At 36.7% G+C, this 72,089-nt stretch overlaps 1 non-coding gene across 1 annotated transcript; it reads left to right on the forward strand.

Annotated features, from left to right (window-relative positions):
* Positions 1-35,988: 35,988 nt before the first annotated feature.
* On the forward strand, positions 35,989-36,094 carry LOC128292496 (small nucleolar RNA R71). The gene has a single exon (XR_008282481.1). It is a non-coding gene; the product is annotated as a small nucleolar RNA R71 (small nucleolar RNA).
* The last annotated feature ends 35,995 nt before the right edge of the window (positions 36,095-72,089 follow it).

Here is a 72,089-nt window from a genome sequence, read left to right on the forward strand (position 1 = left end):
AAGGTATCGCTTGGAAAAAGATACTCGTGTTCTACCGTAAGGGCAAGTTGAGCCCGAGGTTCATTGGGCCATATGAGATATCGAGCGAGTCGGTCCAAAGGCATATCGCTTGATTTTGCCCCCGAACTCAAAAGGTTCACGATGTCTTCCACGTGTCGATGCTTCGACGTTATAGATCCGATCCAACGCACGTGATTAGTCCATCAGAAATTGAAATTCAAGCTAATATGAGTTATGAGGAAGAACCAATTCGTATCCTATCACGAGAAGTGAAAGAGTTACGAAACAAGCGGGTTCCGCTAGTGAAAGTGTTATGGCTCAAGCACGGGATAGAAGAAGCTACTTGGGAGACCGAGAACTCTATGAGAGAGCGATATCCGAACCTATTTACCGGTAAGCTTTTCGGGGACGAAAATCTCTTGAGTGGGGGAGAGTTGTGACACCCCGAATGTGACCCTAGTCGGAGAGTGGTTTCGGGACCACGAAACCGAGTCACAAGAATAATTAAGTGTTATATTCCGTGCTTATTGTATGTGGAATTGGTATGCGTAAATATTTCGTGTCTCGATTTTTATTAATTAGGTGCTAATTTATAAGAAAGGACTTAGTAGTGAACTTTGAAAGTACGATAGGGAAATATGTGATGACTAATTAAAGCATGCATGCAAAATAATGGACTTGCATGTCAAATTTCCTTTTTACAAGTGATGGCCGCCATGACAAAGTGATATGGGCTAAACATGTCATGAAACATGTTTTGTTGGGCATTAGGGAGAAATCATAAACAAATAAGCATGGGTAAGAAAAGAATGAAAAAAAATGTGTGAGAGAGTAGCATTCCCCCATTGCCGTGCAACCAAGAAGAGAAAACAAAAAATTTGTTCATCCTTTCTCATCTTTTTGGCCGAAAATCATAAGGAGGAAGAAAGGGATTTTTGCTCCATTTTTTGGTTTAGAAGAGAACTAGAAGGAGATTTGGCCATACTTGTACCAAGATTAAGGTATGTATGAGGTTGTGTTTGGAGTTCCATGCATGACTTGGTTACTAACTTGATGTGCATGTTAGCCATGGCTCAAATCTTTGTTATGCCATGGAAATGGTATTTGGGCAAAGTTGTTATGGTGATAAAGCCATTGCATGCTAAGTGTGAAGCTTGATGATGATGCATGCAATGATGGATTTTCTATTCATGAGTAAGATTTTGAGTTTTCTTTGTTTTATCATGATTAAAGTTGAAAAGGAGCATGATTGTCATATTCGCCATGATGCATTCTTGAGCATGATTCATGCTTCTTGCATGTTAGTTAAAATTTGTGTTTTGGATGGCTATGGACACCTTGAAAATTCGCCATGCTCATATATGCATATATATGATTGCACATTATGTTTGGTTATGAACTAAGTGATGAATATATTGATTTAAAGAAGAAAATGTGGAAGAATGCTTGTGAAATTGCAAGCACAATTCGCCTAGCACACATATAAGTGCTTGATGCTATATTATAAGTTTTGGGCCACAATGTGCAAAGCATTAATTAGTAGATTGCATGCTGTTTTGTGAGGTATTAAGTGCAAAATTGACCTCAACATGTACATGAATATTCGCCTTGGGTAGCCTATTGAAGGCCTTAGCATTTCCTTGATGCTCAAATAAATTGTATTGAATTGCTTGATGTAGTATAAAATGTGCATGACCATTGTGTATTCAAGCTAAAGAGTGGCCATATGACCATTTAAAATCCTTGTCATATTCGCCACAAGCAAGCACAATGAGGTTTTAATAAATTGAATTTGTTTGAATTAGCTCAAGAGCTAAGAGGGCCACAATTGGACAAGGGAAGGAAAAGGTGATCGAATAGCCAAAAAGCCGCTCGACAACATCCGAGGTAAGTCCTCAAGAAGTGACCTTACTTGAATTATGTGAGATGAAATATGGATGTGTATGATTATTGATTATGTGTGTATGAGTATTTCAATTCCACCCGGCTAAGTCCCAAGGCGAATATGCTAATGATTATAATTGTGTTTGAGCCTTAGTAACGAAAATGAAATATGTATGTCCAATGATTATTGATGTATGTGTGCATGAGAAATTGAATGATATCCGGCTAAGCCCAAGACAACTATGTTGAAATTATATCCGGTTAAGACCAAGGCAATTGTGCTAGTGGCTATATCCGGCTAAGGCCCAAGGCATTCGTATGAAGTTATTCTATCCGGCTAAGACCAAGGCATTTGTGCACGTGATTAAATCCGTTATATTCAAGAATCTTGGGCTGGAGGTGAGTGTTGGTTGCGAAATGAATTTAATTAGTACACTCGGAAAGCCCAAAGGATAAGGTACGTTATATGTGCATTGGAAAGTCGACGTGTTTGAGCAACATTCGCTCAATCGACTAATGAATTTCAGTTATTGAATTGATTGATGCTTTGCGAACTTATATAATGATGAAGTATGAAGTAAGAATGTGTATTAATGAAATGATGCATTTGGCTATATGAATGTATTGCTGTAAATTATAGTTCATTATATTCCTTGAGACTTACTAAGCATAAAAATGCTTACCCGCTGTTTTGGCTCTTAGTTTTCTAGATTTCGCCGAGGCAATCGGATTTGGGATCGTTGAAGTCAAGTCATCCACACTATCAAGCCTCCATTTTGGTATAAATTTTGGTTGAACTTGAGATGGCATGTATAGGACTACCCTTCTTTGTTAAATATGTTGTAATGTAAGTATGTACGGCCGTGCGAAAATGGCTCGAAAAGGAAGCATGAACTTAGACTAATTGTGGGTTGTATGTATATATTTTGTGTCATGATGTGGCTATGGCTTGAAATGGGAATGTTGGTCATATGATCAGCCATTGGCATGGTTAAAATGATCATATATGAACCTATGTATGGTAAGGCTAGTTGAATCATGGAGACCACCAAATAGGTAAGTCCTATCTTAAAACAGATGCTGCCAGCTGCAGTGGCATGAATGTGAAAAATCACCAAAATTCATAGGAATGGAATTAGATAGTGAATAAGCTATGTAAATGAACCTTGATGAGTCTATTTTCATATGGAAGAAACGAAACGGTCATAGGAGTTACAGGTTAAGAGATATTTAAGCTATTGTGAGACAGGGCCAGAATGGTTTCTGGGTTCCCTGTCGCAACTTTAAAAATTAACTATAAATTATCTAAAAAGAATTAGGAGATATACCTTATATGTACAGATTCCATTTTGAGTCTAGTTTCATTAGAAACAAACGACACCAGCATTAAAGCCCTGTACAGAGAGATATTCAAGTTATACCGCGCGAAGGTCAGAGCAGTCGGTCCCTGTAACAGGGTAACTTTAACTAATAAACTGTACCAATTGGCCCGACCAAAATCCTAGAAATAAATCCATGGATGGATATATGAGTCTAAATTCAGGAAAATTTATGAAACCAATTTCCGAGTTTTGAAACTCGAGATATGATTTTTAAGGCGACAGTGACGCAGTTTTCCAGCCTGACTGGAAATGTCAAATTGGTGGGCAAAAACATGTGAACTTGGTTTGTTAACCCTCGGGTCCGACACCGGCGATGGTCTCGGGTTTGGGGTGTTACAACTTATACCCTTTTTAAACCTTTTTAGAAAACCTCAGCTGAATAACATTCTTAACAACTTTGTAAAAATCTTGGTAGTTATGAAACTTACTTTAAAAACAATTGCGGTTACGTGATGTTTTGAATAACGATGAGTTGCTTTGGAAAATCGTGTTCTAATACTAGCAATTTTAAGAACAATAAATAAAATTCCAAATTTGAAATCCAGAAAATTACAACGGCTTTACTACAACCCACATAAAATAATTTAAAGGTAATAATCAAAACTGTAACATAAACAATGTGTGTGGCTTCCTCCGAGCCCCTAGCAACCCCGATCCATCTAAGGCTGGAAATTACCGAAAGGTTAATAAACGGGTGAGATTACGAAAACTCAGTGTGAAATCCCTACTATAAAAAGGAACAACAATCATCTAAAAGAATTAAAAGTCTGCCCCACCTTACTTACAATTTCAAGACCAATCGGGTCTTAGCCCATTACAATGCATAGATTACAGATAGACCTTAGCCCATTACGTATAAGAAACATTATCGAATTGGAACCAAAATGAGAATTAGAATCGTAATCGATGTGTAATCGTAATCAATATTAGTAATGTAATCAAAATCGTAATCGTAATTAGGTGACGTAATCGTAATCGTAATCGATGTAATCGTAATCGATATAGTAATGTAATCGTAATCGTAATCGAATTACGTGATGTAATCGTAATTAGAATCGATATGTAATCGTAATCGTAATCGATTAGTAATGTAATCGAATCGAATCGAATTACGTGATGTAATCGTAATCGTAATGTGAATGCAATCCCAACCCAATCTAGCCGTATACACCCCCGTACCAACCTTACACCATGTGGGGAGACAACTCGACCCACCCATCCACTACACACCACGTAATTTGCAGCATGGCTACCGTAATGTATATCGTAAGAGTCACCAGATCACAGATATTGTGGCGAGCCACCGTAATCGATAATGTGGCAAACCCACCTAACGTAATACGTGGCACAAAGCCATAGATAATCGTAATAACTTGACACATAGCCATCGGTGATTGTAATATAATCGGCGCACACCTTCGTAAATATGATCTACACAGAGTCGTCAACAAATATGTTAGGCACATAGCTACAGTAAATACGCTTGGCACGGGTTATAGTCAAGATGGCACAAAGCCATATTTAGGTTGGCACAGAGCCATTAATAACGGGTCTATAATCGCACGAAGCCCACAACAACGACACACGACCTTTCTAGCGTGATCGGCGCTAGCCATCGATCGGTCAATGAGATATTGTGACAGAGTCACCAACATGAGATATTGTGGCGAGCCACTGTATCAGATATTTGTGGCATAGCCACCGTAACGCTTTCTCTCATACAAAATCCCAACCCATGCAACATGTCATGTATGCGTAATGTCATGCCCATATTTGAATGAAATAATCACACCAAGTCATTCATATCACCAACATATATTCATAATCAAATCAAACACACAAATTAAGTCACCACTTGCCCACAAGGGCAAAATAGTCATTTAACACCCTAGGGGCAAATGGTAATTTTACCCCACAAGGGTATCTCTAATTCTACCCTACGTGGTATTTCGTATTTCTACCCTACAAGGGTATTTCGATAATTCTACCCTACAGGGGTATTTGGTAATTCTATCCTATAAGGGTATTTCAGTAATTCTACCCTACAGGGGTATTTCGGAAATTCTACCCTACAGGGGTATTTCAGTAATTTCACAATCAAGGGTAAAACGGTAATTCAGAAATCGAGGGTAAAACGATAATTTTGTAAACCGAGGGTAAACCAAGAATTACAGAATCAAGGGTAAAACGGTAATTTTACAAATCGAGGTAAAACAGTAATTCAGAAATTGAGGGTAAAACAGTAATTCTGTAAACTGAGGGTAAAACGGTAATTCTATAAATCGAGGGTAAAATAGTAATTCTGTAAACTGAGGGTAAAACGGTAATTTTGTAAATCGAGGGTAAAACGGTAATTTTACAAATCGAGGGTAAAACGATAATTCTATAAATCGAGGGTAAAACAGTAATTCTATAAACTGAGGGTAAAATGGTAATTCTGTAAATCGAGGGTAAAACGGTAATTCAGAACCGAGGGTACAACGGTGAATTTCAGAATCGAGGGCAAAATGGTAATTCAGAAATCGAGAGTAAAACGGTAATTCAGAAAATCGGAGTACTGGTAATTTTACAAGTCGAGGGCATTTCAAGAATTGGTAAACTAAAGTATTCTAAACATGGATAACAATACGAATGGGCCTAAAGCTTATTCTCTACCCAAATGGGCCCACACGTGTGGCCCTTTTAGCCCAAACCTAGCCACAGATATGCGATTCACCTAGCCTAGTCTAATATTTACTACACAATCAAACAACTATCCAATTGGGCCCGTAGGCCCATTGGGCCCACATGGCCCCTTTCGACCCATCGCGGCCCGAAGTAGCCATCCAACAACAAGAGTAGTGATAAATACACACCTGATTGGAGACTGGAGTTAATCTACGCTCCGAGCACTCTTAGCCGACGCCCAACCCAAACGAGCACGCCATAAAGCGAAAGGGATCAGCCAAGAAAGGTACCTTTACTCTCCTCATGGTTCTCTCTATTTAAAGCCAACTTCCCATCCACTCTTATGTTAGCTTCCCGATGTGGGATCCCTCCAACATCAGAGTTTAAATTCAACACCAACTATTGTCACCGTTAGCAAAATAAATGCTCTTTGCTTGCTATGGGATTCAACCCATGCCTCCCCTCAAATGCTCCACACGCCACTTGCCACTAAGCCATAAGGTTTTTGTGTCACAATTTCTCCAACAATATTCTTAAGGCCTACCTACTACACCTGTGGTTTGATTCACCTTAAACCAAATTTTTGCTAGAGTCCGTGTTTGAACCCGGACTTCTCCAACACTTCTCAACACACTTAACCACTAAAACAAGCCTTCATTAACGAAATTTGCATGCACAATGTAATATTATAAGCTACCTTCAACCGCTCCCATGTTCAAGGCCCAAAACTTCTAGGCCCAAATTGTGGTGTTACAACTCTACCTTCCTTAAAGAAATTTCGTCCTCGAAATTTCCATCTAACAGTAGTAGTCGTAACATCTACCCCACTACACTATCACAAGCAAGACTCGATCCTACTATCACTATCACACTTCAACTAGAACTTTAAACATCTCATACATACAACACTTATTCACCGAAGTAGACACATATTTATCACACATATATACAATTTCTATATCCAAACATCACATCCACATAAAATAAATACCAAATTTAAATTCAGACCAATATCGAAGGAATCCATAGTATTTCAATTTCTAAATAGACAAAAGTATTCAGAAGACTGACGGATTCGGTGCCGGAGACTCGGTGTGTCATACTTTTTAAGAGAAATACTTCAAACAGACCACGTGGTTGGCAATAATTTTCTAAAATTCAACCGTTGAAAACCCAATCCACAGTCGAGTTGTTGCAACCCAGGCTCTGATACCACTAAATGTAACACCCCAAACTCGGCCTGGAAGTTTGGCTCGAACTTGGCGTGTCACATTGAAGTGTTTTTCAAAACCATGTTTCCATTAAAACCCTTCTTAATAATTAAAACTTATACCCTTTTAAACCTTGTTAGAAAACCTCAATTTGAATAACATTCTTAACAACTTTGTAAAAATCTTGGTAGTTGCGAAACTTACTTTAAAAACAATTGCGGTTACGTGATGTTTTGTGACACCCCGAATGTGACCCTAGTCGGAGAGTGGTTTCGGGACCACGAAACCGAGTCACAAGAATAATTAAGTGTTATATTCCGTACTTATTGTATGTGGAATTGGTATGCGTAAATATTTCGTGTCTCGATTTTTATTAATTAGGTGCTAAATTATAAGAAAGGACTTAGTAGTGAACTTTGAAAGTACGATAGGGAAATAGGTGATGACTAATTAAAGCATGCATGCAAAATAATGGACTTGCATGTCAAATTCCCCTTTCTACAAGTAATGGCCGCCATGACAAAGAATATGGGTCAAACATGTCATGAAACATGTTTTGTTGGGCATTAGGAGAAATAGTAAACAAATAAGCATGGGTAAGAAAAGAATGAAAAAAAAATGTGTGTGAGAGAGTGGCATACCCCATTGCCGTGAGTTGTAGAGAAGGAAAGAAAAAATTTTGTTCATCCTTTCTTTGAGCCAAAACTAAGGAAGAAGGAGGATTTTTGCTTCATGCTTGGTTTGGAAGAGATCTAGAAGGAGATTTGGCTAAGTTTGCATCAAGATTAAGGTATGTATGAGGTTGTGTTGGGAGTTTCATGCATGTTTTGGTTGCTAACTTGATGTGCATGTTAGCCATGGCTCAAATCTTTGGTATGCCATGGAAATGGTATTTGGCCAAAGTTGTTATAGTGATAAAGCCATTGCATGCTAAGTGTGAAGCTTGATGATGATGCATGCAATGATGGATTTTCTACTCATGAGTAAGATTTTGAGTTTTCTCTTTGTTTTATCATGATTAAAGTTGAAAAGGAGCATGATTGTCATACTTGGCCATGATGCATTCTTGAGCATGATTCATGCTTCTTGCATGTTAGTTAAAAGTTTGTGTTTTGGATGGCTATGGACACCTTGAAAATTCGCCATGCTCATATATGCATATATATGATTGCACATTATGTTTGGTTATGAACTAAGTGCTGAATATATTGATTTAAAGAAGAAAATGTGGAAGAATGCTTGTGAAATTGCAAGCACAATTCGCCTAGCACACATATAAGTGCTTGATGCTATATTATAAGTTTTGGGCCACAATGTGCAAAGCATAAATTAGTAGATTGCATGCTGTTTTTGTGAGGTATTAAGTGCAAAATTGACCTCAACATGTACATGAATATTCGGCCTTGGGTAGCCTATTGAAGGCCTTAGCATTTCCTTGATGCTCAAATAAATTGTATTGAATTGCTTGATGTAGTATAAAATGTGCATGACCATTGTGTATTCAAGCTAAAGAGTGGCCATATGACCATTTAAAATCCTTGTCATATTCGCCATAAGCAAGCACAATGAGGTTTTAATAAATTGAATTTGTTTGAATTAGCTCAAGAGCTAAGAGGGCCACAATTGGACAAGGGAAGGAAAAGGTGATCGAATAGCCGAAAAAGCCGTTCGACAACATCCGAGGTAAGTCCTCAAGAAGTGACCTTACTTGAATTATGTGAGATGAAATATGGATGTGTATGATTATTGATTAGGTGTGTATGAGTATTTGAATTCCACCCGCTAAGTCCCGGCGGCTAATATGCTAATGATATTAATTGTGTTTGAGCCTTAGTAACGAAAAATGAAATATGTATGTCCAATGATTATTGATGTATGTGTGCATGAGAAATTGAATGATATCCGGGCTAAGCCCAAGACAATTATGCTGGAAATTATATCCGGTTAAGACCAAGGCAATTGTGCTAGTGGCTACATCCGGCTAAGACCAAGGCATTCGTATGAAGTTATTCTATCCGGCTAAGACCAAGGCATTTGTGCACTTGATTATATCCGGTTATATTCAAGAAACTTGGGCTGGAGGTGAGTGTTGGTTGCTGAAATGAATTTAATTAGTACACTCGGACAGCCCAAAGGATAAGGTACGTTATATGTGCATTGGAAAGTCGACGTGTTTGAGCAACATTCGCTCAATCGACTAATGAATTTCAGTTATTGAATTGATTGATGCTTTGCGAACTTATACAATGATGAAGTATGAAGTAAGAATGTGTATTAATGAAATGATGCATTTGGCTATGTGAATGTATTGCTGTAAATTATAGTTCATTATATTCCTTGAGACTTACTAAGCATAAAAATGCTTACCCGCTGCTTTGGCTCTTAGTTTTCTAGATTTCGCCGAGGCAATCGGATTTGGGATCGTTGAAGTCAAGTCATCCACACTATCAAGCCTCCATTTTGGTATAAATTTTGGTTGAACTTGAGATGGCATGTATAGGACTACCTCTTGTTTGTTAAATACGTTGTAATGTAAGTATGTATGGCCATGCGAAAATGGCTCAAAAGGGAGCATGAACTTAGACTTATTGTGGGTTGTATGTATATATATTTGGGGTCATGATGTGGCTATGGTTTGGAAATGGGAATGTTGGTCATATGATCAGCCATTGGCATGGTTAAAATGATCATATATGAACCTATGTATGGCAAGATTAGTTGAATCATGGAGACTACCAAATAGGTAAGTCCTACCTTAAAACAGATGCTGCCAGCGGCAGTGGCGTGAATGTGAAAATCACCATAATTCATAGGAATGGAATCAAATAGTGAATAAGCTATGTAAATGAACCTTGATGAGTCTATTTTCATATGGAAGAAACGAAACGGTCATAGGAGTTACAGGTTAAGAGATATTAAAGCTATTGTGAGACAGGGCCAGAATGGTTTCTGGGTTCCCTGTCGCAACTTTAAAAATTCACTATAAATTATCCAAAAGAATTAGGAGATATACCTTATATGTACAGATTCCATTTTGAGTCTAGTTTCATTAGAAACAAACGACACCAGCATTAAAGCCCTGTGCAGAGAGATATTCAAGTTATACCGCGCGAAGGTCAGAGCAGTCGATCCCTGTAACTTGGGTAACTTTAACTAATAAACTGTACCAATTGGCCCGACCAAAATCCTAGAAATAAATCCATGGATGTATATATGAGTCTAAATTCAGGAAAATTTACGAAACCAGTTTCCGAGTTTTGAAACTCGAGATATGATTTTAAAGGCGACAGTGACGCAGTTTTCCAGCCTGACTGGAAATGTCAAATTGGTGGGCAAAACATGTGAACTTGGTTTGTTAACCCTCGGGTCCGATCGGCGATGGTCTCGGGTTTGGGGTGTTACAATTTTATTGGTATCGAGCCACGGTTTAGTCGATTCTAGGACTACCGTGATGTGTTTGGGGTCTAGCTATACATGCCATTAAATGATGAATCGATAGTGTGATGAATTCGACAATTTGACTTCATGTTTGTTTATAGCAATGGATCCCGATCCCAACCGAAGCGATAGCTGATGATGTGGAGAGTGTGGCGCTTGCTCCGCGCAAGGGACAGCGCCAAGGACTCTCAACCTATGGCCAGCAATCCTAATGACGAGGCTAAGCAAGCCTTTTATAGTGTGATGAACGAATGGTTTAATCAATACATTCGAACCAACACGGCTGTTCCACCACCTCCATTCCCGATTTAATGCAACCCCAGACCTACAATACCTCCGTGATCGACCCAATAAGGTCGTAAGCCCCAATCGATAGGATTCAAAACATGGGGCCACTGAATTTAAGGCTACGGATGATGATGATGCCGAGCGAGCTGAATTATGGTTAGATAACACTATCCGGTGCTTGATGAGCTATCCTGTACACCCGATGAGTGCTTAAAGTGTACCATCTCCTTGCTACGAGTCCGCCTACTATTGGTGGAGTACTCGACTTCGTGGTGCCTAGAGAGCAAGTGACTTGGGAATTCTTTCTAACCGAAGTTCAAAAAGTATATCGATCGAGATTCATCGACCAAAAGCGGAGGGAGTTCCTTGATCTTAAGCAAGGTTCTATGTCCGCTATCGACTCACGAACGAAAGTTTGTGAGGCTTAGCCAGACGCCGAGAATGCATTTCGTCCAAGCTATTATGTGCAAACGCTTGAGGATGGGCTGAACGATGATATAAGGATGTTTGTTGGCATTCTCGAGATACGAGAGTTCGTAGTACTTGTTGAGCGAGCTTGTAAAGTCAAGAGCTTAGAAAGGAGAAACAAAAAGCTGATGTGGGGATTGGAGAATTCGAAGAGGTCCTCGGAAAGTCTCTTCAACAAGCATCGAAGAGATTTCGAGATGATGCGAGCCGGTCTAGAGGCGTTTGGGATTTTCTAGACGAGGACGCGATCGACCCCTGTGACCACACGAGTCACCTCGATTGCCGTGGCGGAAATGATCGCGAGAGAGGACGGAGTGTCCACATTGTGGCAAATGGCATTCGGGAGCTGTTGGTTTCGTGATCGCTCTCGCTATAAGTGTGGATCGGCCGACCATTTTATGAAGGATTGCCCGAGGATGCATGAATGTAATGCAAGTCGAGTGCAAACCCGGTGCTACCATCGCCGAGGTAGGCCACCTAGAAATATGGGCAATGTCGTGGCGGTCGAGAGGATCTAGAGATGCTACCATCGATCTCGAGGCTCGTGCTCTGCTAGGACTTATGCCATACGCGCACGCGAGGATGCTTGCCTCTCGGATGTTATTACCTGTACTTTCACTCTTTTCAATACAAATGTAATTGCTTTGATTGACCCCGGTTCTACTCATTCTTATATATGTGAAACCTTAGCATCCAAAAAGACTTTGCCCATTGAGTCTCTCGAGTTTGTAATTCGGTGTCAAACCCTTGGGTCATTACGTGCTTGTTAACAAAGTGTGCAAGAAAAGTCCCCTAGTGTTCCGAGGTTCTTGTTTTCCGGCGGACTTAATGCTTTTGCCATTCGATGAGTTCGATGTTATTCTTGGTTTGGATTGGTTGACCATGCACGATGCGGTTGTAAATTGCAAGAGCAAGACTATCGATTTGAGGTGCGCGAATAATGAAATAATTCGGGTTGAGTCCACGGACTTAAAGGGTTGCCAGCTGTAATATCAGCGATGTTGGCCCAGAAATATGTAAGAAAAGGGTGCGAAGCGTACCTTGCGTACGTACTCGATGACAAGGAATCAGAGAAGAAACCCGAATCTGTGCCCGTGGTTTGTGAATACCCGGATGTTTTCCCCGAAGAATTGCCGGGTTTACCACCTGTTCGAGAAATAGAATTTGGCATCGAATTGGTACCTGGTACCACCCCAATTTCGATAGCTCCGTATCGTATGGCACCAACGGAATTGAAGGAGTTGAAAACTCAGTTGCAAGAATTGGTGGATAGAGGTTTTGCTTCGCCCGAGTTTTTCGCCTTGGGGTGCGCCTTTGTTGTTCGTGAAGAAGAAGGATGGAACCATGCGACTATGCATCGACTATCGCCGCCTTAACAAAGCGACGATAAAGAACAAATATCCGCTGCCACGTATTGATGACTTGTTCGATCAACTCAAGGGAGCCTCGGTGTTCTCGAAAATAGATTTGAGATCGGGCTACTATCAATTGCGAATCCGAGATTCGGGACGCGCCCAAGACCGCCTTCGAACGAGATATGGTCACTATGAGTTCTGGTGATGCCGCTTTGGGCTCACTAATGCCCTCGCGGTATTTATGGATTTAATGAATCGAATCTTTAGACCATATTTGGATCGATTCGTAGTCGTGTTCATTGATGACATCTTGGTCTATTCAAGAAATGAGACCGAACATGCTGAACACCGCGGTTAGTGCTGCAAATTTTACGGACAAGCAATTATATGCTAAGTTCAGCAAGTGTGAGTTCGGTTAAGAGAGGTAAGCTTCTTGGGTCATGTGGTATTCTGATCGGGTATTCGAGTCGATTCAATAAAATTTCAGCCATACTAAATTGGAAGCCTCCTAGAAACATTACCGAGGTTCAAGCTTTTGGGGCTTGCTTACACTACCGACGATTTGTAAAGGCTTCTCAACGATAGCCACGCCGATGACGGCTTACTCCAAAAGGATGTTAAGTTCGAATGGACGGAGAAATGCCAAAAAGCTTCGATCAACTGAAAACTTATTTGACTGAAGCCCCAATTCTAGTGCAACCCGAGTCCGCAAGGAGTTTGTCATCTATAGCGACGCCTCTCTACTTGGGTTAGGTTGCGATTAATGCAAGAAGGTCGAGTTGTGGCCTGTGCGTCGAGGCAATTAAAGCCACATGAGAAAAATTATCCGACTCATGATCTCGAATTGGCCGCCATCGTATTCGCCTTAAAGATTTGGCGACATTACTTATTTGGTGAAAGGTGCCATGTATACTCGGATCACAAAAGTCTCAAGTATTTGATGACCCAACGAGACTTAAATCTGCGACAAAGACGTTGGCTCGAAATGTTAAAGGATTATGAGTGATCATTGACTATCACCCGGAAAGGCGAATGTAGTTGCGGATGCCTTGAGTCGTAAATCGTTATTCACTTTACGAAGCGATGAATGTGCACTTGTCTATCCGATCCGACAAAGTGTTAGTGGCTGAAATGAAAGCCAAACCATTATTGACACACCAAATTCGAGAAGCTCGGAAAGTCGATGACGAGTTGGTTGCAAAACGGGCTGCGTGTGTTCCAACAAGGACTCGGAGTTTCAAATCGACGATGACGATTGTTTGAGGTTCAAAAGTCGTCTGTGTCCCAAAGAATTGAACTCATTTCGATAATTCTGAATGAAGCCCATTGTAGCCGAATGGCAATCCACCCGGGGAGTACGAAGATGTACAATGATTTGAAACGTCGATTTTGGTGGCATGGTATGAAGCGAGACATCTCCGACTTTGTTTCAAGATGTTTAATATGTCAACAAGTGAAAGCGGAACATCGGTGCCTTCAGATTACTTCACCAATCACGATACCCGAGTGGAAATGGGATCGAGTCACAATGGACTTTGTATCCGGACTGCCATTGTCAGCAAGTAAGAAGGATGCGGTTTGGGTCGTGGTAGATCGATTGACTAAGTCGGCCCACTTTGTCCCCGTGACGCACGGATTTTCAATGGACAAATTAGCGGAATTGTACGCTTCTCAGTTGTGAAATTACACGGGTGCCTATTTCTATCGTGTCGGATAGAGATCCGAGATTTACCTCGCGGTTTTGGAAAAAGTTGCAAGAAGCATTGGGTACCAAGTTGCATTTCAAAGACCGCCTTCCACCCCCAAACCGATGGTCAATCCGGCGGGTAATTCGGATACTTGAGGATATGTTAAGATGTTGCGTCCTCGAGTTTAGTGGTTCATGGGAACGGTATTTGCCGTTGATTGAATTCGCTTACAACAACAGCTTTCAATCGAGTATTAAGATGGCACCTACGAGGCTTTGTACGGGCGTAAATGCCGTACACCATTGTTTTGGACCGAGCTTGGTGAAAGCAAGATTTTCGGGTGGATTTGATTAGGGATGCCGAATGAAGTGAAAGTAATCCGTGAAAGTTTGAAGATAGCCTTCGATCGTCGAAAGTCGATGCGCGGATATGAAGCGTAAGGATATCGAGTATCGTGGGTGATAAAGTGTTCCTCAAGGTATCGCCTTGGAAAAAATACTCGTGTTCGGCCGTAAGGGCAAGTTGAGCCCGAGGTTCATTGGGCCATATGAGATATCGAGCGAGTCGGTCCCAAAGTGGCATATCGTTTGATTTTGCCCCCGAACTCAAAAGGTTCACGATGTCTTCCACGCTTCGATGCTTCGACGTTATAGATCCGATCCATCGCACGTGATTAGTCCATCGAAATTGAAATTCAAGCTAATATGAGTTATGAGGAAGAACCAATTCGTATCCTATCACGAGAAGTGAAAGAGTTGCGAAACAAGCGGGTTCCGCTAGTGAAAGTGTTATGGCTCAAGCACGGGATAGAAGAAGCTACTTGGGAGACCGAGAACTCAATGAGAGAGCGATATCCGAACCTATTTACGGTAAGCTTTTCGGGACGAAAATCTCTTGAGTGGGGAGAGTTGTGACACCCCGAATGTGACCCTAGTCGGAGAGTGGTTTCGGGACCACGAAACCGAGTCACAAGAATAATTAAGTGTTATATTCCGTACTTATTGTATGTGGAATTGGTATGCGTAAATATTTCGTGTCTCGATTTTTATTAATTAGGTGCTAAATTATAAGAAAGGACTTAGTAGTGAACTTTGAAAGTACGATAGGAAATAGGTGATGACTAATTAAAGCATGCATGCAAAATAATGGACTTGCATGTCAAATTCCCCCTTTCTACAAGTAATGGCCGGCCATGACAAAGAAATATGGGTCAAACATGTCATGAAACATGTTTTGTTGGGCATTAGGGAGAAATAGTAAACAAATAAGCATGGGTAAGAAAAGAATGAAAAAAAAATGTGTGTGAGAGAGTGGCATACCCCATTGCCGTGAGTTGTAGAGAAGGAAAGAAAAAAATTTTGTTCATCCTTTCTTTGAGCCAAAACTAAGGAAGAAGGAGGATTTTTGCTTCATGCTTGGTTTGGAAGAGATCTAGAAGGAGATTTGGCTAAGTTTGCATCAAGATTAAGGTATGTATGAGGTTGTGTTGGGAGTTTCATGCATGTTTTGGTTGCTAACTTGATGTGCATGTTAGCCATGGCTCAAATCTTTGGTATGCCATGGAAATGGTATTTGGCCAAAGTTGTTATAGTGATAAAGCCATTGCATGCTAAGTGTGAAGCTTGATGATGATGCATGCAATGATGGATTTTCTACTCATGAGTAAGATTTTGAGTTTTCTCTTTGTTTTATCATGATTAAAGTTGAAAAGGAGCATGATTGTCATACTTGGCCATGATGCATTCTTGAGCATGATTCATGCTTCTTGCATGTTAGTTAAAAGTTTGTGTTTTGGATGGCTATGGACACCTTGAAAATTCGGCCATGCTCATATATGCATATATATGATTGCACATTATGTTTGGTTATGAACTAAGTGCTGAATATATTGATTTAAAGAAGAAAATGTGGAAGAATGCTTGTGAAATTGCAAGCACAATTCGGCCTAGCACACATATAAGTGCTTGATGCTATATTATAAGTTTTGGGCCACAATGTGCAAAGCATAAATTAGTAGATTGCATGCTGTTTTGTGAGGTATTAAGTGCAAAATTGACCTCAACATGTACATGAATATTCGCCTTGGGTAGCCTATTGAAGGCCTTAGCATTTCCTTGATGCTCAAATAAATTGTATTGAATTGCTTGATGTAGTATAAAATGTGCATGACCATTGTGTATTCAAGCTAAAGAGTGGCCATATGACCATTTAAAATCCTTGTCATATTCGCCATAAGCAAGCACAATGAGGTTTTAATAAATTGAATTTGTTTGAATTAGCTCAAGAGCTAAGAGGGCCACAATTGGACAAGGGAAGGAAAAGGTGATCGAATAGCCGAAAAAGCCGTTCGACAACATCCGAGGTAAGTCCTCAAGAAGTGACCTTACTTGAATTATGTGAGATGAAATATGGATGTGTATGATTATTGATTAGGTGTGTATGAGTATTTGAATTCCACCCGGCTAAGTCCCAAGGCTAATATGCTAATGATATTAATTGTGTTTGAGCCTTAGTAACGAAAATGAAATATGTATGTCCAATGATTATTGATGTATGTGTGCATGAGAAATTGAATGATATCCGGGCTAAGCCCAAGACAATTATGCTGAAATTATATCCGGGTTAAGACCAAGGCAATTGTGCTAGTGGCTACATCCGGCTAAGACCAAGGCATTCGTGCGAGTTATTCTATCCGGCTAAGACCAAGGCATTTGTGCACTTGATTATATCCGGTTATATTCCGAAGAAACTTGGGCTGGAGGTGAGTGTTGGTTGCTGAAATGAATTTAATTAGTACACTCGGACAGCCCAAAGGATAAGGTACGTTATATGTGCATTGGAAAGTCGACGTGTTTGAGCAACATTCGCTCAATCGACTAATGAATTTCAGTTATTGAATTGATTGATGCTTTGCGAACTTATACAATGATGAAGTATGAAGTAAGAATGTGTATTAATGAAATGATGCATTTGGCTATGTGAATGTATTGCTGTAAATTATAGTTCATTATATTCCTTGAGACTTACTAAGCATAAAAATGCTTACCCGTTGCTTTGGCTCTTAGTTTTCTAGATTTCGCTCGAGGCAATCGGATTTGGGATCGTTGAAGTCAAGTCATCCACACTATCAAGCCTCCATTTTGGTATAAATTTTGGTTGAACTTGAGATGGCATGTATAGGACTACCTCTTGTTTGTTAAATACGTTGTAATGTAAGTATGTATGGCCATGCGAAAATGGCTCAAAAGGGAGCATGAACTTAGACTTATTGTGGGTTGTATGTATATATATTTGGGGTCATGATGTGGCTATGGTTTGGAAATGGGAATGTTGGTCATATGATCAGCCATTGGCATGGTTAAAATGATCATATATGAACCTATGTATGGCAAGATTAGTTGAATCATGGAGACTACCAAATAGGTAAGTCCTACCTTAAAACAGATGCTGCCAGCGGCAGTGGCGTGAATGTGAAAATCACCATAATTCATAGGAATGGAATCAAATAGTGAATAAGCTATGTAAATGAACCTTGATGAGTCTATTTTCATATGGAAGAAACGAAACGGTCATAGGAGTTACAGGTTAAGAGATATTAAAGCTATTGTGAGACAGGGCCAGAATGGTTTCTGGGTTCCCTGTCGCAACTTTAAAAATTCACTATAAATTATCCAAAAGAATTAGGAGATATACCTTATATGTACAGATTCCATTTTGAGTCTAGTTTCATTAGAAACAAACGACACCAGCATTAAAGCCCTGTGCAGAGAGATATTCAAGTTATACCGCGCGAAGGTCAGAGCAGTCGATCCCTGTAACTTGGGTAACTTTAACTAATAAACTGTACCAATTGGCCCGACCAAAAATCCTAGAAATAAATCCATGGATGTATATATGAGTCTAAATTCAGGAAAATTTACGAAACCAGTTTCCGAGTTTTGAAACTCGAGATATGATTTTAAGGCGACAGTGACGCAGTTTTCCAGCCTGACTGGAAATGTCAAATTGGTGGGCAAAAACATGTGAACTTGGTTTGTTAACCCTCGGGTCCGACACCGGCGATGGTCTCGGGTTTGGGGTGTTACATGTTTTGAATAACAGTAGTTGCTTTGGAAAATCGTGTTCTAATACTAGCAATTATAAGAACAATAAATAAAATCCCAAATTTGAAATCCAGAAAATTACAACGGCTTTACTACAACCCACGTAAAATAATTTAAAGGTAATAATCAAAACTGTAACATAAACAGTGTGTGTGGCTTCCTCCGAGCCCCTAGCAACCCCGATCCATCTAAGGCTGGAAATTACCTGAAAGGTTAATAAACGGGTGAGATTACGAAAACTCAGCAGAAATCCCTACTATAAAAAGGAACGATCATCATCTAAAAGAATTAAAAGTCCGCCCCACCTTTTACTTACAATTTCAGTACCAATCGGGTCTTAGCCCATTACAACAGACAAGATACAGATGGACCTTAGCCCATTACGTATAAGAAACATTATCGAATTGGAACCAAAATGAGAATTAGAATCGTAATCGAATGTAATCGTAATCAATATTAGTAATGTAATCAAAATCGAAATCGAATTAGGTGACGTAATCGTAATCGTAATCGAAGAATGTAATCGTAATCAGATAGTAATGTAATCGTAATCGAAATCGAATTACGTGATGTAATCGTAATCGAATGTGAATGCAATCCCAACCCAATCCAATCGTATACACCCCCGTACCAACCTTACACCATGTGGGGAGACAACTCAACCCACCCATCCGCTACATACCACAAAATTTGCAGCATGGCTGCCAGAACAGATATCGTGACAGAGTCACCAGATCCAGATATTGTGGCGAGCCACCGAATCGATAATGTGGCAAACCCACCTAATGTAATAGGTGGCACAAAGCCATAGATAATCGTAATAACTTGCACATAGCCATCGCGGATTGTAATATAATGGCGCGACAACCTTCGGTAAATATGATCGACACGTAGTCGCCAACAAATATGTTGGGCACATAGCTACTGTAAATACGCTTGTACGAAGCCATAGTCAAGATGGCACAAAGCCATATTTAGGTTGGCACAGAGCCATTAATAATGGGTCTATAATCGGCACGAAGCCCACAACAATGGCACACGACCTTGTAGCGTGATCGGCACTTAGCCATCGATCGGTCAATAGGTATTGTGACAGAGTCACCAACATGAATATTGTGGCGAGCCACCGAGCAGATATTTGTGGCATAGCCACCGTAACGCTTCCTCCGTACAAAATCCCAACCCATGCAACATATCTTGTATGCGTAATGTCATGCCCATATTTGAATCAAACAATCACAGTCAAGTCATTCATATCACCAACATATATTCACAATCAAATCCACAAACACACAAATCCAAGTCACCACTTGCCCACAAGGGCAAAATAAATATTTAACACCCTAGGGGCAAATGGTAATTTTACCCCGCAAGGGTATCTCTAATTCTACTCTACGAGGGGTATTTTGGTATTTCTACCCTACAAGGGTATTTCGATAATTCTACCCTACGAGGGGTATTTTGGTAATTCTATCCTATAAGGGTATTTCAAGAATTCTACCCTATAGGGTATTTCTAAATTCTACCCTACTGTGGGTATTTCAAGAATTTCACAATCAAGGGTAAAACGGTAATTCAGTAAATCGAGGGTAAAACGATAATTTTGTAAACCGAGGTAAACCAAGAATTTATAAATCAAGGGTAGAACGGTAATTTTACAAATCAAGGGTAAAACAGTAATTACGTAAATCGAGGGTAAAACAAGAATTTCAGAACCGAGGTAAAACGGTAATTTTGTAAATCGAGGGTAAAATAGTAATTACAACCGAGGGTAAAACAGTGATTCAGAATCGAGGATAAAACGGTAATTTTACAAATCGAGGGTAAAACGGTAATTCTATAAATCGAGGGTAAAATAGTAATTCTATAAACTGAGGGTAAAACGGTAATTCTGTAAATCGAGGGTAAAACGGTAATTCTGTAAACTAAGGGTAAAACGGTAATTTTGTAAATTGAGGGTAAAACGGTAATTTTAAAAATCGAGGGTAAAACGGTAATTCTGTAAATCAAGGGTAAAACGATAATTCTGTAAATCGGGAGTACTTTGGTAATTTTACAAGTCGAGGGCATTTCAGTAATTGGTAAACTAAAGTATTCTAAACATGGATAACAATACGAATGGGCCTAAAGCCTATTCTCGGCCCAAATGGGCCCACACGCTCGTGTGGCCCTTTTAGCCCAAACCTAGCCACAGATATGCGATTCACCTAGCCTAGTCTAATATTTTCTACACAATCAAACAACTTATCCAATTTGGCCCGTAGGCCCATGGGGCCCACGTGGCCCCTTTCGGCCCATCGCGGCCCGAAGTAGCCATCCAACAACAAGAGTAGTGATAAATACACACCTGATTGGAGACTGGAGTTAATCCACGCTCCGAGCACACTTAGCCGACGCCCAACCCAAACGAGCACGCCATAAAGCAAAAGGGATTAGCCAAGACAGGTACCTTTACTCTCCTCATGGTTCTCTCTATTTAAAGCCAACTTCCCATCCACTCTTATGTTAGCTTCCCGATGTGGGATCCCTCCAACATCAGAGTTTAAATTCAACACCAACTCTTGCCGCCCCCTGTTAGCAAAATAAATGCTCTTTGCTTGCTATGGTATTCGAACCCATGCCTCCCCTCAAATGCTCCACACGTCATTTGCCACTAAGCCATAAGTTTTTTTGTGTCACAATTTCTCCAACAATATTCTTAAGGCCTACCTACTACACCCAGGGTTTGATTCACCTTAAACCAAATTTTTTGCTAGAGTCCAGGTTTAAACCCAGGACTTCTCCAACACTTCTCAACACACTTAACCACTAAAACAATCCTTCATTAACGAAATTTGCATGCACAACAGAATATTATAAGCTGCCTTCAACCGCTCCCATGGTCAAGGCCCAAAACTTCAGTGAATAAGTGTTGTATGTTTGAGATGTTTCAAGTTCTAGTTGAAGTGTGATAGTGATAGTAGGATCGAGTCTTGCAATGATAGCGTAGTGGGGTAGATGTTACACAACTACCCTGTTAGATGGAAATTTCGAGGACGAAATTTCTTTAAGGGAGGTAGAGTTGTAACACCCTGAATTTGGGCCTAGAAGTTTTGGGCCTTGAGCATGGGAGCGGTTGAAGGTAGCTTATAATATTCTGTTGTGCATGCAAATTTCGTTAATGAAGGCTTTGGTAAGTTCTGAAAATTATGCTTATGTGATGTGTTTATGAATGACCAAATGAAATGGTCAACTTTGGTAAGTTTTGATATATGTAAATTTGCGAAATTGGTTCATAATGTTATGGCATGATTGGTGTAAGTTTTGGTATTGAAATTGGGTGAAATTATAGTGCAAATGTGCTTGGTTTAATGGTTGCAGGTTTAACAGAAATTGGGTGGCAATTTGGCTTTTCAAATCACCTATTTTTGTCCACTGGGTAGAGACACAGGCGTGTGTCTCAGCAGTGTGCGACACACGGTCATGTTACACGGCCATGTGTCTCTTGGGGTACCCTACGGTTTTAAGTCAGTCTCGAGAACGACCAAGGCACACGAGCGTGTGCCTAGCCATGTGACCCAAGTCAGTTTCAACCACGGCCAAGGCATACGAGCATGTCTTGTGGCCATATGATTAAGTCACTATGTATGCCCTAATTTGACATAGTCTAGACACACGGGCGTGTCTAATGCCATGTGAGGCACATGGCCTGTTCACACGGGCGTGTGACCTCTGTAACTTAAGAAATTTATTTAAGTTTAAAAAAATTTTGTATGAGTTCGGTTTAGTCTCGACCCCTTTCTAATGCATGTTTAAGGTCTCGATGACCTATATAAGGGACTCTTTTGTGATGTATGATTTATGATTTTGTAATGTTTTGATTTGTTCGATAATGCCTTTAACCCTAGTCAGGCAACAAATATGGGTTAGGGGTGTTACATTTGGTTGGTATCAGAGCTATGGTTTAGTCGGTTCTAGGACTAACGTAGTATATGTGAGTCTAGCTATAATGCCATATTTATGAAATACGATAGTGTGATGAATCCTGACAATAAAAATGTGTTTTTATATGGTAAATGGATCCCGAACGAGCCGTAGCTAATGATAAGGAAAGTAACGCGCCTGCTCCAACACAAGGGACAACGCCATCCGACTCTAGACCGGCTATGTGTAGCCATGATGGATAGGCTAGACAAGCCTTCTATCAAATGATGAATGATTGGTTCAGTCAGTACATTAGAACTAATCCGGCTGTACAACAAATCCCAATTCCACCTGTTTCTCAACAAGTCCCTGTTATGCCAAAAGCTAATCCAACTCAGTTAAATAAGCCTCCGGTTGATAAAATTAGAAAAATTAGGGCAAAAGAATTCCGTGCTACAACTAGTGATGATGCTGAGAGACTCTGGTTATGGTTAGAAAATACAATACGAGTATTCTATGAATTGTCTTTGAATCCGGATGAATGCATAAAATATGACATTTCACTTTTGAGAGATATGATGTATCATTAGTGGAAGACTTTGATATCCGTGGTTCCGAGAGAGTGAGTCACCTGGGATTTCTTTGAAGCTGAATTCTGAAAGAAATACATCAGTTAGAGATTTATCGACCAGAAACTTAAAGAGTTTCTTGAGCTTAAATAAGGCCGTATGTCTGTTACAGAATACGAGCGAGAATTTGTAAGACTAAATCAGTATGCACGAGAATGTGTTTTGACTAAAGCAATAATGTGCAAAAGATTTGAAGATGGTCTGAAGACATTCGTTTGTTAGTTCGAATTCTTGAGATCAAAGAATATGTAGTGCTTGTTGAATGAGCATGTAAAGCTGAAGAGCTTGGGAAAGAAGAAAGAAAAGCTGATTCGAAAGCTAGAGAAGTGTGAAAGAGATCATCGAGCAAGTTATATCAATCTGCATCAAAGAAGTTTTGAGATGATTATAGCTGTTCAAAGGCTAATGTGGGCCATTCGAGTAGAGATCGTGCTAGATCACATTCTAGCCTCAGAGCTCTAGTTACATTTGTTGCCAGTGTTGGAAATGTTAGATCTGATCGATCCGAGTGTAAACACTGTGGTAAAAGACATCCCGGCAATTGTAGATTGTATTATCGGGGTTGTTTCAAATGTGGATCGTTAGACCATTTTATCCGTGATTGCCCTGAATCTGTCGAGCAAGAGATTGTGCAAAATCTGAGGACAAGTGGCAATGCATCTCATGGTAGACCTCCTAGAAATCGGGTAATGTGAGTGGCAGTCAGTGGGGAACAAAAGACACTACTGTTAGATCTGAGGCTCGTGCACCTGCCAGAGCCTACGCCATCTGAGCTCGTGAAGAAGCTTCATCTCTAGATGTTATAACTGGTGCTTTCACACTTTATGATACTTCTGTGATTGCTATGATAGATCCTGGATCAACGCATTCTTATATATGCATGAATTTAGTGAATAGTAAGACTGCCTGTGGAGTCTAATGAATTCGTAATTAAAGTATTAAACCCTCTAGGTAGATGTGTTTTAGTTGATAAAGTCTGCAAGAATTGTCCGTTAATGTTTCGAGATATTTGTTTTCCTGCTGATTTGATGTTATTTCCCTTTGACGAGTTTGATATAATTCTGGGTATGGATTGGTTAACTTTGCATGATGCTGTTGTGAATTACAAATAGAAAACTATTGATTTGAGATGCAAGAATGATGAAATAGTTCGAATTGAATCTAGTGATTTGAATGGATTGCCTGCTGTGATATCTTCAATGAAAGCTTTGAGTATTGTGAGAAAAGGTTGTGAAGTTTACTTTACATAAATGATCGATTCGAAAGTAACAGAAAAGAAAGTTGAATCAGTGCTTGTTGTCTGTGAATTTCCTAAAGAACTTTCGGATTACCTACGAGAAGTTGAATTTGGCATTGAGTTAGTACCAGGAACTACTTTGATTTTGATAGCTCCAAATAGAATGGCTTCGACCGAACTAAAAGAATTAAAGTCTCAGTTGCATGAGTTAACTGATAGAGGGTTTGCTAGACCGAGTTTCTCACCTTGGGGTGCTCCTATTTTGTTTGTGAAAAAGAAAGACGATACGATGAGAATGTGTATTGATTATAGTCAATTGAACAAAGTGACTATCAAGAATAAATACCTTTTGCCCAGAATTGACGATTTGTTTGTTTAGTTAAAAGGAGCTACAGTATTTTTGAAGATAGATTTGAGATCAGGTTATTATCAGTTGTGAGTAAGAGACTCAGGCATTCCAAAAACTGCTTTCAAAATGAGGTACGACCATTATGAGTTCTTATTTATGCCTTTCAAATTAACTAATTCACTTGCTATCTTTATGGATTTGATGAACAGAATTTTCAGACCATATTTAGATCGATTTGTTGTCATATTCGTCGATGACATATTGATTTATTTGCGTGATGAATCTGAGCATGCTGAGTATCTGAGAATAGTGCTATAGACTTTGCGGGATAAGCAACTATGCAAAGTTTAGAAAATGTGAATTCTGGTTACGAGAAGTCAATTTTCTTGCCCACATTGTATCAGCATCTGGTATCCGAGTTGATCTGCCCAAAATTTTAGCTATTCTGGATTGGAAGCCTACGAGAAATGTCTCTGAATTCTGCAGTTTTCTGGGACTTGCCGATTATTATAGACACTTTGTATAAGGCTTTTCTATGTTTGCAACTCCATTAACGAAACTGCTTCAGAAAGATGTGAAGTTTGAATGGTCTGAAAAGTGTTAGACCTATTGACCGAAGCCTTAGTGTTAGTACAACCTAAATCGGGTAAAGAATTTGTGATCTATAGTGATGCTTCATTGAATGGTTTGGGATGTGTTTTGATGTAGGAAGGCAAAGTCATTGATTATGCTTCGAGATAGTTAAAGCCACATGAAAAGAACTATCCGACGCATGACCTTGAGTTAGCTGCGACTGTATTTGCTTTTAAAATTTGGCGCCACTATTTGTTTGGTGAGAAATGTCACGTATATTTTGATCATAAGAGTTTGAAATATCTGATGACTTAGAAAGATCTAAATGCGATATAGAAGGTGGTTAGAATTGCTAAAAGATTATGAGCTTGTGATTGATTATCATCCAAGAAAAGCAAATGTTGTTGCTGATGCTTTGAGTCGAAAATCACTGTTTGCATTGCGTGCGATGAATGCTCATTTGGTTCATGGTTCGATATTAGCCAAATTAAAAATTCAACAAATTATCGAAGCTCAGAAGTTTGATAATGAGATTTTAGCAAAACGAGCTCAGAGTGAATTAGATTCTAATTCAGAATTCAGAGTTGATAATAATGATTGTTTAAGATTTCGAGATCAGATTTGTGTTCCGAGAAATCCAGAGTTGAGTCAGATGATTTTGAACGAAGCTCACAATAGTCGTTTATCTATTCATCCAGGTAGTATGAAAATATATAATGATCTGAAACAACATTATTGGTGGTTTGGAATGAAAAGAGAGATCTTTGAATTTGTTTCTAAATGTTTAATCTGTCAGTAAGTTAAAACTGAACATCAAGTGCCCCCTGGTTTGTTACAACCGATTATGGTTTTGAAATGGAAATGGGATAGAGTGACAATGGGCTTTGTTTCTGGTTTGCCCCTATCTCTGAAAAAGAAAGATACAATCTGGGTTGTAGTTGATCAATTAACGAAATCATCCCATTTTATTCTGGTAGATCCGATTACTCACTTGATAAGTTAGCTGAGTTATACATTTTCGATATTGTGATATTGCATGGTATGCCATTATTTATTGTGTCAAACAGAGATCTGAGATTGACATTGTGATTTTGGAAGAAATTGCAAGATGTTTTCGGTACGAAATTGCATTTCAATACTGCTTTTCACCCACAAACGAATGGTCAATCTGAGCGAATTATTCAGATACTTGAGGATATGTTGGGATGTTGCATTCTTGAGTTTGAAGGTACGTGGGAACATTATTTATCTTTGATTGAATTCGCTTATAATAACAGTTTTCAATAGAGCATCAAAATGGCACCATTCGAAGCCTTATATGGTCATAAATTTCGTACACCTTTGTATTGGACTGAACTCAGCGAGAATAACATTCACGGGGTTAACTTGATAAAAGAGACTGAACATAAAATAAAAGCGATCCGAGATAGTCTGGAAGCAGCTTCTGATCGTTAGAAATCATATGCAGATTTGAAACGAAAAGACATTGAATTTGAAATCTGTGACAAAGTGTTTTTGAAAGTCTCACCGTGGAAAAAAGTACTCCGATTTGGTAGAAAAGGCAAATTGAGTCCGAGGTTTATTGGGTCGTATGAGATTATCGAGCGTATAGGACCGGTTGCATATAGATTGTTGTTGCCATTTGAGCTAGAAAAAATCCACAATGTATTTAACGTATCGATGCTTCACATGTAATTCCTCATTCTGAGATTGAGATTCATTCTGATATGACCTACGACGAAGAACTGATTCGTTTCTTAGCTCTTGAGGTTAAAGAATTGCAAAATAAGAAAATTTCGTTAGTTAAAGTGATATGGCATCAACACGGTGTTGAAGAGGCTACGTGGGAGCCCGAAGATGTTATAAGAAAACAATATCCGAATCTATTCAACGGTAAGATTTTCGGGGATCCCTAAGGGGGGGAATTGTAACAGTCCGATTTAGACCATAGTCAGAATAGTGGTTTCAGGACCACAAATTTAAGTCAAAAAATATTTTAATATTATTTTTCGTGCTTATTATGTGTGAATTATTATGTGTGAAAATTTCGTACAAAAATTTGATCGTTTGTGTGTTTAATTTGATAAAAGGACCTAATCGCGTAAAATATAAAAGTTGCCTGCTATTTGTTAAAGTGCCTATTTGATGTGTCTCTTTAAATGTGAGGTCCTTATGTGGTTATTTGACCATGGCATGCATTAAATGACTTAAATAGGCGTTATATAATGGTTTGTTAATGGTTTAATAAAAACGGAAAAATTGGTATTTAGCATATTATGTTAATTAAAAATAAACCAAACATGAAAATTAGTCCATTATGTGTTCTTATTGTCGAAAATTGTTGAAAAAAAGAAAAGAAAATAACTCTAGGGTTCGGATAAGGAAATCTGTGATTAAGGTATGGTTTTGACTCGGTTTTTGATAATTTCTACGTCTTTTTAATCGTTGCTTTGTATACTATCAAGCCCATGTCTCAATTTCTGATTTTGTTGATGATTTTGAGTTGAGCCATTGATGAAATTATAAGCTTAATGAAAGATATGTTTTGGGTTAACATATTTTGTATTTGAATTGTTGATGAATTTGAGTAATTTGGACTAAATTGTGAAATTTATAAATTGAGGGACTAAAATGTAAAATAACTAAAATATATGGACTTGTATGAACAGTATGAGAATTCGGCCTAATATGGGTATATGCAAATTTTGTGTATTTTGTGATTTTTCTGATTAGGGACTAAATTGTCAAAATGTGAAAATATGAGGGTTAATTTGTATTTTTGGATTGATTTGAATGATTTGGTGAATAAAAGAGTTAAATTTGAATTTATATAGATCAAGAATTAAAGAAAATAGAATTAGATCGGAGAAAGTCGAAAGTCGTCGAGTAGCCGATTTCGTCTATCCGAATCCGTACAAGGTAAGTGTATATACAAAAAAATGTATTTTAAATTGAATTATTATTGATTATATGCTTTTGAACAATGTTGAATGATTATATGTGTTGAGAACGAGATATCCGACGAGGTTTCAAGAAAGTTTCGACGTCCGAAAAGCCCCGTATGAACTTTAGGAATAGTTAGGATACATATGTCATGACATAGGATCCGACATGTGTTATCGTGTAAGACCACATCTGGGACGTTGGCATTGAGTTATGATTTACATGTAAGACCACATCTGGGATGTTGGCATCGTATCTGATTTTGTGTAAGACCCTGTCTGGGACAGAGGCATCGATATTTGATTACATGTAAGACCACGTCTAGGACGTTGGCATTGTATGAGATTTTTAAATTTTGTTAATAGTATGTGAAATTTATTAAATAGGACTTGTGTGAGAAAATTTAGAAATGTGCTAGGTAAATGTTAAAGTGGCCTATTAATGCATGTTATAAAATGCTTGTACTTGCATGTCAAATATTCCTTTTTGTTTATAGTGGCCGGCCATGATGAGGAATTTATATTAAAAATAGACATAAATAATTACTTATGATGGTTGTATAATTTTATATTGTTAAGGAGAAAAAAATATTTTCTTTTCATCTCTATCAACCAAGGGGAGAGAACATTAGTTTTAGCTCATAGTTTCTTCATTTTCTCTTAGTCTTACGAGAGGGAAAGGAAAGCCACGGCTTGCATGTTGAGGCAAACAAAAAATTTCACCCATTTTAAGGCTAGATTCTCAAGCATTGCTAACAAAGAAGGAGGAGGACAAAGAGTTAAAGGGAAGGAGAAAGTGGTGTAGGCAATTTCAGCTAGGAAGAAATTTCTAGTAAGTCCTTGAACTCCAAATTTCCAATTTACTATTTAAGATATTATATTATTGAATAATTCAGTTGAAATTGGTTTGAGCTACCTTTGGTTAATTAGTTAAAATGGAGTCTTGTCCATGGCATGTTGAAATTGAAGTTGGTTAAGGATATTTTGGTTGTTTGCATGTTGTTGTTTTACGGTTCAAAATAAGGAAAAGTTACTGTGTTTTATTACGCACCAAGAACGGGGTTCGATGCTGTCCAAAGTAAGACATTTTATTATGTTTTGTTGAAGGTTAAAATTGTTAGCTAATCTTTCTGAATGGTGGGGTAAATTTAGTTATTTTAATACTTGAATTTAATAATTTAACAGTTAAATTATGTATTGATTAATTGCTTAAAATATCACTGTCCTTAAGTTGTAATTGAGGAATATTAATGGTTGTGATGTTAGTGTTTTGCTGTTGTAGTCCAGGTGGTCAACTGACATGAATTATGTGGTCTTGAAACATAAATTGAAGTAAATTAAATGTCGTAGTTAAGCTGTCCAAAATTATGAATAAATATTGTTCTATATTGTGGCTTGTTACCGAATTAATGTTAAAACTAAGTTGATTAATTGGGGGATAAATTGTTGTTGTACAATGATGATTTATTATCAAATTTAAGTTGTTCCAAGGGTGAAAAGTGGTTGCAATTGAAGTAGTGTTTAATGTCTAATTAAATTATCCAAGTGATGATTATTACTGTTTAAGATGGTGTCAAGGCTTATTTGATCGTCTGAATGCAGTTAATTAGCGGCAGGAAGCTTTGTTAGTTTAGTTAGGTTGTACTATTTATGATAGTTGAAAATAACTATTAAATATTCTAAAATTTTCCCTTGTTTAATTGATGTCTATTGATGTTAATGTGCCTAAAAATGACTATTAAATGTTCAAAATTCCTCTGGTTTAATTGATATTTACTGCTTTTAAACTATATTTGAACGTGAGTGATAAATGATTAAATTTATCCTTAATCATTCGGTTTATTGCTGCTATGTAAGATGTTCAAAAAAGAATTACGAAACCTTGATGCTGGGAAGAACAGTTGGATCAAGGGAAAAATCGGGTAGAATCCATGGTTGATGGAACTGTTGATGCCTACATGGCAGAATCTTGTTATCTGCCCTTGTGCTCAAGAGCTTAGAGGATCAAAGTTGGATAGGGGAAAGGAAAAAGTAATCGAATAGCCATTGAAATCGTTCGACAACATCCGAGGTAAGTTTCTAGCATATAAGTTTAGTTATAATGAAGAATGATATGGAATACGGGTAAAGATGGGACTATGAATTGGTGTAATTACCTATAGTAAAATGATAAGGAATAAGTTACTTCTATGAGCCTTAGCCGATTTGTTATTAGAAAAGTGATATTTAAATTATGTTTTGTATGTGATAATAAGAAGTACTTATATATGATGATATGTTTTAAACTCAAATGCTAAGTTCTTAAGTGTTTGGACTTGGTAATTTAAGAGCAAATTGTAATAATCTGCTTAGGACAGCAGCAGTAGCGTGATTTTGAAAATCACCATAAATTGTTGGAGTGGAATTAGAGACTGAATAAAATATGTAATCAAAGCTCAATGAGTCTAGTTTCTTATAAAATAAACAGTGTAAGCAAATGAATTTCCTATAGAGAGATATTTAAATTTGTGTGTGATAGTGTCAGAATGAATCTGAAATCCCCTGTTTTGTTTTTAGAAAATCATTATAAATAGTACAAAAATTTTTATAAGATAAAATTTATATTCTTAGACTCCTTAATGAGTCTAGTTTCAAATGAAATAAACAAGAACATATTTTGAAATCTGTACAATGAGAAATTTGATTCGTAGTGAAGAGTGGTCAGTATAGTCGATCAGTGAAATAGGGGAAACTTTAAGAAAATTATGGTTTTGATTGGCCAAACCAAAAATCATGAAAATTTTATGGGTAGAAGATATATGAGTCTATTTTCGGGAAATATTTATGGCACTTCATTTGGAGTTCCTTAGCTCCAGTTACAAATAATCTAATGATTGTTGCTCAAGAAAACAGCTTGTAGTGAATCTGTGATTTTGTTGTAAACATTGATGAAACTAATTGAGTTACTTATAAGCTATTGCTGAATTGATGCACAAGATAAATATATAGGTGGTGAGGCCAAAATGGCTAAAATTTAAATGTGTGCAAGTTATCCGAATGGCTATTTTATAAACGTAAGTAATGTATATGTAATATGTGTTGATAGTTTTATAAATTGAAGGTGTAGTGACTTATATGTTGTTTAGCCGAATGGTTGTCATGAGAAGAATGTAAGTCATGTGTGTATTTTCTTATTTAGTTGGAAGTTTATTGAAAGGGATATATATAGATATTTATATATATAAATATGTATTAAAGTCGAATGATATTAGGACATGAAGTTAAGGTATACGCTATATGCTTATATTCGAATGAGGTTAATTAATTACAATGGTGATAGTTTGTGTGAAATGTGGTAACATGTGATTATAGTGTTATGTTTTATTTGAAATATTAATGTGAATATGAACTAAAGAACTAAGCTCCTAAATACATATATATATTTATGTATGTGCACGAAATGAGTGCATATGATTAAGTGGTTAGAGGTATTGAAAGATTGAATTGGTAATTGGTAACTATGGAAACGGTAAGTGTACAAAGGTTGAATTGGTAATTGGTAACTATGGAAACGGTAAGTGTACAAAGGTTAAGTATATGGTAAGTGATACTTACTTGCTATGTGAATTCGATTTCGTTTGTATTACAAATGTACTTGGGGAATCACTTATGAGATGGTTATAAGTTATATTCAACGAGTATTGGCTATATCAAATTGTTTATGTAATATGAAAACATGAATATGTGTTTCCAAATATGGAAACCGAATGTGATTATAGTGTTATGTTTTAGTTTGACTGATTAAACTAAAAAAAAAAAATAGCATTGATGTTTTTTTTAAATGCGAAGGGGTATATACTCTTAAATTTGGATGAAATAGATGAATTACATGTGCATGCATAGGGTTTAATCTATTTGACCGAATGGTGATATATCTTGACATTTCAAAACGTGATTTGTGTAAGGCCTAATCTTAAGCGACTTAGTAATAAATCAACAATTACGGATGTTCAGCACATTAAGTTGGCCAGGTATGTGTTATGTACTTGTGTAGGCTTATTAAGCCCATCGAGACTTCACTTGGATTTTGTGTAAGTTATAAATGTATTTAATCCAGAAAGTTAATTGTTTTACTTAAGACTTACTAAGCCTTGAAAGCTTACTCGTTGTTATGTTTCTCTGTTTTATAGATTGTCAAATTTGGCCTTTGCTCGAATCGTCAACAACTCGTCACACTATCACTATCCATTGTTTGGTACTGCTATGTTTTGGATTATTTTATGGCATGTATAGAATAGACTAGTAGCGAATAATATTCTGGTTAATGTATATAAGCCATGCGAAAATGGCATCCTTTGAATGTGTACTTATAGAAGTTTAATTTTATCCTGGGTCGTATTTAGCATTTATCTAAATGAATGATCTTTATTTCAAGAAAAAGTTTAAAATTTTACTGTTCTGACATGAGTTACAAGTCTGGTAATACCCCTTTCCTATTCCGACAACGGTTACGGGATAGGGGTGTTACAGTTATGCTCAAATGAACTATAAGAGATATATGGCTAAGTGAATGCATTTTGCCTTAAATTTTATGAATGAATTGATGTTATTTGTTAAGTTTATTTGTATATGGCTTACTAAGCTTTTGAAAGCTTACTTTCTATGTGTTTGCATTGTTTTATAAATATCGAAGCTACTGAGAGCTTGAGGATCGTCGAGGATCATCACCACACTATCAAACTTTATTTCGGTACATTTTGAAAGGGTAAATATTGGAGTATGGCATGTGTAGGCTTGAGGTAGTTGAATATGTTTTGTGATGTGTATATTTAGCCATGTGATATAGCTTAATTATGGTTGAACTTATGGTTTGATTTTGGTATATGTTATGTGATGCAAATTATGCTTATGTGATGTGTTTATGAATGACCAAAAGAAATGGTAAATTTTGGTAAGTTTTGATATATGCAAATTTGTGAAATAGGTTGATAATGTTATGGCATGATTTATGTAAGTTTTGGTATTGAAATTGGGTGAAATTATAGTGTAAATGTGCTTGGCTTAATTCTTATAGGTTTAACCCAAATTGGTTGGCAAATTGGCTTTTCAAATCGCCTATATTTTTCCACACGGATAGAGACACGGGCGTGTGTCTCAGCCGTGTGTGACACATGGTCATGTTGCACGGCTATGTGTCCTCTGGGTTACCCTATGATTTTAAGTCAGTCTTGAGCACGGCCAAGGCACACGGGCATGTGACTATCCGTGTGACCCAAGTCAGTTTCGACCACGGCCAAGGCACACAGGCATGTCTTGTGGCCGTGTGATTAGGTCTGTCTATATTCCCTGATTTGATACGGTCTAGACACACGGGCGTGTCTAATGCAGTATGAGGCACACAGCCTGTTCACACGGGCGTGTGACCTCTGTAACTTAGAAATTTTATTTAAGTTTCAAAAAATTTTGTATGAGTTCGGTTTAGTCCTGACCCCTTTCTAATGCATGTTTAAAGTCTAGATGACCTATATAAGGGACTCTTTTGTGATGTATGATTTATGATTTTGTAATGTTCTGATTTTCCCGGTAATGCCTTTAATCCTAGTCCAGCGACGGATATGGGTTAGGGGTGTTATACTTATGCATGCCCATGTGGTGGTAGGTAAATCATGGTTGAATGATATGTATGTTTGAAATGGTTTTGGTATTGTTGATTTGTGCTTAATGAACAAACTTGAAATGTTGGTTGGACTAATTTTGATATAGGAATTGTGGTGCCTTTTGATGGAAGATTGGTTTGGTTTATAGAATGGTTGATTTGGTATGTTTTGGAGTGCATTTGAATGTGTTTTGATCATATGAATGTATGTGGGAATGGTGTGTCTTGGTATGCAATAATTGGTGCTTGATTTGGCTTATTTTAGGGGCAACTTATGAAGCACACGGGCTGTCACACGGCTGTGTGCCATACATAGTCACCCCACACGGCCATGTGTCAATATTATTTTAGATGCAGGTTTGACACGGCTTGCAACACGGTTATGTCACCAAACTTCGAAAGCACACACAGTGTGGCACACGGCCTACAACACAGCTGTGTAACGCTATTTCAAATACCCACATGGGAAACCTTATAGGCTGGGACACGGTCATGTGTCTCTTACTTAGGATACTCACGCGGACTAGGTTATGTCACACGGTTTGGCCACACGACTGTGTCACCCCTGTTTTCCAATTTTTCCTGATTTGTTTCAAATTGGTCCCTATATGTTCCCAACTTATTTTTATGACATCTTAAGCTCAAATTAAGGTCTGTAACCATGTTTATGCCATGAACAAATATTAGTTTGAATTTATTATTTAAATTGATTAATTGTTTCTAAAGGTCATTATTTTTTGTGATTTGTTCTATAATGCTCTGTAACATTTATCCAACGACAGAGACGGGTTAAAGGTGTTACATTTAATTTCTCTCAATCTTTTTCAAAGTCTAGAACTACAAAGTCCATTAGGATGATAAAGTTTCATACTTTGACTAACACATCTTCTAGGACTCCTTTTGGATTTATTGAGGATCTGTTAGCCAACTGTAGTGTTATTTGGGTGTTTGTGAGGTCCCCTAACCCAAGTTTTTCATAAATAGATAAAGGAATTAAATTAATGCTAACTCCTAGGTCACACAGAGCCATATTAAAATGAGTGCTCCCTGTCCCTGTGGGAATAGTAGAACTTCTTAGGTCTTTCAACTTTTTGAGGAACCTACCTTGAAATAATAGTAGTATAGGAAGCACTTATATTAACTTGTTCAGCTACCTCAATTTTCCTACGCCTAGACATAATTTCTTTTAAGAACTTGGTGTTCTTAGGAACTTTTTCAATCAATTCAATCAAAGGCAGGTTGACATTTAAGGTTTTGAATAAGTTTAGAAAACTCACAAACTCGTCTTCATCCCATTTTTGCTTCTCCTCTAGCCTTGAAGGGAACGGTATTTTTGCAATGGCAAAATCTTTAATTGTTTCTATCTCTGGCTTAATTGTCAGTGCAACTAGTTCCTCTGAGTTCGGGTTCATCTTTAGTTTTTAGGGTTTCTTCCTAAAGATCATTAGTATTTTCCATATTTACCTCTTGAGTTGGGTTCTCTGGGCTACGCAGCCCTTTACCTAATTGAAGCGCTATTGCTTTCATGTGCTGCTTCCATTCTCTACGAGGATTATTTTTGGAATTACTTGGAATACCTATGCCAATTTATATTTTTATATCACCCAACATACTCATCAATTGGCTCATCTGATCTTCAATTAGATTGCACCTGCTTCACATCTATTCGCATTAACTGCATCTCCCCCTTGATTCTATCTAGACATTGACCACATACAGTATGGCCATTCGAGTTGGCCCTTTCCAGAGGTTTTTTTAGATAAGGAGGTTGATAGTTAGTGTTTTAATTTGGTTACAGCTATTACCTTCTCCTTGATTTCCTCCCCATCTCAAGTTCAGGTTATCTCTCATTCAGGATTGTATTTATTCAAATAGGGATTTCCACCCCTATTTTTGATGTAGTTCACATCCTTGTTAGGATTATTAATGTAGTGGAAGAGTGGTTTCTCTCCACCATAGACAAATGATGCATTTTTCAGTCTCTATTTTGTTGATTCTGTCCATTAATTATTGATACCTGTCATCCTCCTAGACAGCTTTTACCATAGATGATCATTGGCTATACGTATCTAGTTCAGTTGGCTACTGGTAGGAATTCATTGCCATACTTTCTATTAATTCATACACATCATTTTACATACTATTCATTAACACTCCTCCTACTACTCCATCTAGTCCTGACCTTGAATGCCCATCCAACCCATTGTAAAAAATTTATAGTCGTAACCACTCAGGTAATTTGTGGTGTGGGCATTTCTAAATCAACGTTTTAAAATGCTCTCATGCTTCATGAAAACTTTCCTTTTCTAACTACTTAAACATCGAAATTTTCCTTCTTAGTTAGATTGTCTTGCTAATGGGGAAGAACTTTTGTAGGAATTTCCCTGTGAGTTTGTCTTATGTTGTGATTGATCCTAGTGCCTACGAATCTAGCCAAGAAAAGGCGTTACTGATTAATGAAAAGGGGATCAATCGAAGACGAATAGTATTATTAGTGACCATATTGTATTTGAAGGTATCACAAAGTTGGAGGAACTATTTTAGATGTTGACTCAGATTCTCTGTCATTGTTTCGCGAAACTAAAAATTATTTTGGATCATAGCTGGCTTAATCTCAAAATTATTGGTTGTGATGTTTGGCCTCGTTATACTCCCTTGAAGAATATCTAGATTCAACGGTGCATACTCTTTTAGAATCCTTTCCTTACGTGCCATATTTAAATTTGCAGATAGCTATGGTGATGGTAGTGGATCTTCTAGATAGTTATTGTTAGCCTCGTTAAACAATAGATTCTCACATGATATGTTGCTTACAGCAGGTGGTGGATTTTGCATCTACTACTACTGTTGTTGTTGTTGCTATTAACAATTTCTTCAGATTATTCTCTCTAGATTTGTGACTGGCTCTATAGGTGTTCCCCTACTATGAGTCATACACTAAATTGAAAAAGATAAAATTACAAGAAAATTAAATTGAATTCGTATATAACCTAAAAATTTCCTCATTATTCTATTAAATGTGAAAATTAAAACTAATATAGTGATGTTGCCTCCCCAGTAACGACACCAACAACTTGACCGCCTTCGAACATACCAACGTCCAGATTAGAAATCCTACACAAAAGATATGAAAAGCAATATCTGCAAGTATACGGGTCAGGTTGTAATATAGTTACAACGGAGTAGGTGAGTACACCGAGGATCGTACCCAAGGGAGGCAAGCACTAAATTAATTCCAATATAAACATGAATAGATCTAATTAATACTTTAATCTAATTATAGTACAAAAGATTAAAAGAAGGGTTTTTAATAAACTATACTAATAATATGCAATGACATAAAAGAAAATTAAATAAATAAAAAGCAAGAAATCAAATAAGATATCAAATTTGGGCATGGGTGATTAGCTCACTTTGATAATCTTAATCAACTATTGTCTCAGTTTCCTTTTCAATCAACTAGTCAATAACCCAGCAGGATCTTCCAATACATTCACTGAAATACTGAGTCAGCTAGAACCACTTATCTTCCAACCTCACAGTCCAGACCAGTTTAGGGTTAAGGTGTTCACAGATAGGTCATACCAATTTTGGGTTAATTCCCACCTTAATGACTTCCTAGGGTTTTTAGGCATATGGTTTAGGTTTTTCCTTTCCTGAATAGTTGATCTGTTAAGAAATCCATACAAAATAGTTAATTATCCATACCTCCACTCGCTAATCCCCCATAGGAGGATTAGTGCCTCATGGATCTAGTAAACAATATAAACTTGAAAGAAAGAATGAACATAAAGAACAAATTCAAGAATATATTTTAGAAGAAGCATGATTGTATTGAAATTAAGTGTAGAATTCTCAAAGAATTTGAGAATAATTCCATAATTAGATTTCTCCCAAAAAGTAAAAAACAGAAACAGGAATAAAATCTAAAACCTAACAAAACCTAGAAAACTAAAGACTAAAACTAAAGAGAAAATTATACAGTAGAAAAGGTGTCCATAACTTGTGTTAGCTGATCCTATTTACAGACATAGAATGGCTATCGTCCTTAACCCTAGGTCAGCTGACATTCCCAAACTTAAATTTAGATTGTGTAGACCAAAAAGCCTTTGACTCATATTAATTTCTCATACAGAGGCAATGTCGCGACACATCAGGTCTTGTGTAACAACATTGAGGGCAGTATACTCTTCTTTAGGGGTATGTCGTGACATCCTCATGCTGTGTCGCGATATTGAAGGCAATCTTGTACTTCTTCATTTCTACTCCTTATGTTGCGAGATCCAATGCTCCATGTTGCAACCTAGTGACCAATATCGAGTTTAGTATGCCATCTAATGGTCTTCTACACACTCACAAAGTATATCAGCTCATCCTTAGACCTTATTCACCCGTTAAGGTCAATAAAAGACTCGAATAACATAATTTATTGAATCTAAGTAAATGTAAGAAAACTAAATTCCAACTAAAATCATCGTATTCTAGCTCCTCAAATACGTAAACAAGTTTAATCTGCTACACTGAATTACGACAAATCAGTAATTAATACATATCTTCATATACAACAAAATAGGTTATACAATTTATATGTCAAGAACATTAAGCAAGAATTCATATAACACATCTCAAATTGAATGCAAATCCAATTTATGTCCAAATCATTCAAGTTTCCAACATTATATTAAAATTTTCCCAAGGGAACTATAGTAAAATGGTTTCGTCTTCACGAGAATATTTTTCTCACACAAGCTTACATATATTAGGGTTGCTCACACAAGCTGACATTTTTAACGAAACTACTTGCACAAGTTGACATCGTATTGAGGTTACTCGTCTAAGTTGATTTGCCGTAATTTGATATGTCAAATTAGGCTTCCCATTATATTTAATGAGCTTATTCTTAGGTAGTGTTTTTATAGTTTTCGTTTAATTTTCATTCTTTAGCCTTAATAAGCTCTTATTGAATTTTGTGCGTATTTTGTGCTATTTTTATAACTAAGATGGCCAAATGTGCCATCGAGAACCTAACAGTTGGTTGTGTGTTGTACGGAGTGATCAGAGACTCGAATGAGAGAAAAAAACATCACCAAAGATGGAGGTATCACTACATTAAAGCATAGAGGTCGCAACACAAATGAAGAGGAATGGGAGCCACCAATAGTGGTATCCCGATACCCAAGCGTGGGTATCATGACATCCACCCCTCAAGGACACCCCCATTTGGAGATTATTAGTGATATCGCGATATCCAACCTCAGATATCACGATGTCTTGCTTGATGCAACAAAAAATAACTACAAAGGTAGTTTGTAACATCCCAATTTAGACCCTAATCGGAACGGTGGTTTCGGGACCACGAATTCGAGTTAGAAAAATATTTAAAAATTATTTTCTGTGTTTGTTATGTGTGAATTTGTGTGTGTGAAATTTTCGTGATTTAATTTTGTCGTTTGGGTGCCCGATTAAATAAAAGGACTTAATCGCATAAAATGAAAACTTGATAGTTTAATGTGTGAGGACCAAATTATGGATGTCTTTATAATAGGAAGCCTTTATGTTGTAATTGGGCCTATATTAATGTAGGTGGACGGCAATAGACATACTATATATGAAAGTATAATTTTATAATAAAGGTTAAAAATGTAAATTGAAAACATGTTATAATATATCATAACATAATTAAAACCATTTGTTCATTATCTTTCTTCATTTTCGAATATAACACAAATAAAAAGAAATAACAAAAGCTAGGGTCCGGTCATCTTTTAAGCTCAATCAATGTATGTGTTTAGCTCGATTTTTAATGATTTTTACGTTTTTTGAGATTGTTGCTATGTTATCTATAAGACCCATGCTTGAATTTTTTATTTTGGTGAATATTTTGAGTTATGCCATTGTTGAAAGCTTGTGATTTTTGTTGTTTAATGATGAAATATGAAAGATATGTTTTGGGTTAACATGTTTTGTATTTGAGTTTTTGATAACTTTGAGTAATTAGGACTAAATTGAAAAAATGATAAAGGAATAAATTATAAAAATAATAAATTGAGGGACTAAAATGTGAAATAAATGAAATATATGGACTTGTATGGACACTAGGAACATTCAGCCAAACATGGGTATATTGAAATTTTGCATATTTTGTGTTTTGTGCAATAGGGACTAAATTGTAAAAAGTGTAAAATGTCAGGGGTAAAATGGTAATTTTCCTGTTTATGTGTTATTGGACTAAATTGAATGAAAATATGTTTGAATGGGTTTAATTTGAATATGTTTAGATCAAGAACCAAAGAAATCAGATTTGGATCGGGGGAAAACAAAAGTTGTCGACTAGTCATCCCGTTCCATTTTACATCGTCCAAGGTAAGTTTATAAGCAAATAGACATACTTAATTTTAATTAAATTCAATTTATATGCTTAAATGAAATATATGAATTTATATATGCAATTGCCCAATGTGTATAAGCTTGGCAACCATGTTCATGTATTCATTTCGACTGAGTTACGATATCTGAAAGCCCCGTATGAACCTTAGGAATAGCTAGAATAGATATGTCATGACATAGGATTCCGATATGTGGTGTGTGAGTAAGACCATGGCATCGATATACGTGTGCGAGTAAGACTCTGTTTGGGATAGTGCATCGATATGTGAATACATGTAAGACCACGTCTAGAACGTTGGCATTGTACGATATGTGTGATTATCCGAGTGTCCTATCCAATTCAGATTGGTTCATAGGGCAATGATAAGCTGTGAACGAATATGTAAAATGAGTTGAATGACTAGGTAAGAATTAGTTTGTTACCTATTTGAAATAATGTAAGTAAGCAACTTGATATTTGTTACGAATCATGTGAGATATTAAAAATGACTATATGTGAATATGGTATATGTATGTTTGATTATATAATGACATTTTGGCTTTGAAAGTTGAATGACATTTGGTTAATTTGATTAGGTGAGCATTTGGCTAAGGAAGAAATTGTGTATGAAAATGTATTATTTATCTCATTTGTAGGTTTGAGGTTGGGCTTGGTAATGGTAATGTAATTCGGTTTAGCTTAAAATGAGTTGATTATATTATTGATTTGTTTATTTGCTTATGACTTACTAACTTATAAAAGCTTACTCTATGTATATGTGTGTTTTTGTTTTATAGATTTTGGATCAAGTTACAAGCTCGGGGATCATCAGGAAAGTTCATCACACTATCTACTGTTTCGGTACTTAATAAGTTAAACTTGAATTATGGCATGTATAGGCTGGATTTCTTTTGAAATGCTTGATTTTGGTTGTGTGTAATCTAAGCCATGCGAAAATGGCTAAACTTTTATGTTTGAATTCAATTATGTTAAGTATGGTTTATGTTCATCTTGGTTATATAGTTACGTGCTATGAATGTATAATATTTGTGGTAGGTATTATATGCTTTGAAAATGGCTTACTTAGTATGTTTAAATTTGGTCTTATATGTTCTTAATTAAAATGTTTAATGAGCTTGATTATTAGTAATTTGATGATGGAAGCTTTGCATGTGTATATGGTTTTAGATAACGAGATTCGACTATAAAGATAAATAGCATAATATGTATTTGGTATATTAGTTAGTTCATGATGGGAATATGAAATGTGATATAATTAAAGTGATGGATGATTGTATAGTAGCTTGATTGGTTCGGTTGCTAAGTGTTAAGTATTGCATGTGTTTCATGATTATTTAGGTTGATGGTTTTGGTATGTATTCAATGTTAAGTGTGATCTTTATTTTTAGGGTAAATTGCGCATTATGTGTATATGCATTATTAGCATGTTTGGCCATGGTATAATGTATTAAATTTACATATGCGATTGCTTATTGAATTATGTAACTGATTTCAATTTATTTTGTTATGAGTTTGTGTAGAAGTTGTTAATTGATATGTGTTGGTTGTTTGGTAATCCATAAATGTGACTCGTTATATAGCTTACTCGAATGTGTCTAGATGTCTTTATATATATATATATATATATATATAGATATATCGAATGAATTATAGATGCTATGCTTCTTTTGGTTAAGATGATTAATTATGTTTTATATGTGTTAATAAAGATTTAAAAGAGTTAATAAGTATATTTGAATAAAACTTGATATGAGATACTTGAACACATTTGATTATTAGTTCAAGATTATATTCATATTTATGAGAACTATGGTTGAATATAAAGCCGTGATAATATATGTATATATATTTGGTCTTGGTTTGAGCTTATATTGAAAATGTATCTTAAACATATGATGTTTGTGAGATTTACTATGTATCTCGGTCATATGGTATATGATGGTAGGTTAATTGTATTCTTATATGTTTTACATATATCTATATGTGCGCTTATATTATGATTTTTATGTATATGTGTAAAGTTACATAAATTCATTAGTTATTTGTGAATTTATGAATATGTACAAATGATCTATGTTAGCCGAATAAGTAAGGCAATGATTTAGGTTTTATATATAACCTTCGATAATGTGGTCTTTGCTTATGAGTTTGGGTTATTAATTTGTATAAATCTGACATGAATTATTTAAGTGTAAATATATATAAAAACCTATTCTAAATTGTGCTAGAATCGGTAATGCCTCGTAACCCCATTCCGGCGACGGATACGGGTTATGGTGTTACATAGTTTTTGTCCAACGGCCACACCAATCGAAATTAGGAACTTGGGGGAATTTTGGTCCAAGATTTAGGGTTGAAATCAGCTATTTTTAAAGCCATTTTCGGCTGAATGAAAAGGGGAGACTTTTTTTACTTTTTTTTCTATCATCTTTTCTCCTTAGATTTAGGTTAGGGTTAGGGTTTTTCTTTTCTTTTCTTTTCCCTTTTCTTTTCTTTTTTTTTTCATTTTTAGTTTAGGTTTCTCTTTTCTTTTTAGGTTAGATTTTAGTTTTTGTCGTTTACTTTCTTCCTTATTGTTAAAGATTTTGTAAACAAGGATGGACAAACTGTTGGGCTTCAATGGATCTTCATCAATTGAATGAGCATTTTCTTAAACCCTTTGCTTTCATTTTATGCTTACAATATGTTCGGTAAAATGGTTGTTTGGAAGTTGAGTTTGAGTATGTGCTAAATTTGTTGGATGGTTGATTTTTTGGTTATTTGTTAGCTTAAGTTGATTTCTGTTCTTGATTGATTGATTATTCTATTATATCGACATGCTCAATATGTTAGAATTGACTCTGCTAGCGAAAAACCTAGATAAACGAGATCGAGAGGAGAGTTTATCATTAGATAGTTCGATATGATTTTGCCGAGTAGTGTGACCGAAAGGTAATTTCTATGCCTATGTGAGACCAAGAGGTAATCTTAGGTGGTATCTTTTATTTTTGGATAAGACCAAGAGGTAATCTATATGACTAGGTGAGACCAAGAGGATGTTCCTAACTAAGAGTGGCAACCAATATAATCAATATAGGTTCATTAGTTTCATTAGTACTCAACAAATCAATCAACTGTCATTTAATCACTTACATTATCTAAAACATCAAGAAGAAAGTTTAGCTTAGTTAGTTTAATTTTAGTTTATAAACAATTTTCTTTGAACTTGCACTAATAATTTCTGACTCGATTAGATTAGTAATTGCTTAACTTGTAAGTAACTTGATAAACACATTTACCCACTTCGCAATCCTTTGGGTTTGACCCATTGGAATACTCTGGTGTTCTACTGGACACTATAAATATTACAACTAGCACTACCCACTTGCAGTTCAAACCTATTCTTTAAATCATCTTAGAAAATCTATTGTTATTTTTCACAAGCATGTGGGCGGGTCATGAGTTGAACCAATGATACGTATAACCCGAGAATCTATAACAAATGCTAGATCTCATAATATCATGTAAATCCCTAATCAATTACGTGTATAACCCTAATGGCATGCCATATGTATCCTAATCTTTTACTTAGTTCACATGGGCACTTTTATCGTATACATATCATTAACAAACCTTGTATCAGTTTTAATATTTCATAACGAGTCCTATAAACATTCAACATTCATATTGGTACTTCGTACATTTTCATAATAGCCAATATTTCAATGATTTTCAATTCAATCCATTTTAAGCCAAATATGTCCAATTCGCTTATTTCACTTCAATTTAAACACGTAAACAAAATAAAACACAATTCAACATAGCATAAAATAAAGTAGTAAGTCTCATATGAACTTACCTAGTCAAAACACCAAACAAGGTAAAATTTCAATGACTAATCTACAATTTTTTTTCTTTTCCATGATTATCACTAGTCTGATCTAATTCCTGATCAATACAATTATTCCATTCAATTCATCAATATTAATCATTTATACATTGTATCATTGTAACACCTCTTACTCGATCCGATCGCCAGACTCGAGCTATGGGATGCTACTACAGATACCAAAATAAATCATACATAATTCATAGAAAATAATTTAATTACACATCAATTTATAACAAAATTCCATGCAGAATATGATTTACAATCACTATTGATACTCAATCAATCTTACGAAAGCTCTTAAGTTGACCAAGCATGAAGAAGGACCAAACTGAAAACTTCTCCAAAATTCAGCTATATGTACCGATACTTGGATAAGGTATCGATACCTTTGTTAAGAAGTATCAATACCAAATTCAATATCAATATTGTTTTCGCATTCTGCCATTTTCAAAATTTGTACACAAATCAACTTGTATCGATACATTAATAAAGTATCGATCTGTAAGAATAAGTATCGATAGGATATACTGGTACCGATACCAAATTGGCATTGTGTCAATTTTGAATCAAGGTAATTTGGTAAAGTATCGATACCATAGTCCTTGGTATCGATACTTGTAGCTAGAAGGTTAAAAATCTTACATTTTTGGTACTTTTCCATGCTCAAACCAACAACACATTCAAATGGTGCCTTAAGCACATTTCTAACTTGCATAAAAAGAATCCCAAACCATACCAATATGCCACAATTTATCCATTTTCAATCCACTAATTAACATGTCTCATTTAGTCATCAACATGTACATTTACCTATACAATTTAACTAACTAGACCATGCATACCTCAATACATACCTATTTCCACCCATCATCCAATTATACCAAAAGGCATTCACAACATTACTCAAGCCAATAAACATCCATTTAGTACTTTGTTAAACATATCAACCTATGTAATACCAAATACTCAAACATTTGATACCATCTACTATCACCATTATACTCAAGCATTCCATGATCAATATCCATATCTATTCACATCAACTATGGCTTAACATATAGCCAATAAGCATACATAGATACTCTGTAACACCCCAAACCTGGCCCGGACATTATGGCCGAATCTGGCGTGTCATATTGAAATGTTTTAGCAAAAAACTTGTTTTCATTGAAAACCCTTCTTTAAAATGATACACCTCATTTGCTTTGTAAAATCTCTTTTCAGTTGCGGAAGCTTTGTTTAAAACATTTAATTTAAATGTAACTTGTCATTTAAAAATTTAGTTGCGGAAACGTAGTATTTAAAAAAAATAGTTATGGTTTAACCTTCTACTTTTAATAAATATAAAGCATAAAAATGATAGTAATCCTAATTTGAAATATTAGCCAAAGGAAAGACCTTGTTACAACCTAAATCAAATAGAAATAATTTAAAATCAAAATATTAAAAATTACATAAAGACTAAGTCTAAACTTTTTATGCTAGTTGGCCACCTTTGAGTCCCTCCACCCGTCGAACCACCTACTGAGGATGACCTGGAAAATTTAAAAGGAGGGGGTGAGTTTCAAAAACTCAATGTGTACAACCCTCAACAAGTATAAAGCAATCATCAGTCATTTTGGGCCTGAGCCCTATTCAATAATGATGGCCTTTGGGCCTTAGCCCATGTTAGCCTCAATTGGGCCGAAGCCCACAACGCAGTAATATCCCAATAATATCATACATGCAATGCTGTGCAACCCACCCCAATAATCCAACCGCTAAACACAAACTCTGTCCCCCGGTACACATCATGTGGGGATATAAATATCAACCCACCCAACCAATACACATCAATGGTAGCCTGGTTGTGGAACTACCTCCATTGAAGCAAGCTGGTAATCAAATATTGGGCTTAATACCCATTGGTGGATCCACGGTCGTTAAGCAACCATGCGATCCTCATATACTTCCTCCTTCCATAATTCCCAACCCATATGCAACCTAAACAGAATATCATATGAATGCATATGAATGCATCAGGTATATAAGTAACATCCATAAATCTTACATTTCACACATAGGGATATTTTAGTCATCTTTACCCTTAGGGGCATTTCTGTAATTTCCTTTTATTACAGGTTTTTACTTACCGTGGCCCGTTAACAAATCCCCGTTGGCTAAGATGAACAGATACTACGCACCAGGTAGGACTCCAGAGAAGAGGAGGTGAGTTGTTAAGACCGCTTAAGTACCAAACTCTCCCTAGATCCAATCCTAGACATGCGTATACCCATTGCCACACCTTAACCATATGACTTGTCCATGGTCACAATTAATTAATTAATTAATTAAGTTTACGTCTATTTAAGCAGTTATCATATACTAGGCCCAAAACCCCTTACAAAGCCCAAACAAATCCACATACCTGTATATGGCCCACTAGGCCCAATCTCTTTCATATGGCTCATGAGGCCCAAATCACATTCATATGGCCCATTAGGCCCAAATCACATTCATATGCCCATTAGGCCCAAATCACATTTACAGTCATGCTCACATACAACCTTCCATCACATAGCATCAACTATCAATTTTTGCCTATTATGGGCCCGACAGCCCATCGGACCCATTTAGCCCATTCCGGCCCATTTGGCCAATTCACAACCCAAGTCCATGGAATCGCCCATGGGGCCTCAAATAACCTATCGGTTTCCCCCTTACGAGTGTTCTCGCTCTCGCAAGACTACCGTAGCCAAACTTTCGGCTTTTCGGCATTTCAGCTTTTCGGCATTTCGGCTTTTCGGGATTAGCAGATCTACTTGTATATGTGTAGTGTATGTACACACCTTCGGCTTTATATCAAGCTATCATAGGGTAGAAGTACACACCTTATAACCTGGAGTACTAAGTATTCATAATCGCCCGAACCTATATTCAACATTATACCCCATTAGTCATAATCCATTAATTCAAAATAAATCCACTTCTTACCGAAGAATATCTTATACTTGCCTTAACTAGATTGGTCGATTGCGATTTGCCTATGTAACCCGAAATCTTACGTAGCCCCCCTTTCCCATCCAGGTGAAAAGTCCCGAACGGCTGACACCTTACGTCGCTTAAACTTGGGAGCCTCTATCCCAACTTTTCTGCTAGAACCCCCACTTTCTATGAACTAATACTTAGCCGACAACCACACTCTTGAATGAGAGGGAAAAAGAGAAATAAATGGAGAAACCATAGATTAACGAAAGTATTGGAAAGAATAAAGAAAAAAATTGGCTTTTAAGAGTGTAGAAATGAAAGAACTTAGAAATATTTAACAAAAGCCGAAGAAGATCTAATTCACTTACCGATTGCGAAATCGCTTGCCAACAAGAAATCAAACCCCCAAAGTGTATGATTCGACTTTTAAATGAAAAAGAAACAGTCGGCTAAGTTGAAGAGGGAAGAGGTTGATTCAATTAAAATAGGGAAGAAAAGATCAAAAGTTTGGTTTAAAGAAAAGATGAGATGATACGCAATTGAAGCACACAAAAACAACAAATGCTCTTACATGTTCATACAACACACATATATATACTAAATAAATAAATAAATAAAAAATAATAACCTACACTCCCCAATTGACTTAAACTAGTTAAATTCCCTTCAATTTCTCCAATTTTTATCCTGATCATATCCACACTTAATCCTCATCCTTATCTCCTTGATTTTAGCCAACAATTCCAATTTGAATTGCATTCAAATTGCTTCCACCGACTGGCCATCCTTCCATGCATTGAGTAGCAAAATTAAATCCCCTTTTTGCGCATAGAACGACTCGAACTCCTGCCCTCAACTTCCTAACATGCTGCTGGCCACTACACTGCTACCTATCTTGTGCAAACATTTGGTCACACTTAACTATAAGTCTTATATACCTAAGCCTCAATTCTCTTAAGGAATAAAAATTTAAACTTTGCCAAGCTTGGGATTCGAACCTACACCCTCTCATATCCATAACACGCTTCTCGCCACTGCACCACAGATGCTCTTGTGCCATATTCCATCCCTAACTATTTTTAAGGCCTATTAACCTACAACCAAGTTATCCTAAAAATATTTGCTACCATTCATATTCGAACCCCCAATCTCTTGGCTGCACTATACGTCCCTTGCCACCACAGCACCTACCTTATTGGTGTCGTTCTTCCTCCCCAATTATTTATAAAGTCTTTCTGTCGACCTCCTGGTTGTCTAAAGAAAGCCCACAACATTCGCTCATGTTACGACTTGAACCCAGCACCTCTCCTTACTCCCAACGCCATCATACCACTGGGCCAAGCGCATTCTTTGTGTCAAATTTCCACCAAACACATTTATAAGGCCTAAACGCTAGCTCCCCTACTACTCATGTGCGCAATAAAAATTTTCGCCAAGGGCAAGACTCGAACCCTGGACTTCCTGCTTGCTACCAACGCCTCTTTCCACTAGGCCAAGCCTTTCCTTGTGTCAGATTTTATCAGGCCTTATTAATAAGCCTTCCACCTAATGCTTAGGGCCTTTTTGGAAAAAAAAGCAAAATTTTGCTAAAGCCCTGGATCGAACCCAGGACGTTTCCCACACTACCAACCCTTCCTAAATCACTTAATAATTAGACTAAACATGCAATTATTAGGCACATTTCATATATTTAAGCTGCCTTCGAACCGATCCCAAACTCAATTCCCATTACTTCTAGGCCCAAAATTCAAGGTGTTACATACTCAATATGATACCATCCAAACCAAGCATCATTTAATGTTCAAGATCATGATCATTCAAAATAAGTACACATATATATAAAGTCTATATACATGCCACATAATTGAGTCCAAAACATTTAAAGGTCTATCGAGTCAGAAGCTAGATAGTGTGAGCTCCAAGATGATTCGATTGACACATTCAACAAAATGACCACTATAGAAATAGAAAAAAAACCAAAGTAAGCATTTTGAATGCTTAGTAAGTTCATAGGTTTTAAAATAATAAAACTCATTTCAATTCACAATTAACGTAACAAATTAACTAACTACACAATTCTCTTGTCATCACATTTCACAATTGTAAGGTGAGTTCATCATTTATAACATTTCAATCGGTACGACACAATCTCATTTAGTGCCACTCTATTAATATCATAAAAAACATACATCATGTACATCATTCTAGTCTTATACTTCTATTTCTATCCTAATACATACTAACATTCATTCATTTACCCTGTTGTCATAACTTTTTAGCTGGACGAACTATAATAAACAAATACGAATATGCGGGTAACCACCAAAACACACCAGATTGCTCATTCGAGCGATAACTCCAATACACACCTGAGCATCAAAGTGCTAAGCCTATAGGCATCATATGTCATCAGGCATTACATCCCTTCAGAACACACCAGGGTCTTCGTAGAGACAATCAGTAATAGTGGTCTTCATAGATACCAAACTTGGTAATCCATAACTAATGCTTGATTCTGGTTTAAACAATGAATTCTTCGTACATCAGTATCATCTCATACCATATCCCGTAAAGCATACAAATAAACCTATTGAAATGCCAATTGTATCCTATCATTTCTTATGTTCATCCGAGCACATTTAACACATTAGTTCATTTCTTTACAATTCAGTCCATTTCTCACCTTTCTGTACGATTTGATAACCAATTCAAAATACAATCACAAGATATAATTTCATAATTGAAACAAATCCAATACATTTACAAACATAACTACACCATATAAACTTACAAGACAAAAACAACAACAAGCAAAATGTCAAGGACTAATCCATAATTTTCTCTTTTCCTCGATTATCTACCGGTTGGTCCAAATCTTAATCTATACAGTAATGCATTTCAATTTATCAGTTTCAATCACTTTATACTATGTCATTCCATGTATATGACATATTAATTTCACTTTTAAAAAGTTACCTAAAGGTTCACATTTTATTTGATTTAGTCCATAAAATGAAACTATAATAACATTCACATTTGAGCATTATTTTACAATTCGATTTCAAATACACCCTTCCATGACTCTCTACTATCTATTTTTATAAAAAAAAAGACAGTTTCACAAATTATTCATTTTAGTCATTATGTGTAAAACTAGCATTTAAACTTTACAAATTAGTCCCTTTTTCATTTGTAAGCTTAAAAGCTAACATTTAAACACCAAAAGCTTCAAAAATTATCAATAAAAAATTCTATAAAATTTAATAGTCTTACGAAATTGTAATAGTCCGGTTTAGACCCTAGTCAGAATAGTGGTTTCGGGACCACAAATACGAGTCAAAAAAATATTTTAATATTATTTTCCATGCTTATGATATGTGAATTAGCATGTGTGAAAGTTTAGTATCAAAATTTAATCGTATGTGTGTTTAATTTGATAAAAGGACCAAATCGTGTTAAATGCAAAAGTTGCTTGCTGTTTGTTAAATTGCTTAATTGATTTGGCTTATTAATTGTGAGGTCCTTATGTTGATATTTAACCATTGTATAGGTTGGTGGACATTTATGTCCATGGTTTATATGTTATATGTTAATGATTTAGTAAGGTTAATATGGTAAAAGATATATTAATAAGAATTAAATAAAATAAAGTATGAAATTAGGCCATAAACATCCTATATTGCCGAAATCAAAGAAAAAATAAAAGATAAAAGTTTACTAGGGTTCGGCTAAGGTTTGGCTTGATTAAGGTATGTGTTTTGTTTGGTTTTTAATAATTTCTACGTTTTTGCAATCATTGCTTTGAATACTATCAAGCCCATGTCTTAATTTCTGATTTTGGTGATGATTTTGAAATATGCCATTGATGAAATTGTGAGCCTTATGGAGTTAGATGATAGAAAATGAAAGATATGTTTTGGGCTAACATATTTTGTATTTGAATTTTTGATGAATTTGAGTAATTTAGACTAAATTGTGAAATTTGTAAATTGAGGGACAAAAATGTGAAATAAATGAAATATATGGACTTGTATGGACACTATAAGAATTTGGCTAGGCATGTGTACAATTTTTTTTTTATTTTGTGATTTTGTGAATTAAGGACTAAATTGTCAAAATATGAAAAAATGAGGGCTAATTTGTAAAATTCCCTAAATGTGTGTTTGTGGTTTGATTTCAATGATTTGGTGAATAAAAGAGTTAAATTTGAATTTATATAGACCAGGTACAAAAGAAAACAAGATTAGATTGGGGAAAGTCGAAAGTTGTCGAGTAGCCGATTCTGTTCATTAGAATCCGTATGAGGTAAGTCTATATACAAATAAATTTGTTTTGAATTGAAGTACTATCCATTATATGCTATTGTACTATGATGAATGAATATATGAGTTGAGAAAAATGAGACATTTGAGAAAGTGTCGACAAAGTTTCAGCGTTCGAAAAGCCCCGTACAAACCTTAGGAATAGTTAGGATACATATGTCATGAGATAGGATCCAATATGTGATATCGTGTAAAACCATGCCTGGGATGTTGGCATTGACTTATGATTTACGTGTAAGACCATGTTTGGGACATTGGCATCGTATTTTATTTCGTGTAAGACACTGTCTAGGACAATGGCATTGTACGAGCTTTCTGAGATATCCGCGTATCCTTATGATTCTGAACGGTTCAACTGGCATTCCGAGAAAATAGATGACTATGTGAATTTGTATCCGACTCTGGTACATTTGAATTGTATACCATGTTTGTGAATGAAAGGTAAGCATATGCACCTTGGTGAATATATGATATAAGTATGAGTTGCTATGAGAATGAGTTATGATATGTATATGTGAATTATGTTTAAATGAAATTTAAGAGATATATGGCTAAGTGAATGTATTTTATCCTACATTATATGAATGAATTGATGTTATTTGTTAAGTTTATTTGTATATGGCTTACTAAGCTTTTGAAAGCTTACTTTGTGTGTGTTTGCATTGTTTTATAGATATCGTAGCTATCAGGAGCTGAGGGATCATCGAGGATCATCAACACACTATCAAACTCTATTTTAGAAACCTTTTGAAAATGTATATATTGTAGTATGGCATGTATAGGCTAGAAGATTTTGGTTATGTTTCGTGATGTGTATATCTAGCCATGTGATATGGCTTGGTTCTGGATGAGATTATGAATGAATTTGGTATATATTTGTGTTCATAAATGGTATGTTTTGATGTGCTTCAATGGCCTAGTGAAATGGTTAATTTGGTAAGGTTTTGGCATGTGAATGAATGATGTGATTTGGAGTTATGAAACATATGAAATATAACTTTGGCTTATGATTTGATATGATTGAGTATAAATTATAAGCTTGAATTTGGTTGATAATAATATGGCATGAATGATGTAAGTTTTGGTATTGAAATTGGCTAAAATTAAAGTGCAAATGTGCCTGGTTTGATGCTTGTAGGTTTGACCCAAATTGGGTGGCAAATTAGCTTTTCAAATAGCCTATTTTTGTCTACACGGGCAGAGACACGGGTGTGTGTCTCAGCTGTGTGTGACACATGGTCATGTTGCACGACCATGTATCCCCTGGGGTACCCTACGATTTTAAGTCAGTTTCGACCACGGCCAAGGCACACGGGCATGTCTTGTGGCTGTGTGATTAAGTCAGTATGTATGCCCTAATTTGACACGGTCTAGATACACGGGCGTGTCTAATGCCATGTGAGGCACATGGCCTGTTCAAATGGGCGTGTGACCTCTGTAACTTAGAAAATTTATTTAAGTTTCAAAAAATTTGTATGTGTTTGGTTTGGTCCCGAACCTTCTCAAAAGCATGTTTAAGGTTTGTTAAAACTTCTAAAGGGACTATTTGTGTATGAATTGCTATGATATGATGATGTATTATTTATTATTTTGTAATATTTCGATTTGTCCAATAATACCTTTAACCCTAGTCCGGCAATGGATACGGGTTAGGGGTGTTATAAAAATAGTACCCAAATTAGTTTAATCAACCTTACGGAATCTCAAAAACATCAAATTTATGAAAAGCAAGCTTCAAAAACACTTACATGCAAGGATGAGAGCTTGAGCTACAAAAATGGCTTCTTTCCTCTTTTCTAAGTGTATAGATGATGGAATAATGAAAAAAAAAATAAAGATGACACATTTTTCTTATGTTTTAATATATTTTTAATATTAATTTGACCTTATTTAAAAAAAATTCCTTCTAAAACAAAGCACAATCGTCTGCCATGTTTAAATAAGGGGTAAATTGCCATTTAAAATCTTAACTAATTACGATTCAAGCCTTTTAACAAATAAAAATCTATAGCAATTAACTTTTACGGTTTTTACAATTTAGTTCTTGTACTTTAATTATTAACCATTCAACAAAATTATCAGACCAAGAATAAATATAACTCTATAGTGAACTTCAATTAATAAATAACATTTACTGTCTCGATCATCGAAAAATGGGGTTTCGTAACCACCATTTTCGATACCACAAAAATTAGTTGTCACAACCATAACATGAATGAACCTAAGAAATTTTATTTTTTGATAACCCTAAAGCTTTACATTTTATTCAATTTAGTTCCTAAAACTAAAATAGCCATGACTTTCAAACTTGAGTCTCTGTTTGGAAACTGACTTCAAATACATTCATTATAGACCCTCTACTCTCCACTTATACCGAAATTTCACATTTTATTCACGTAGGTCATTATGAATAAAACTAATAATTAAAGTTTACAATCTAGTCCTTTTTTATAATCTATGCTTAAAATCTATCAATTTAATACCAATTTCTTCAAGAAATCAACAATGATAACTTAAAAAGAAACTTTAACAATTTTGCAATTTGGTACGTGGGCTAGCTAAATCAAGCTCCAATGACCTCAAAAACATAAGAATTACAAGAAAAGGAGTTAGAAATCTTACCTCACCAAGGATCGAATGGTGTGAAGTTTTCTCTAGGTTTTTCTTTTCATTTGGATGGCAAGAGGAAGAAGATGAAGATGATGCTCAAGTTTTACCACTAGTTTTAGTATATAACTTAACTAATGACTAATCCCACTTTCGTGTATAAATCATCACCATCCACTAACACACATTCCAAAATGTTTAAATTGTCATTTTATACCTTTGGTTAATTGAAATTTAAGTCTCTAAATCTTTGGCCAATTAAAAACCTATAGCGATAAGATTTTTACAATTTACTTCCTATACTCTAATTAAGTAAGTAATAGACAAAATTGAAAGGACAATTGTTAATATTCTGTTATACTAACTTTGTAAATATTAATATTTAATAATTATGGACCCGATTTATGAAAATGGGGCTCTAAAATCACTTTTTTTTACACCACTGAAAATTGAGCTACTACAGCTCTCCCATTTAAGAAATTTTGTCCTTGAAATTTACCTAAAAAGATGAAGGTATTGAGATTTCATAGTTTCTTTTGGCTCTCACGTAGCCTCTTATGTACCATGACGATGCCATATTAATTTCATTAACATCATGTGTTTATTTCTCAACTCTTTTACTTCCTAAAAAAAATCTTAATTAGTTCTTCACCATACGTTAAATTAGCTACAACTCAATTTCATTGGGAGTTATCACATGAGAGGGATCAGATTTATATCTTCATAGCATCGATACATGAAAGACATTATTAAACCTTGTCTAGTTTTGAAGGCAAAGCTAATTAGTAAGCAACAGGTCCTATTCTCTCAAGAATTTCATACGGCCTAATAAACCTCGAACTAAGCTTTCCTTTCCTACCGAAATACAAAACCTTTTTCCAAGACAACACTTTTAGAAAGACTTTATTGCCAACTTCAAATTAAATGTTTTTTCTTTTCAAATCAACAGAACACTTTTGTCGGCCAAAAGCAGCTTTCAAATAGTCTTGAATGACCTTGGCTTTCTCTTTTATGTCACGTATCAAGTTAACTTATGTAAGCTTTCTTTCACTCAACTCTGACCAGCATAGAGGAGTTTGACATTTACGACCACATAAAGCATCTTAAGGTGTCATTCTGATGCTCGAATGGTAATTGTTGTTGTAAGCAAACTCAACTATTAGTAAGAATCTTTCCCATCTGCCTTCAAATTCAATCACACAACAACGCAACATATCCTCCAGTATCTGAATCACTCACTCTGGTTGTCCATCAGACTGAGGGTGAAATGTAATAGCCCAAAATTGGGTCTAGTTGGAACAGAGGTTTCGGGACCACAAAACCTGAGATATAAATAATTATTTTATGATTATTTTGAGGTCTATGATATGATTGCATGATTGTGTGAAAATTTCGTGAAGAAATTCTATGCATAAAGTGCTTAATTCGAAGTTAGGGACTAAATTGAATAAGTTGCAAAACTTGCATTCTAGAAGTTTCTAGTATGAAATTGATTTGAAATATTAATTAGTAGGTCTTAAATAGAAATTTTACCAATTTCTAAGTTATGGAAAAAAATTGGACATGGATGGAATTTTTGGAAAGTTTAGTAGTAAGGGTATTTTGGTCATTTAGGGGTAAAATGAATTAAAATACAAAATTAAAAGCCAATTTTGCTCATCTTCTTCACCATGGACGTGTATACCAAGGGAGACTCCATGTCTAGGGTTTTCAAGCTTCCCAAGCTCAATTTTAAGTTTGTTCTAACCCCGTTTTTCAAGTTCTTTACGTTTTTGGAGTCCCGGTAACTTAATTTAGCTTATGCTAGCAATAATTCAACCTAGGGTTCATATTTGGAAAAATACCCATAGGTAAAATTTGTGTATTCTAGTGTTTTATGATACAATATGAGGTTTTAAGTTATGTTAGACAACTTGTGCTACTCGGTTTTAAGTGAAAATGAGCAAAAGGGCTTAATCGGTAAAAATAACTAATAGTCATAAGTATATGTTAGAGTGAGAATTTGATGTTGCCATAGAAGGGAAAAGTGATCATCATGTCATAAAACATAAGAATAAGGGATGAAGTTTAATTCCTCAGCCTTGGGGCAAAAGTGTAAATATGCAAAAGTTTAGGGGTAAAATTGTAATTTTTTCAAAGTTTGAGTTAAGGATTGTTTTGAATAGTACATTAATTAAATAAGTAAAATATGATGTTTTAGATCCCGGAAAACGAGATTTGAACCTAGAATGAGAGAAAAATTGAAAATTGGGAAAGTTGGTAAAATGGCCGTTTTAATATCAAGGTAAGTTCATATGTATAATAAGCATTAATTTATGCATGTTTCAATGTAAAATTGATATATTTACTATGATCTCCGAGGTGTTGAAAGTATGTAAGTTGGTATGATAATAATACAACAATAATGCTGTAATTTATATTTGAAAGTTAAATTTAGTGAATTAATTGAATTATGTTAAATTAAATGATTATGGTGCCAAGTTTATGAATTGATTTAAAATATGTCTATGGTACATGAAGTGCATTGAATTAACATACATAAATGTGATTTCTATGATTATGGATATTATGGGAAATTGTAAGTTCATATGATTTTTAATAAGACAATGTGTAATTTAAAGTTATTATGTTGATATTAAATGAGATGTAAGTTTATATGTAAGTAATACATCACTATTACTTGTATTATGATATTTTATAAAATATTGGAAATATGTATGTGGATAATTACTTGATTGGTGAAATTGTTGGAAAAGAGAGAGAAATCCCAGTTGAACCTTCAGAAAGATTGGATGATACAGATGGTATGTAGCTAGGTCACATGTATAGTGTTGAGTGCACATCATGTGTACAAGAGAGCTACAAGACATTATGATGTAGCTAGGTCACATGGGTGATACTATGTGTACACCATGTAGACAAGAGAGCTACGGGATATATGTAGCTAGGTCGCATGCATGGTTCCAAGTGAAGGACACCATGTAGACAAGAGAGCTATGAGATAAACTGGCTAGGTCACATGGGTGGTACTAAGTGTTCACCATGTGTACAAGAGAGCCGAACTATATGATGGGTGGAGCTATGTGCTGAAACCACCAAGTATCGAGGATTGATCCGAAGTGTTCAACAGGAGACTCTCTATGTATTGCTTTGTGAGTTTTGTGATGAATAAGTGCAGGAACTTGGTTATGTGAATGATGTGTTCATTATGTAACACCCCTAACTTGTGACCGACGCCGGTGTCGGACACGAGGGGTTAACGAGACAAATCCTCTTAAAGTACCGACCAATTTGGCATTTCTGGACAGGCTGGAAAACTGCGTCACCATCGCCTTAAAAATCATATCTCGAGTTCCAAAACTCGGAAACTGGTTTCGTAAATTTTTCCTGAATTTAGACTCATATACCCATCCATGGATTTATTTTTAGAATTTTTGGTTGGGCCAATTGGTACAGTTTATTAGTTAAAGTCACCCATGTTACAGGGATCGACTGCTCTGACCTCCGCGCGTTACAACTTGAATATCTTTCTGTACAGGGCTTTAATACTGGTGCCGTTTGTTTCTAATGAAACTAGACTCAAAATGGAATCTGTACATGTAAGGAATGACTCCTAATTCTTTCTGGATAATTTATGGTAAATTTTCAAAGTCGCGACAGGGGACCCAGAAATCGTTCTGGCCCTGTCTCACGAGAACTTTAATATCTCTCAGTATACTGCTCATATGGTCATTTCGTTTCGTCCATATAAAAATAGATTCATCAAGGATCAGTTCCATAATTTACTCACTATTTAATTCTACTTCTACTATTTTAGTGATTTTCAATCTCATCTCACTGCTGCTGTCCGCAACAGTTACTGCAGTAGACTATGCCAATTTCATGAATTTTCCTTGGCCTTAATCATCCATCATACATGACACAAATTATGGCCACCTTAACAAAATTTGAGTTTCTAAGACTCGTGGCTATAGGTTCTAGCATCCCACTCGACGACCACATAGGCCATTTTCACATGGCTTAAAGTTTACAACCCACAATTCGACAAAATATAATAGCCTATACATGCCAAATGTTCTTCAACAACAAAAACAATACCACAAGATTTCAGCCGGTGTGATGACTTCAACGACGGTTCCGAGCACGCAACAATACGAGTCCAAGAGACCTAAAATGGGTGACAAGAAAACACCGAGTGAGTTTACAACTCAGTAAGTCATAAGCATTCGTCAATCCATCGATAAAGTTACTACTACATGTACAACAAATGAGGCTAGGTACTCGTCCATATCGAATCTATACCATAATACCTCGGACCTTTCGGTCCAATCTCGCACTAATTCATACATCCACATTTCATATTCTACACAACAAGATAATCAAGCATTTTACACATTAACTCATTTTCCAGCACAACCATACAATTTCAATCATCACATAGATTTAAGGCTTACCAACTTCAACCCCAAGCATGAACGTATTACCTATTCGTCATGAGCTCAAGGTACTTACCCGATCCGCTGTCCATACTCACTCGATGGAGACACACCCTCCATATAATTGTTCGATTGGAGATATTTATATATATATATAGAGTACACACACACGATTGCTTAATACTCGATTTCGCACACTTAGTGCCATGCGATTTAAGCCCGCACACACAAGGCCATGCCCTTCGAGCTCGCACACTTAGTGCCATATATTTCCAGCATGCACACTTAGTGCCATATATTTCCAGCACGCACACTTAGTGCCAATCTCGTCACCGTACACACGTATTGCCCAAGACACTTAGTGCCGAAAGCAAACTTTCTACACATTTCACTATTTCTTTTACATTCAACAATTGTCATCACTCCATACACATACATTTTCATTTATATATATATATCATCCCATTAAACACAATTGCATAAATTTTACAATCATTTAAGCAATATCAAATACGTGCTTAATGACTTACCTCGTGTTGGGTAAAATAGTTCCAAGTCGGCTACTCGATGACCTTCGTCTTTCCCTTGCTTGATTCTCCTTCTTTAACTCCTTGAGCTTAATCAATAAATCACTAGTTTAACCATCTTGCTAAACATTCATAATTCAACTACACATGCATATGTATGCTTGTATATTCGGCAACCATTCTTACTAATCGCCCATTTGGTCGATTATACACCTAACCGAATATGCACCAAAAACTTGATTCAACATTACCTACATACTCACTTTAATGGCCGAATATATATATATGTACAATGTCAACTAACATCTTTTAATCACCTAATTTCATCTCATGGACATTTAATCAAATTTTCCCAATCTAGCATATATTTTCACATTCATTTGTAACATCATGTACAAACACATATACACATATATCAAAACACAAATTTTTACCTATCATGCAACAAGCATAAATCGCACTTATGAGCATGCCATGGCGAATACATCCCACACCATCCCCTTTCAATTTTTGGTCATGGTTAAACAAAGAAAACTCCATGTCTTACTCAAGAATGCTAAAAGAAATTTCAAGAGTAATCAATCCATCATTACATGTATCATCAACAAGCTTCACATTTAGCATGCAATGGCTTTAACACAATATCAACCTTGGCCAAATACCATTTCCATGGCATAACAAGGATTTGAACCATGGGCTAACATGAACATCAAGTTAGCAACTAAAACATGCATGAATCTCATGACACAACCTCAAACATACCTTAATCTTGACACAAGTATGACCAAATCTCCTTCTAGTTCTCTTCTAAACCAAGCATGAAGCAAAAATCCTTCCTTTTTCCCTTAGTATTTTCAGCCAAGATTTTGAGAATGGATGAACAATTTTTTTCCTTTCTTTTCCTCTACTCACGGCAACAAAGGGGGGCATCCATGCTCATTTTTTTTTTCATTTCTTTATTTTTTCTACATAATCCACTAACTAAACATGTTGGAAACATGTTCCCTTGCCCATATTCTTGTCATGGCCGCCACTCACCTTAGGAAGTGGGTTATTTGACATGCAAGGACAACTATTTTCCCACATGTATTAATAGGCCACCTTACAATTGCCTAGCACATTTCTAAATTTTCTTACATAAGTCCTATTTGATAAAAATTCACTTACTATTAACAAAATCCAAACACGAAATTTTCACACATGCATATATACATATAATGAGCATCAATTATGATGGTTAATTATTATTATGACTCGGTTTGGTGGTCCCGAAACCACTTTCCGACTAGGGTCTATTTAGGGATGTCACAACTCTCCCCCACTTAGAAATTTTCGTCCCCGAAAATCTTACCGTAAATAGGCTCGGTATCGCTCTTTCATAGAGTCCTCAAGTTCCCAAGTGGCTTCTTCCATTCCGTGTTTATGCCACAACACCTTTACTAACGGGATTTTCCTATTAGCAACTCTTTACTTCACGCCTCATAATGCGAACGGTTCCTCTTCATAGCTCAAATTAGGTGAATCTCAATCTCGATGGAGCAATTACGTGCGATGGATCGACCTATATCGTCAAGCATCGAGACATGAAAACGTTGTGAATCCTTTCGAGCTCAAGGGCAAAATTAATCGATATGCGATCGCCCAACTCGTTCGGATACTTCATATGGCCCGATAAACCTCGGACTCAATTTGCCCTTACGACCAAATCTAAGCACCTTCTTCCAAGGTGAAACTTTGAGAAAGACCTTGTCTCCAACCCGATATTCAATATCTTTTCTTTTCAAATCCGCATACGACTTTTGGCGATCCGAAGCGACTTTCAAACTTTCACGAATTACTCGAACTTTTGCTCGGCATCCTTAACCAAATCAACCTCAAGAATTTACCTTCACTAAGTTCATCCAGAATAATGGGTACGGCATTTACGACCGTATAAAGCCTCGTAAGGCGCTATCTTAATACTTGATTGAAAGCTATTGTTGTAGGCGAATTCAATCAAAGGTAAATACCGTTCCCATGAACCACTAAACTCAAGGATGCAACATCTCAACATATCCTCGAGTATTTGAATTATCCGTTCGGATTGACCATCGGTTTGGGGATGAAAAGCGGTGCTAAATGCGCTTGGTACCCAAAGCATCTTGCAATTTCTTCCAAAATCGCGACGTAAATCTTGGGTCTCTATCCGACACGATAGAAATAGGCACCCCGTGTAATCTCACAATCTGAGAAACGTACAATTCCGCTAATTTGTCCATTGAAAAATCCGTACGTACGGGGATAAAGTGAGCCGACTTAGTTAGTCTATCGACAACGACCCAAATCGCATCCTTCTTACTCACTGACAATGGCAGTCCGGATACAAGGTCCATTGTGACTCGATCCCATTTCCATTCGGGTATCATGATCGGCTGAAGTAATCCCGATGGCACTTGATGTTCCGCTTTCACTTGTTGACATATCAGACACCTTGAAACAAATTCAGAAATGTCTCGTTTCATACCGGACCACCAAAATTGGCGTTTCAGGTCATTGTACATTTTAGTACTACCCGGGTGGATTGACATTCGACTACAATGGGCTTCATTTAGAATTATCAAAATAAGTTCCGAATTCTTTGGAACACACAGACGACTTCTGAACCTCAAACAATCGTCATCATCAATTTGAAACTCTGATTCCTTGTTCAGAACACACTCAGCCCGTTTTGCAAGCAACTCCTCATCAACTTTCTGAGCTTCCCGAATTTGATGAGCCAACAATGGTTTGGCCTTCAATTCGGCTACTAACACATTGTCGGGTAGAATAGACAAGTGTACATTCATCGCTCAGAAAAAAACAAAGTGATTTCCGACTTAAGGCATCCGCAACCACATTGGCCTTTCCCGGGTGATAATCAATAACGAGTTCATAATCTTTTAACAACTCGAGCCATCGTCTTTGTCGCAGATTTAAGTCTCTTTGAGTCATCAAATATTTGAGACTTTTGTGATCCGAATACACTTGGCACTTCTCACCAAATAAGTAATGTCGCCATATCTTTAAAGGCGAATACGATGGCAGCCAATTCGAGGTCATGGGTTGGATAATTTTTCTCATGTGGCTTTAATTGTCTCGACGCATAGGCCACAACTCGACCTTCTTGCATCAATACGCAACCTAACCCAAGTAGGGAGGCATCACTATAGATGACAAACTCTTTGCCGATTCGGTTGTACTAGAACCGGAGCTTTTCGTCAAATGGGTTTTCAATTGGTCGAAACTTTTCGACACTTTTCCGTCCATTCAAATTTGACATCTTTCAAGCGGTTTGTCATGGGTGTGGCTATCATCGAGAATCCTTTCACAAACCGTCGGTAGTAACCGGCAAGCCCCAAAAAGCTCCTAACTTCGGTAACATTCCTTGGAGGTTTCCAATTGACTATGGCCGAAATTTTGTTCAGTCCACCTCGACACCGATCGGACACCACGTGCCCCAAAAAGCTAACCTCTTTCAACCAAAATTCACATTTCTTGAACTTTGCGATAATCGCTTATCTCGTAAGATTTGCAACACTAGCCTCGGTGTTCAAGATGTTCGATTTCATCTTTCGAATAGACCAAAATGTCATCGATAAATACAACTACGAACCGATCCAAGTATGGCTGAAAATTCTATTCATTAAATCCATAAACACCGCAGGGCATTAGTGAGCCCAAACGGCATCACCAAGAATTCGTAGTGACCGTACCTCGTTCTAAAAGCGGTTTTGGTATGTCCGATTCTCGGACCCTCAACCGATAGTACCCGACCTCAAATCTATCTTTGAAAACACCGAGGCTCCCTTTAATTGATCAAACAAATCGTCAATTCGTGGCAATGGATATTTATTCTTTATCGTCACTTTATTGAGTTGACGATAGTCGATGCACAACCTCATGGTTCCGTCCTTCTTCTTCACAAACAATACAAAGCGCCCCATGGAGAAAAACTTCGGTCGAGCGAAACCTCTATCCGTCAATTCTTGCAATTGAACCTTCAATTCCTTTAATTCCGTTAATGCCATACGATACGGGGCTATTGAAATCGGCGTAGTACCGGTACAACTTCGATGCGAATTCCACTTCTCGAACCGGTGGCAATCCGGTAACTCCTCGGAAAAACATCTGAATACTCACAAACCACTGGTACCGATTCGAGTTTCCTTTCCATCTCTTTAATCCCAAACACATACGCAAGGTATGTTTCACACCCTTTTCACATATCTTGACGGTCATAGAAGATATTATTGCCGGCACTCCTTTTAAATCGATGAGACTCGACTCGGACTACCTCATTATTTGCACTCCTCAAATTAATGGTTTTCCTTTTGCGTCCACCATTTGCATCATGTACGGTCACCAATCCATACCAAGAATAACATCTAATTCATGAAATGGTAGAAGCATCGATCGGTCGAAAAACAGATTCTCGAATTATTAGGGGCATCTCTTGCACACTTTATCAACAAGCACGTATTGACCCAAAGGGTTTGACACTCGAATTACGAACTCGAGAGACTCAACGGTGAGAGTCTTCTTGGATGCTAAAGTTTCACATACATATGAGTGAGTAGAGCGGGGTCAATCAATGCAATCACAATAGTATCAAAGAGAGTAAAAGTACCATGATAACGTCGGGGAGGATGCCTCCTCTCGTGCGCGGATGGCATATGCTCTAGCAGAGCACGGGTCTCGGATCGGACGGCCGTATTAGAGGCTCCTCTCGATTACCACCCCTACCTCCAGAGATTCTCGGGGCCTACCTCCACCGTCGTTCCACTAGGTCTTGCACCTTGCGTCTTATTCCTCTCATCTAGCTCCGTGCAATCTCTAATGAAGTGGTCCTTGAATGCATCCATAATAGGCCCTATTAATGACTTACCCTAACATTCACCTAGGTGTCGTCTTCCACATTGGGGGCATTCAGGTCTCTCTTGACGATTATTGCCCACACTAGCTACTGAAGTAGCTCGGAGTCCGTCAATGGTCGGGCTCTAATGGAAATTCCCAGATTGTCCTCGACTTCTTGGTGTCCTCCAGAACCTCTTTACAGCCGAGAACGGAGCTTTACTCGTCGATCTTTTACGGTAATCTCTTGCTTCAAATTCAGCCTTCTTCTTCTCCTCCCAAGTTCTTCCGCCTTGCAGGCTCGTTCGACTAGTGTCACGAACTCCTTTATCTCCAAAATTCCCACTAGTAACTTTAACTCTTCATTCAATCCTTCTTCAAATCTTTTGCACATCGCAACCTCATCAGCCACACACTCCCGAGCATACCGACTAAGTCTTACGAACTCATGTTCGTATTCAGATATCTGGCCATCCGCCTTGCTTGAGTTCCAAGAATTCCTTACGCTTCGATCGATGAACCGTTGACTAATGTATTTCTTTCGAAATTCGGATTGGAAGAAATCCCAAGTAACTCGTTCATTTGGGACTATGGAAATTAAAGTCCTCCACCAATAGTAAGCTGAGTCTCGCAACAAGGATATAGCACACTTAAGACATTCGTCGGGTGTGCATGACAGTTCATCTAACACTCTAATGGTGTTATCGAGCCAGAACTCGGCCTTTTCGGCATCATCAGTAACTATGGCCTTGAACTCCTCGGCCCCACGCTTCCTAATCAAGTCCACAGGTGGTTTACTCAGCCTCACAGGATCAGTAACTGGAGGCATTGCGGGCTCTTGGGGTGGAGTATTTAAATTCGGAATGGTTGGACAGCCGGGTTGGTTCGGGCATATTATGCGACCCACTCATTCATCATAGTGAAGAAGGCTTGTTTCGCCTTCATTTTGATTATTCGCGGATGACCGAGGCTCAACAGGCGGTGTCCCTTGCGCAGAGCAGCCGCTACACTTTCAACGTCATCCGCCAAGGGTCTCTCTACCCCGGGTTCCATCGCTAATCAAAACAAAAATTTCAACCGTCAGAAGTCATCACATTATTAAGCACTATCAATTTGGCATGTATAGCTAGACTCACACGCGCTATGGTAGTCCTAGAACCGACTAAACCATAGCTCTGATACCAATAAAATTGTAACACCCTAACTTGTGACCGACGCCGTTGTCGGACACAAGGGGTTAACGAGACAAATCCTCTTAAAGTACCGACCAATTTGGCATTTCTGGACAGGCTGGAAAACTGCGTCACCGTCGCCTTAAAATCATATCTCGAGTTCCAAAACTCGGAAACTGGTTTCGTAAATTTTCCTGAATTTAGACTCATATACCCATCCATGGATTTATTTTAGAATTTTGGTTGGGCCAATTGGTACAGTTTATTAGTTAAAGTCACCCATGTTACAGGGATCGACTGCTCTGACCTCCGCGCGTTACAACTTGAATATCTTTCTGTACAGGGCTTTAATACTGGTGCCGTTTGTTTCTAATGAAACTAGACTCAAAATGGAATCTGTACATATAAGGAATGACTCCTAATTCTTTCTGGATAATTTATGGTAAATTTTCAAAGTCGCGACAGGGGACCCAGAAATCGTTCTGGCCCTGTCTCACGAGAACTTTAATATCTCTCAGTATACTGCTCATATGGTCATTTCGTTTCGTCCATATAAAAATAGATTCATCAAGGATCAGTTCCATAATTTACTCACTATTTAATTTACTTCTACTATTTTTAGTGATTTTTCAATCTCATCTCACTGCTGCTGTCCGCAACAGTTACTGCAGTAGACTATGCCAATTTCATGAATTTTTCCTTGGCCTTAATCATCCATCATACATGACACAAATTATGGCCACCTTAACAAAATTTGAGTTTCTAAGACTCGTGGCTATAGGTTCTAGCATCCCACTCGACGACCACATAGGCCATTTTCACATGGCTTAAAGTTTACAACCCACAATTCGACAAAATATAATAGCCTATACATGCCAAATGTTCTTCAACAACAAAAACAATACCACAAGATTTCAGCCGGTGTGATGACTTCAACGACGGTTCCGAGCACGCAACAATACGAGTCCAAGAGACCTAAAATGGGTGACAAGAAAACACCGAGTGAGTTTACAACTCAGTAAGTCATAAGCATTCGTCAATCCACTGATAAAGTTACTACTACATGTACAACAAATGAGGCTAGGTACTCGTCCATATCGAATCTATACCATAATACCTCGGACCTTTCGGTCCAATCTCGTGCCAATTCATACATCCACATTTCATATTCTACACAACAAGATAATCAAGCATTTTACACATTAACTCATTTTCCAGCACAACCATACAATTTCAATCATCACATAGATTTAAGGCTTACCAACTTCAACCCCAAGCATGAACGTATTACCTATTCGTCATGAGCTCAAGGTACTTACCCGATCCGCTGTCCATACTCACTCGATGGAGACACACCTCCATATAATTGTTCGATTGGAGATATTTATATATATATATAGAGTACGCACACACAAAGCTTAATACTCGATTTCGCACACTTAGTGCCATGCGATTTAAGCCCGCACACACAGTGCCATGCCCTTCGAGCTCGCACACTTAGTGCCATATATTTCCAGCATGCACACTTAGTGCCATATATTTCCAGCACGCACACTTAGTGCCAATCTCGTCACCGCATACACGTATTTCCCAGACACTTAGTGCCGAAAGCAAACTTTCTACACATTTCACTATTTCTTTTACATTCAACAATTGTCATCACTCCATACACATACATTTTCATTTATATATATATATCATCCCATTAAACACAATTGCATAAATTTTACAATCATTTAAGCTGTAACACCCCTAACTCGTGGCCGACGCCGGTGTCGGACACGAGGGGTTAACGAGACAAATCCTCTTAAAGTACCGACCAATTTGGCATTTCTGGACAGGCTGGAAAACTGCGTCACCGTCGCCTTAAAAATCATATCTCGAGTTCCAAAACTCGGAAACTGGTTTCGTAAATTTTCCCTGAATTTAGACTCATATATCCATCCATGGATTTATTTTTAGAATTTTGGTTGGGCCGATTGGTACAGTTTATTAGTTAAAGTCACCCATGTTACAGGGATCGACTGCTCTGACCTCCGCGCGTTACAACTTGAATATCTTTCTGTACAGGGCTTTAATACTGGTGCCGTTTGTTTCTAATGAAACTAGACTCAAAATGGAATCTGTACATATAAGGCATGACTCCTAATTCTTTCTGGATAATTTATGGTAAATTTTCAAAGTCACGACAGGGGACCCAGAAATCGTTCTGGCCCTGTCTCACGAGAACTTTAATATCTCCCAGTATACTGCTCATATGGTCGTTTCGTTTCGTCCATATAAAATAGATTCATCAAGGATCAGTTCCATAATTTACTCACTATTTAATTCTACTTATACTATTTTTAGTGATTTTTCAATCTCATCTCACTGCTGCTGTCCGCAACAGTTACTGCAGTAGACTATGCCAATTTCATGAATTTTTCCTTGGCCTTAATCATCCATCATACATGACACAAATTATGGCCACCTTAACAAAATTTGAGTTTCTAAGACTCGTGGCTATAGGTTCTAGCATCCCACTCGACGACCACATAGGCCATTTTCACATGGCTTAAAGTTTACAATCCCACAAATCGACAAAATATAATAGCCTATACATGCCAAATGTTCTTCAACAACAAAAAAGTAATACCACAAGATTTCAGCCGGTGTGATGACTTCAACGACGGTTCCGAGCACACAACAAGATCGAGTCCCAAGACCTAAAATGGGTGACAAGAAAACACTGAGTGAGTTTACAACTCAGTAAGTCATAAGCATTCAATCAATCCACCGATAAAATTACTACTACATGTACAACAAATGAAACTAGGTACTCGTCCATATCGAATCCATACCATAATACCTCGAACCTTTCGGTCCAATCTCGTACCAATTCATACATCCACATTTCATATTCTACACAACAAGATAATCAAGCATTTTTTTTACACATTAACTCATTTTCCAGCACAACCATACAATTTCAATCATCACATAGATTTAAGGCTTACCAATTCAACCCCAAGCATGGACGTATTTTCTATTCATCATGAGCTCGAGGTACTTACCCGATCCGCTGTCCGTGATCAACTCGATAATATCGCACACTCAGTGCCAATAGTGATGCAAAAGCATATAATAAGTCCGCACACTTAGTGCTATATAATCAGCTCGCACACATAGTGCTATATAATCAAATTCGCACACTTAGTGCTGTACAAATTTTAAATCCGCACACTTAGTGCCAATCTTGTCACCGTGTCCATTTATACCCGCACACTTAGTGCCAAGACCAATACGTTATGCATTTTACTACCTTTATACATTCAACAATGGCATCATTCCATACACATACATTTCCACTTACACATCAATTCATTAAACACAATTGCATATATATATTATGATCATTTAAATCAATGCCAAATATATGCTTTATGACTTACCTTATATTGGATGAAACGATTTCCAATCGACTACTCGATTATCTTTCCTTTGCCTTTGCTTGATTCTCCACCTCTAGCTTCTTGGGCTAAATTTAACAAATAAATTGGTTTTATCATTTGAGCATCGGAAGAGGAATTCAAGATGCCTAGCCAATATATAAATATCTACTCATTAGGCATCAAAGTCGCATATGTACAAAATCATGAATCGAACTCAACACCTTAGTTAGTATTCCTCTTAGCGAATTTTCTAAGCCAAGAATAGGCATCAATATGCTTGCCTCTAACCGAATGCATGCACACCAATTTCCCCTCATGTGGCGAATATGCATGCCCATGTTGAGGCCGATTATGCACTTAATACCACACAAAACAGCATGCATTTTACTAACTAACGCATTACATATTGTAGCTCAATACACATCTCTCATGTACTACATAACCGAAAACATCATCCCAAGCAAATATATACCTTGAAATAGTATATATGTCATACCAATTCATCATGTGCAAACACATATTCAAAGCTCAAATCTTACCTACCATGCAACATGCATGAATCATACTTGTGGATATACCATGACCGAATACATCACAACACCATCATTTTGGTCATGATTAAGCAAAGAACTTAATGTCTCACTCAAAATACTAAAAAGAAAGTCCAAGAGCCATCAATCCCCATCACATACACCATTAACAAGCTTCATATTTAACATGCAATGGCATTAACACAAAATCCACCTTGGCTAAATACCATTTCCATGGCATAACAAGGATTTGAACCATGGCTAACATGCACATCAAGTTAGCAACCAAAACAAGCATGAATCTCATGACACAACCTCAAACATACCTTAATCTTGATGCAAGTATAGCCAAATCTCCTTCTAGTTCTCTTCTAAACCAAGCATGAAGCAAAAATCCTCCCTTTTCCTTAGTATTTTCGGCCAAAGAAGAGAAAATGGATGAACAAAATTTTTCTTTTCTCTTCCACAATGCACGGCAAGGGGGGTTTCACTCACACACACACATTTTTTTTCTTTCTTTATTACCCATACTCATTTGTTTATTGTTTCTCCCTAGTGCACCAACAAAACATGTTTCATGACATGTTTAGCCCATGATTCCTTGTCATGGCCGCCACTTCATGTTAGGGGAAATTTGACATGCAAATCCCTTATTTTTGCATGCATTATCAACTAGTCATCCCACATTTCCCCATCATACTTTCAATGTTTACTACTAGGCCCTTTCTAGTGAAATTCACATTTATAACTCTAAATCGAAACATCAAAAATGTCACACATGAATTAACACATATTATAGGCATCAAAATAAATTATAAATTATTTTTATGCCTCAGTTTTGTGGTCCCGAAACCACATCCCGACTAGGGTAAATTTTGGGATGTCACATAAGCAATATCAAATACGTGCTTAATGACTTACCTCGTGTTGGGTAAAATAGTTCCAAGTCGGCTACTCGATGACCTTCGTCTTTCCCTTGCTTGATTCTCCTTCTTTAACTCCTTGAGCTTAATCAATAAATCACTAGTTTAACCATCTTGCTAAACATTCATAATTCAACTACACATGCATATGTATGCTTGTATATTCGGCAACCATTCTTACTAATCGCCCATTTGGTCGATTATACACCTAACCGAATATGCACCAAAAACTTGATTCAACATTACCTACATACTCACTTTAATGGCCGAATATATATATATGTACAATGTCAACTAACATCTTTTAATCACCTAATTTCATCTCATGGACATTTAATCAAATTTTCCCAATCTAGCATATATTTTCACATTCATTTGTAACATCATGTACAAACACATATACACATATATCAAAACACAAATTTTTACCTATCATGCAACAAGCATAAATCGCACTTATGAGCATGCCATGGCGAATACATCCCACACCATCCCCTTTCAATTTTTGGTCATGGTTAAACAAAGAAAACTCCATGTCTTACTCAAGAATGCTAAAAGAAATTTCAAAAGTAATCAATCCATCATTACATGTATCATCAACAAGCTTCACATTTAGCATGCAATGGCTTTAACACAATATCAACCTTGGCCAAATACCATTTCCATGGCATAACAAGGATTTGAACCATGGGCTAACATGAACATCAAGTTAGCAACTAAAACATGCATGAATCTCATGACACAACCTCAAACATACCTTAATCTTGACACAAGTATGACCAAATCTCCTTCTAGTTCTCTTCTAAACCAAGCATGAAGCAAAATCCTTCCTTTTTCCCTTAGTATTTTCAGCCAAGATTTTGAGAATGGATGAACAATTTTTTTCCTTTCTTTTCCTCTACTCACGGCAACAAAGGGGGGCATCCATGCTCATTTTTTTTTCATTTCTTTATTTTTTCTACATAATCCACTAACTAAACATGTTGGAAACATGTTCCCTTGCCCATATTCTTGTCATGGCGGCCACTCACCTTAGGAAGTGGGTTATTTGACATGCAAGGACAACTATTTTCCCACATGTATTAATAGGCCACCTTACAATTGCCTAGCACATTTCTAAATTTTCTCACATAAGTCCTATTTGATAAAAATTCACTTACTATTAACAAAATCCAAACACGAAATTTTCACACATGCATATATACATATAATGAGCATCAATTATGATGGTTAATTATTATTATGACTCGGTTTGGTGGTCTCGAAACCACTTTCCGACTAGGGTCGATTTAGGGATGTCACACATTAAGTGACCAGGATGTGGTCAGGTTATAAACAAGTAAGTTATACATGAGGATGATTTTATGGTGACCTTGTGATCATGGGCCTATATTTGTGATGTATGAAATGTGGTGAAAATGATTTGTGATATGTATGTTAAAATGAGGTTAATACAAAGAAAGTGTGAAAGAGTGAATTAGCAATAAAACTGTTTTGGACAGTAGAAGTGAAGTGATTTTGAAAAATCACCAAAAATAGTATAAATTGAATCAGAGACTGAATGAGATATAAGATTAAAGCTTAATTAGTCTATTTACATATAAAAGAAACATACAAAGCAAAGGAGTTCTATATTTTTAGATATTTATGTTTTTGTGAGACTGATTCAGAATGATTACGTGATCCCTTGTTCTGAATTTGGAAAATCACAACAATTTGGATAAAAATAATTAAAGTCTCAAAATTATATTTTTAAAATCCATAATGAGTCTATTTTCAAGATAAATCAACAAGAACATTATCCGAGTTCTGTACTATGAGATAATTATTTTTAGTGAAGAGAGGTCGAACTGTCGAAAGTGAAACAGGGGAAATTTTAATGAATAAACTGTACTAATTGGCTGAACCAAAAATTATTAAAATTTTATGGTGGAAATATATTGAGTCTAGTTTCAGGGGAAATTTACGGATCTTAATTTGGAGCTCTGTAGCTCTAATTATAAATAATTAAGTGACTATGACTCGTGTGGACAGTTTGATGTGAACATTTATTAGTAAATTGTGAAATCGTACTTACAAGAATGCTATATACATTAAGGATGTGGAATGGAGAGGAGGAGGAGGAAAATAAATATATGTGGAATACATGGAAACTATGGTATATGAAATATTGATATAATGAAATAAATGATATGTGTTTATAAGAAAACAAAAGAGAATGTTATGTATCATGACATGTATATATATATATATGACTAGTCTCAATCTAATGCTTGTTGGGTATGGAATTGAAT

This window comes from Gossypium arboreum, chromosome 4, assembly GCF_025698485.1.
Source record: "Gossypium arboreum isolate Shixiya-1 chromosome 4, ASM2569848v2, whole genome shotgun sequence".
Taxonomy (NCBI): domain Eukaryota; kingdom Viridiplantae; phylum Streptophyta; class Magnoliopsida; order Malvales; family Malvaceae; genus Gossypium; species Gossypium arboreum.